Source organism: Amborella trichopoda, chromosome 8 (genome assembly GCF_054954075.1).
Source record: "Amborella trichopoda isolate Santa Cruz 75 chromosome 8, AtrichopodaSantaCruz75HAP2 v2.0, whole genome shotgun sequence".
NCBI classification, from domain to species: domain Eukaryota; kingdom Viridiplantae; phylum Streptophyta; class Magnoliopsida; order Amborellales; family Amborellaceae; genus Amborella; species Amborella trichopoda.
Window position 1 is genome coordinate 43,127,053 of NC_142343.1, and position 72,089 is coordinate 43,199,141.

The 72,089-nt window shown below is 34.7% G+C and overlaps 6 protein-coding genes across 8 annotated transcripts; 3 read left to right on the forward strand and 3 right to left on the reverse strand.

Moving 5' to 3' along the window:
- Positions 1-3,039: 3,039 nt before the first annotated feature.
- On the forward strand, positions 3,040-12,575 carry LOC18432313 (cation-transporting ATPase). Of its 3 annotated transcripts, none has more exons than XM_088845613.1 (7): positions 3,040-3,721; positions 3,948-4,002; positions 5,240-6,622; positions 7,044-7,106; positions 7,597-7,766; positions 9,350-9,465; positions 12,134-12,575. In XM_088845613.1, the coding sequence occupies exons 1-7, from the start codon at positions 3,719-3,721 to the stop codon at positions 12,246-12,248; spliced, it is 1,905 nt and encodes a 634-aa protein (XP_088701739.1). In that variant the 5' UTR covers positions 3,040-3,718; the 3' UTR covers positions 12,249-12,575. The 3 variants fall into 3 exon arrangements, with proteins under 3 accessions (XP_088701739.1, XP_088701740.1, XP_088701738.1); XM_088845612.1 differs by having other exon boundaries at positions 3,073-3,721; positions 3,948-4,023; XM_088845614.1 differs by lacking the exon at positions 3,948-4,002 and having other exon boundaries at positions 3,045-3,721.
- A 3,331-nt stretch (positions 12,576-15,906) lies between these two features.
- Positions 15,907-24,445, reverse strand: LOC18432315 (RING/U-box superfamily protein). Its single transcript, XM_011624357.3, has 9 exons — positions 23,968-24,445; positions 21,832-22,111; positions 20,729-20,810; positions 18,786-18,843; positions 18,048-18,136; positions 17,467-17,562; positions 17,318-17,388; positions 16,642-16,775; positions 15,907-16,212 (listed from the first exon to the last, which is right to left on the reverse strand). Exons 1-8 carry the CDS (start codon positions 24,386-24,388, stop codon positions 16,649-16,651), a joined length of 1,224 nt encoding a protein of 407 aa, XP_011622659.1. The 5' UTR covers positions 24,389-24,445; the 3' UTR covers positions 15,907-16,212; positions 16,642-16,648.
- Positions 24,446-28,604: 4,159 nt separating this feature from the next.
- Positions 28,605-35,235, forward strand: LOC18432316 (elongation factor P (EF-P) family protein). The gene is made up of 7 exons (XM_006842425.4): positions 28,605-28,929; positions 29,053-29,130; positions 30,992-31,098; positions 32,068-32,145; positions 33,630-33,731; positions 33,843-33,924; positions 34,880-35,235. Exons 1-7 carry the CDS (start codon positions 28,824-28,826, stop codon positions 34,996-34,998), a joined length of 672 nt encoding a protein of 223 aa, XP_006842488.2. The 5' UTR covers positions 28,605-28,823; the 3' UTR covers positions 34,999-35,235.
- Positions 35,236-38,159: 2,924 nt separating this feature from the next.
- Positions 38,160-40,569, reverse strand: LOC148781120 (uncharacterized). The gene has a single exon (XM_088845615.1). The coding sequence runs from the start codon at positions 40,450-40,452 to the stop codon at positions 39,172-39,174; it is 1,281 nt and encodes a 426-aa protein (XP_088701741.1). The 5' UTR covers positions 40,453-40,569; the 3' UTR covers positions 38,160-39,171.
- Positions 40,570-45,473: 4,904 nt separating this feature from the next.
- On the reverse strand, positions 45,474-46,980 carry LOC18432317 (protein MAIN-LIKE 1). Its single transcript, XM_006842426.3, has 2 exons — positions 46,561-46,980; positions 45,474-45,623 (listed from the first exon to the last, which is right to left on the reverse strand). Exons 1-2 carry the CDS (start codon positions 46,978-46,980, stop codon positions 45,474-45,476), a joined length of 570 nt encoding a protein of 189 aa, XP_006842489.3.
- Positions 46,981-57,558: 10,578 nt separating this feature from the next.
- Positions 57,559-62,906, forward strand: LOC18432319 (uncharacterized). Its single transcript, XM_006842428.4, has 4 exons — positions 57,559-58,166; positions 58,280-58,772; positions 61,199-61,329; positions 62,206-62,906. Exons 1-4 carry the CDS (start codon positions 58,083-58,085, stop codon positions 62,671-62,673), a joined length of 1,176 nt encoding a protein of 391 aa, XP_006842491.1. The 5' UTR covers positions 57,559-58,082; the 3' UTR covers positions 62,674-62,906.
- The last annotated feature ends 9,183 nt before the right edge of the window (positions 62,907-72,089 follow it).

Consider the following 72,089-nt stretch of genomic DNA (forward strand, 5'->3'; position numbering starts at 1 on the left):
ATTTGTAAATTAAGAAGCAATTATTTGGTGCTTCCAGCTCTTAATGTTCTTGTGCATGAACAAGAGTTTCTTTATTTCTCTTTTTCATTATATCTCAATGATATATTTTTTAATATATTTATTCTATATTAACAGAATCATGATTCATGTAGTCAACTCCAAATAGTTGAAAAAAGCCTATGATGATTATAGTGACCCTTATCCTACATTAATTTTCTTTCAGACAATTAATGAATATTATCTTAAGAGTACCACTTATTTACCTTTTTTTCCGTTCTAATTTTTTTATGGTGTGCATTGATTCTCTTGATTCCCCTCTTGCTTTTCCTCTAATGCATTGTTAGTTGGGTTTCTCTTCATCTAAACTGATTATTGCACTTTTCCATATGAGTGATTAACTTTCACCAAACCCAAATCCAAACACTTTTCAAGTTTAATTTCATAATTTTATCCTATTTTTCAAGAACGGTTTTCAATGTTAGTTACTTTCAATAAAAATGTATGTGACATATACATAGATAGTGCAATGACCCATATTCTAAAGGGTGTGTGGTTTGCATAAGGTTGCAACCTTAAACGATCATATTGAGGCAACCCCCAAACTTGGTTATGGATGCAATTTTGGTGCTAAAAATTATTAAGATGGTATAAGATCTGCTTTTTTTATCTCAGATTATAAAAAATTAAACACAAAAAATGGTTCAAATCAAGCAGATATATAAATACATAAAAATCATGAAAACGGAAGGTTTAGATAATGTGTTGCAAGAAGTACTATTTTTAAGACTTTAATATTTTTGTTTTCTCTTATATCTATACATCTGGATATCGAGATGATCAATTAGATGTCTTCCAACATCAAAACAACTTTTTTGAAGGATTTTAGAATTGTACCTTATTTTTACATTTTGAGATGTCAACCTTTTATAAACTATTTTATATTATAAAGTATTAGACTTGTAATTTTGTCCATATTCAAGAAATATTTTTTCTACATACAAGAATGTGTATCTAGAGAAAGAGAGAGACAGAGAGAGGGGGGGGGGGGGGACCATCTCACAAGGTTTGATTTGTTCCCGTGGTCCCCCCTCTAATTTATCTTGAGAGAGAGAAGAGAGTGGTAGAGGGCTCAATTTGCTTTTGAGAAAATTATAAAAACTTTATTTGACAACTTCCTTTATCACCTCTTTTCAATCAATTTATTTATAGCAATTTTTACCTCAAAACTAACTTTTATCAAAGAACCCCCAAAGTCAAAAAGTCATAGTTTGGAAGACAAAAATATCCTTGCCCATACATGAAAGCTCCACATTTCTGTAGACGCTCAATCACCCAAGATGGTCTGACACATATTAATGCCAAACCAAAACCCATACCACATTAACGGCCAGACCATAGCAACAATTTGCCACACCGCATACAACTTATGACGGACCGAGGCACTATAGCGCCCGACTGACAAAAATGCCAGAGCGCAGCAACAATTTGCCAGATTTCATTTATAAGTGTCGGATCGAGGCATCATAACTGCAGAACCGCATTTACAAGTGCCATACCGACAACATTCAATGACCAAAGAGAGGCCATTTTGGTCCAAATAACTATAACTTTTTGACGTGGGAGGTATTTGCTATAAAAATCAGTTTTGGGGTAAAAATTACGATAAAAAAATTCGTGGGAGAGGCTGTAAAAAAAGCTGAGTCAAGGGGGTTTTTATTTTTTCATATTCATGATCTTTATCTCAGAGATTATATGTCCTTAAAAATTAGGGTACGGTTTGTATAAAGCCGAGGCTTTAATCAATCAAAGTAAAAGCACCTTCAAATAGTATCGAGAAATGTAGTTTTAATACTAAAAATCTTTGTGATTGCCTCAAGACATATTTCAATATTTAATTATAAAATTTAAAACTTCAAAAATAATGTAGATCGAACGAATCTATAAAAACTTGAAAATCTTGAAAACTAGTTCAAAAATACATTACAAGATGCATTATTTCTAAAATTTGAAATCTATTTCTTTTATCATGTTCATGCATCTTGATGTCGAGATGATCAATTTAAGTATATTTAGGCATCAAAACAACATCTTTTAATGAAAATTTTTAAATAGGCTCTAATTTAATTATTTAGAACTTTGGTTCAATATAAAAATTTTATTAAAAATTAAGTCAAAAAATTTCATCTCAAAAATATGTTTTTAAGAGGCGACTGATAGCAACGGTGTCCTTTGGAACAAGTGCGAGAGAATCTGCTCAAATTTGATTATTTGACCTGGTCATTATTTTCCTCTCTCTCTCTCATTGAGGGGCAACTTGGTAATATCTCGGCTTCCATATTGCGCGCAAATTCAATGCCTCTCCCTCGTTTGAATTTGAAAAAGAGAGAGCGAGCTTAGAGAGAGAAGAGAGAAAACCAGGGTTTAAAGAGGGAAAGGGTTTATATAGAGCCGAGGTTTTAAATAATCAAATTAGAGCCTATTTCAAAAATTTCATTAGAAGAGATTGTTTTGATGTCCAAATATCTTTAAATTGATCATCCAAACATCAATATGTATAGACATGAAAAAAAAATAGAATTCAAGTTTTGAAAATAGTATATTCTGTAGTATACATTTTTGGACCATCAATTTTCAAGATTTTAAAGTTTTTATAGATATTTACAAGAAGCACTAAACTTTATAAATAAAAATAAAGTATATTTTGAGGCTATTACAAAGATTTTCAATGTTGAAATCACATTTTTTGATACTATTTGAGCGTAAGCTCTAATTTGATTGTTTAGAGCCCAGGCTCTTTACAAACGGCACCTCTTTAGAGAGAGAGAGCATTGAGAGGGAGATCAGAAGAGAGAGGAGGGGGGACCTAGAGAGAGAGAGAGGGAAAGGTTTGGAGAGAGGGGGAAAGTTTAGAGAGAGAGAGAGAGAGGGCAGGGAAAACAAGCCGTTGACAGCAGAAGATGCTTTGTCAGAGCGCTCCAACGATTCAAATTTACGAAACCCTAAACGCAAATATTGATTAAAAAAAGAGCCACAACGAACAAAGCTAAGACAATGAAGAAGAGAGAGAAAATTGAATCGCACTTTTCCCCCTCTCTCTCTCTAATTTTGCCCGTTCCCTCTCGCTGCTCTCTCTCTCTAGGAAGAATCTGCACGTTTCCCATGCACACTCTCTCTCTACACAACTCGTTTTTTCTCTCTCTAGAAATTGCACTTCGATTTTCTCACTGAAATTGCGTGTTTCCCTCTCTCTAGAAATCGCACTTTCCCTCTCATCCTCTCTCTCAAATTGTACACTTTCCTCTCTCTAGAATCGCAACCCCTTCTCTCTCTCTTTCTCTCTAATTGCACATTGTTCCTCTGTCTTTACGTGCAGAGATACACAGAGCAAAAGAATAAACAAACGAAGAAAGAAGAGAGAGAAAACGTCTTGGGCGGCCTCCCTCTCTCTCTCTACCTACACTCTCTCTGTACAGTTCCAAACCTTCTTCTTCCCTCCCATTTCAAACCCGCCATTATTACTTTCAAATCTGAACCCACTCTCTAATTCTAGATCCCTTTTTTCCTTTTCTTCCATGCTTGAACCCATGACGTTTCTCTCTCTAAGCTCACCACACATTGTTCTCAGATCTATGGAGGTTGCCCAATTGATCGATCACAATCTGTAGAAGAACCCAGTCAAAGAAAAGACCTACTTTAAAGACAGTCCTTTCTCATAATAATGGTTAGAGGTTCTTTTCTTTTTTGTTTGGTCTTTTAATCTATATTCTGTTATTTTTCTTCCTCTGCAACATCCCCCTTTTTTTTTTCTTTGAGAAACCATTGATCAGTAATGTTTCATAGCTTTTTTTCTACATTCAGCAGAATGGGCGGGAAACCACATTTCAATTTATTTATCTCTTTCTAAATTGTGTGTTTCGGTTCTTTTTCTTTATTTTTTTAATTGTTAGGTTTGGATGAACAAGACTTCACAGTCGAGGAACAAATTGATAAAGCCCCATTCAGGTTGTTTGATTTTTCATGGAGGTGCCACATTCAAATCTCAGTTTCTTCTTTGATTTTTTTTTTTTTGGGACTACCCGATTATAGGCACTTGCCAATGTATACAGTACTGTCCATTCTTATCTTATTTAGGTGTGTTTTTCATTTTTCAGTGGGTGTATTAGTTTTCCTCCCATTCTCTTGCTTAACCATTCTCTTCCCCTCTCTCTTTCATGTTATCTGTTCAGATTGGGTTTTTGTTTATTTTTTAACCAGTTGGATGCTAGGGAAATTCTTAATTCAGTTAATTTGTAATGAATAAAGACCATCCTATTAGTTAATGAAAATCTGGTGGCTTGAACTAGGACTTGGCAGGCTGCTTTGGTTGGAGCCAGACCCATGAGAACCTGCCAGGTTTTGTTATTATCATTAGTAGACTCGCCAGTCTGTTTGATATGACTCGGGTTCAGGACCCTAGCGAGTCTCACCCATGTCCTCCTTTTAAACCACTGGTCCTGTCATCCTAGTTATCAATCTTTGTTATCGGCAACTCTCTCTGTCTATCTACCTATCAATCTCTCTGTTTTTTTTGTGTGTGTGTGTGTTTCTTATCTATCTGTTCTTTCATGCTTGTGTATGTTTCTTTTTATTCTCAAATGGGGTCTTATTTAGGCCTTATAATTTAATTGAAGACTTATCGTTTTCTTAAATCCGATCCGTAGTAAGAAAAGCCATGATTCATTTTAGTAATTTTTTTTAATATGGTTTATATGGGTTGATTTCTACCATCTGATTTTGGAGACTTTTGAGATAGTATTTAGGCCAATTCTTGGATAAGATAACTCGAATTTTTTTTTTTTTCTGCCAATGCTATTCAGAAGCCATTTCTAAGAATCCTTGATGATTTACTATTTCAATTACTATGATTATTTAGTACCCAATCACTCTTTGCCATTTTTGTTTTTGGCTTTTCTTTGAGTAGGAAACAATGCATGCATGGGTTTCATTCGATCAACCTGCAGAGTTTTAATATTTGTATAAATGAAACCAGTATGACACATAGATTTATAAGAATGATACATATGTTGCCCAATTTATTTACTGAAGCTCAATTCGCCATTAATATATTTCCTAAATCACATTTTCTTCTATATCTTTTTATACCTTCAGTTTTCAGTTTCCTTTCCTCAGTTGTAGATGACTAGTATTTAGTACAATTTAGTATGCTTGAGTTACTAAACGTAGTTTCTTACTGTTTCAGCTGAAGGCTGTCTTTGTGAATCCTCTGGTGAAACTGCCACCATTTCCACCCTCGATAAAAAAGCAATCCATGATCATCGAAGTTTCAATGAAAGAGGAGAATATTTAAAAGAAATGGAAATCTCAGAACCAAGTTCGGTTACCACACAAGAACCCATAAAAGAAGGAATCCAACGAGTTGCTATTGCACAATGTAATCTCAGGAAAGTTGGCCAAGAGACCAATGGAGAAAGTTCATTGACTTTGGATTTGAAGAATAAAGGCAATGCTTCTCAAATTGTTGAAGATGAGTTTCAAGAGATAACCCCAGGGAAAAATGGTCTTTGCCTTTTAGGAGTTGCTGCTTGTTTGACTCTTGGGAATGGGGGAATTCTTCAAGAAATTAAGGACTCGGATAAGCAATCTCATTATCAGATGAAGTTAACCAATTCTTCTGATTTACCACCCTTAAATACTGATGCAGAAAAATCTACTCTGACTGTTTTGGATAAGATTCCTGAATCAAATTCAAGAAGTTGTCAACAAGAGTTTCGAAGTCTTTCTTTGGGCCTTCCACCCAAGATCCCAAATGTAGAACCAGTAAATCATTTTAGGCCGAGAGAAACATTTGACCATTTGAAAGGTCTAAACCATGAAAAGCTCAAAGACACATTTGACACAGAGTCGAGGGTTTCAGGGTGTGGGAGCTCTAAAGATCCCATTGAGAGGTGGCAGGCTCTGAAGCAGAATTCTAACCTTCTTTATTGTAACCGTGCTTCTATCTCTAGAAGGGCTTCATCAAATACTCGCCCCCATTCAAAGAAGGCAAAAAATGATGCATTTAAGCAACGACTAGAGCTTGCAAAGAAGGAACAGACAAATAGGTTTGCAAAGATAGCAGCCCCTAGTGGGCTTCTCTCTGGTCTCAATCCTGGGATAATAAACCATGTGAGGAACAGCAAACAGGTCCATTCCATAATTGAGGCAATGGTTAAGTCAGAGAAGGGCACCCATTTGCAAGGAGGAAACAGTGAGGTAAAGTCTAGCGAGAGAAAATGTAAATACCACGGGTTATTTTGTGATCAGGGAGTTGCAAGGCTCGACATGTCTGAAAATTCATCCATTACAAAGGGTGATGAACATACCCATGAATTGTTTGGGAGCAAAAGAACAGAAGACTGGGTTAATACTTGTGGGTTCTCAAGGGGTATAAATGATATGCATGCGTCATGGATAGAAGAGAAGCACCGTGCTGAAGGTTCTATTAAATCACAACCCCAAGAACGAGAAAGAAAACCACACTTCATGGATTTTCGACCAAACCTGTCTGTGTTGATGGAAAACACACGCTCTATGAAGGAATTCAGCACAAACCATGATAGCATAATTACTCTGTCTGTGAAAGGTCTGTATTCTGAGGCTTGATTCTGCATATGCTTTTTTTTGCATTCTTGATTGTTTGCTATAGACAGGCCCTGTTGAAAGGGAAAGAATACTCATGCATTGTGAAAATCAACGAAACAGTGGATGATGGAAGGTCAAAAGACTGGAACTTCGGATAAAATCCTGTTTTGGTGGGTCATCCATTATTTCATTGGATGGTCATGACCCTAATGGACAATGATTTTCCATAGTAATAATGTATCTTCCATATGTGAAAGTGTTCTTAAATGCTTGAGCTTGGTTTTCCCTCTATGTTATACTATTTTAGAATACTTAAAAGAAGAAAAATGCATAAATATTATCTATTTAATGTGGTTGATGAGAATAATCAGAGAAACAAGCAGAGATAGTTAAGACTGATGCGCAGGAATGTTTATTTGCAGCTGCTATGGTGGCTTCCCATTGGTTGGAGCTGCTTAGCATGGACATTTGTGGACGCCTTGCAGGTATAATTATCTGTTCCATTTGAAAAACTGTTTGTAGTTTATGCTTATTCTCATGGTGAAGGTAACTTTGTTCTATCTTCACGGTGTATTCTAAAAACTGTTTCTCATTCTTTAGGATAAGTGGCTATAATTAAATCATGGTTCATCACTGTCCATTGAAGTCATGAATGGTGGTGGATAGAGAGTGGGACCCAACGGAATAAGATATGATGCAAACTCGTTGTTCTCACTGAACCATTATCCATCTTGTCATTGGATGCCCTTGACATAAAGAATTACTGTTTCTCCATGCCAATAGGATTATAGTATACTTTAGCTATTCTTTATTGCGATTAATGATTCTTAACTGCAACTTAGTAAAGGGTGGTTAGCTATTCTTTATTGCGATTAATGATTCATGGTACTTCACTGCAACTTAGTAAGGGTGGAAACAGTGGAAAGAAATTTTAATAACGTAATCTAAGTTTTATGCACTTGTTTGTAACTGCAGCTCTGAAACGCAGCAAGATGAGAGTGAGGGATGCTATCCAAATGTTGCCTTCTATATTGCCCGGAGACATAAGCATGGCAAACCAGGGTACACCAGATCCACATTATGTGAGGTGGAGGTCTCTTTTTGATCAAATGGACAATGACCTTTCCGAGGAAGAAAGAAGCCTTGTAAGTTTGTCACATCCTATGCTACTCTTTGTTCCATCAATAATCACCGTATCTTTCATTTGTCTCAAACTTGCTTGTTCTTTCCAGTATGCGTACATAATGATTATGTCGAATTATGTCTTTTTGAGAAATCTAACTGTTCAGCAGTGTCTGGAAATTCTATGAATGTCTAAAAGGACTTCGATTCATTGTCCCTTGTTGTTTATTTGTGCAATTTGTACCATCTCTCTCTTTCCTAACATTGCTAATTTCTAAATTATAAATGCCGCACTGGCTGGGCACTTTGTGTATGTATGTGTGTACTATGTGTGTGCTCTCCTTCCCAACATTAACTTTTATAAACTCAAGTATGCTATCAATAATAAATTATAAACACCACATAGCCTGGACTTGTGTGTGTGTGTGTGTATGTGTGTGTGTTTGTGTATATTTCTATAAGCGCATTGGCCAAAACACGCAGTTAGAGGGATTTCTTTAGGCGGAAATTTTTCACATCTTTCATATGAAAAATAAACAATTTATAAAAAAAAATGATTTTGAGTTCTTGAAGGTTAACATTCACTAAAAATGGCAAACTGATTCCCCCCTTCTCTTTGCACTAAATGTTATATTTATTTTACTTAGATCTCCTAGATGAGAATATTGTGTTCAAAGTTTGGGGTCTAACAATCCCCTCTAGTTCAAAATGGCTTATGCTACAGAATAGGTACATTTTTTCCGCACTTATATTTATACTGTACATAATATAATATGCATTTAATGACAATGATATTCAAACTACAGGAGACCAATCAATATAAATATTAAAATTAGATGAGATGTACATTATTGTGAAATAATATCAATGCTAACAAATTAATCATGTATCCATTTGGTGTTAATTATTGACTTTCTTATTTGTCCACAAGGTTACATAAAATTGCTGACTTCACACAGTCGAGGAGCTAATTGATTTGGTTTAGCAGGATCTAGGTTTTCATTTGTAAGAACACAAGGCACAAAAGTCATCATCTTCAATGCCTTTTCCCAACTAATTGGGGTTGGCTAACATGTGGCACATAAGTGTCTAACAAAATTAAAATCTTGTAAAGTTTGTGAGTTTCTTGATTTGAAACTCTTAAACTGAGTACTTTTTTCCTTTGTAATACTTCTTTAATCCATTTGTTAGACATGGAAATACATAATATTTTCTTTAAATCAATGTCGAATGCTGCAACAAGCATTTCCCTCTTGAGTTGTTCTAGTTGTTCGGATTATCCTTGTAGTTTTCAACAGGTCTGGGTTCCAATTAAAGGGAAAGTATACTATTACATGGACCCTAAAAACAGTAATATAATAATATATAGGGGTCAACACTGATCAATGTGATGGTTGAAGGTGATGAAGAGAGTGAGACTGAACTTTGGATTGTCCTGTTCTTGTGAGTCCTCCTCCATCACCATTCATCTCATGGAATGCTGATGACCCCAATGGACTATGGTTTTTAATATTCCATTGATTCATAATTTATTTTCCCTTTGACAAAGCGACAAGATGGAAGAAAAGAAAAAGGTGATTTTGATAGTGCTAGAAACTCATTTCAGGAGAGCTGGCTGAGGCAGGTCAAAGAAATGCAATCGCATTGTGAACTTGGCCTGCTGTGCATGGATAAAGAAGGCTTAGATGGTCGGAAAAGGCCAAGGCTCTGTGAAGACTCCAGGTATGAAAGGTGCTATATTCCAAAAAGGGCCTAAACTTTCAACACTTACACTCCAAAGTAGACAAATATATATATATATATATATATATATATATATATATATATATATATATATATATATATATATATATATATATATATATATATATATAAATGTCAGGAATAGATGCTGTTATATTTTGTAAATTATTTTTTTTATATTTTTATTAGGTGCGCCTTGATAAGTAGAATGTATGATTAAAATTTTAAATGATTTGGATTTGTAGAAAAAAAATGAAAATTCAAATACAAAATGAGATCGTGACCATTGGATTGGGCTCAAATTCAATTTTGGCCGTTGGCTGACACACTGTAGCCTGTGGACTGACGTGAACTTTTCCCATATATATATATGTATATATATATATATATATATATATATATATATATATATATATATATATATATATATATATAAGGAGTCACTGTTGTACGTCCATACGCGAATGGCCCAAATTGAATCTGGGCTATTCTGTGGTCGATCTGAAGTTCACTGATGTCCGTTAGTGTTAGAATTTTAATTTTTTTTATACAAATCCAAATCACTTGAAATTTTGGGCGTGCGTTCTTCTCATCAAGGTGCACCTAATAAAAATATGAAAAAAATAATTCGCAAAAAAAAAATTGATCAAAATACCCCCTAAAATATTTTGGGGGTATTTTGATCAATTTATTTCATGTAAAATTGTTTTTTGATATTTTTTGTAGATTCGCCTATTTTTGAAGAACACAAGCCTAAAATTTCAAGTGATTTGGATTTGTAGAAAAAAGTTAGAATTGAAACACTGTCGGACATCCGTGATCATCAGATCGGCCCATATTCAATCTGGGCCGTAGGCATTTACCGTAGCAATACGCACTTAGGCGTACAACATCTTTTCCCATATATATATATATATATATATGGGTTTTGTTAGGCTACACCACTTTGTGGTGTATACCCTTAAAGTCCTCAACATTTTTGGACACTTAGGTACCCTTATCTTGGTGGTGTATACCCTTAAAGTTCTCAACATTTTTGGGCACTTAGATACCCTTATCTTATAGTATAGTAACTTTTAGTCTAGGGGTATTTTAAGCAATTAGTCAAGGGTAAAGTAAAAATTCCTAATAGCAACAAAATCATTTATTAACAATAGTGGACAATGACATAACCGACATGGTGTATTAATTATTCTTTAACTATTATAGAATGCCACTATTTCTTACAGAAATATCCATTCTATCCCTCTAAATGACCAAAACTACCCTTGCTTGGAAAATTTTGTATTACAATGCGAAGGTATCTAAGTGTCCAAAAATGTTGAGGAATTTAAGGGTATACACCACAAGTGGTGTAGCATAACAAGACCCTATGTATATCTGGAAAATGCTAGCGTAGGCCCACTAGCCTATAATTGCATATCGGCCCAACAGCCCAGATTGAATCTGGGCCGATCTGACGGACAATACCTAAGTCTATATTTTAATTTTAATTTTTTCTACAAATCCAAATCATGTAAAATTTTAGGTGTCTATTCTTCTCATCAACGGATACCTAATAAAAATATTAAAAAAATTATTTGCAAAATAAAAATTGATCAAAATACCCCTGTAATATTTCGGGGATATTTTGATCAATTTATTTTTTACGAAATATTTTTTTGATATTTTTATTGGATTCTAATATTTTTAAAGAACACATCCAAAATTTCAAATGATTTGGATTTATATAAAAAAAATTAAAACTCAAATACGAAATGCAATCGTGATTATTGGATCGGCTCAGATTCAATCTAAGCCGTTGGGCCTATATGTAGCTGTAGGCTAGTGGGCCTATGCCACCTATTTATATATAGGGAGCATCTATGCAATGCCTATGTTTGAAATGCCACAATGATTTCGCCCATAGGCCAATCACCATCCGAAAAAATCGTACGGCATGCGTCTGTCGGCAGCCACGGACCTAGCATGTCTGTGATAGATACCGTCATAGATATACTAGGTCTATGGCGGTCCAAAAATTCCCGTGGAACCACAATGGATGGCGCTGTTTGTTCGGGTCCGTTCGATAAACCGCCAAGGACATAGCAAGTTCTTGGCGGAGGCGAAACAACGTAGTATTTCGCCTATAGGCGATTTTTAGGTTTTTCCAAGTTAGTTTTGGGTGGGAATATTTTGTACAATACTTGCAAGAAAAATTGAACTTGTGGTAAGCATGGGGTGTTTTGTTTGGTGGACAAACATTTCCTTCAAGACTGGTGTTTGCAGAAGATTGTGGATTGTCCCAATGAAGAACAACCCCCATGCAGTTTTAACTTTGCAAAAGGAGTCTACCTATAACTGATTTTGATAGACATAACCTTGTCAAATAACATATTTAATGCACCAATATGACTGTTATTGCAAGGGGGTAGGATAATTATGTCCAAAACAGGTCTGGTGGAGGTTTGTGTACTCAGTAAGAAGCATGTTAACATCAGAGAGAGTGAGAGTTGTGAATAGTGATAAAATCATCTGTTTAGTGTAGCGATTGGCGTAAGTTTCAATATTTACATATAGCATAGTTCTTCAAATCCTCTACCATGTTTCTTACTTTTTGCATGATTAGATTGAGATAGTATCCCGAAATTTTCTTCGGTTTGTGCAGATTGAAAAGAGATAATAATACACTGGAGAGGGAATGCGCTGTGCGCGCAGCTGCTGCCTCCATCTACTCCACGTGCAACTTTGTGATGGCATCAGAAAACGTTTCCTGTTTCTAAGAATGTTCATTCTCCTCCAGTCTACATGGCTAATTTGTGTTATTCTTGATTTCTCTTTTTGAATTTCAGCCCTTAACATCCCAAGGTTGTATGTGTTATTGATCCTTTGAAATCTCTGATTTATGCCCATAAGGTCACTGAACCTCACTTTCCCTTCCCACCCTCTTTTTCTCTCTGCAATTTTATCAAGGCTTCTGTATTGTAGTCTCATGAGCTTTTTCATTTTATTTATCTTTTCCTGTCAAATTTGACAATTTCAATGTACAACTCATTGTTTCATGGAAAGGATTTGCTCAAGAATATGAAAACAGTGGAGGGTTCAATGTCTATATGGTGCTTTGTGAGCATTCAACGACTTGGTCTCACTTTGAATGAAAGTTATATGCTTTCTTTATTTCAAGAAAAGTAATTTTGCTCCAAGAGTATCAAATTTGCATTGCACAGTTTACAATCAGCATTATTAATATTACTCTAAGTAGTTTAAGAAAGAATTCATTATAATTAAAATAGAATGTATGGTGTAAGGATTTCATGCCCCTATGGAAGCATATACCGTCCATTTGCTCCCTCGGGCAAAACACGAGCAACGAATATTTTTTTATTTCAAATTTTGGGATCTAATGTCTAGAACCCAGTGACCAACCTCAAATAAAATCTAAAAGAAACAATGTTTGTCACAATCCACATGGATTCTAGGTTTCTAACCAACAAAATTTTTTGAGCATGTGTACTATTATTTTTTTAGCATGTATACAATTGTGCTTCTTGAGGAGAATAGTTCACTTTTACTCCATATGGTCAGAAGACCTACTTGGAAGGATTTTCAGATTTTGGGGATTACTTAAGAATTATTAGATGATTATTCTAACAAGAAAAAAAGAAATTTGAGTTTTCTAACCCTTAGATCGCCCCATCTAAAATTTGGGTGGCCTTTATTCAAACTTGAGTCATTTTTTTTTTAAGTGCATGGAGGGTACAATTAGGAAAAATTAATTTATTACGGTTATGGCTGGGAATGGGAACCTTGGCCCTTTAAGGGCTGGGCCAATTGCACTGGGTAAAATTTAAGGAAAACAAACTAAAAGGCATGAAAAAATAAGGGCTGAACTGAGCTAAACAGGGCCGGGCCTGTCTTAGGCTCTTGGCCTGGCCCAAACCCTAGATTTTCAAACTTGCATGGGCCACCTGGACCCGTTGCTGCCCCTAATTGTGGTTAATCTATGGATTGAAGAGGTTAGATCCATAAAATTTGGGGTCCTAAAATTAATTTTAGGTGGGATATTACCTAAGGGAGTATGTAGACAGTATACTTCTGCAGGAGTATAATATCTTTTGGCAAAAAAAATTTGTCCAAGTAGTTTCTTCTTTTTTTTCACATCTTGGATAAGTGATTATTATGGGAGCATTATGTATGTAAACTAGAATAGTGTCAACTATTGCATTATACAGTTCTAGATCATCGTTTGACAACTAGATTCACCTAAGGAACCTTCTTCGAGAAAATGATGTTTACCTCATGATATACTTAATTTCAATTCTTTTAGATCAAAATTGGATTATGCATGTGAATTTCATTCATGCCATATTAGCTGTTTTAATAGGGTAGTTTTTCAAAACAAATTAATGAAAAATGGCTATGGGCCATAATCTCCACTTATTTACCCAAATAAAGAAAAAATGGGAAATTATCAAAAATATGCTTTAATTTTTAGATTATTAAAAATAAATCCCAAGTTTTTTAAAACCTCATCCATACCCTTTTTTTCTCTTTTTGCATTTTTTTTTACCAAAATAGCATTCATGGTCGTCTTAAAACCGTAAAACATCACACGGTAGACTCACTACCGTGATGGTCATAGGCGGTTTAATGTTTTGAGGTATCACGGCCCTTAAACAGCCATGATGGTCGTTAGGAGGCATCACGGCACTCAAAAAGTTGTGATGGTCATTACGACAGTATGGCACTTAAAAAGCCGTGATGCTTAGGCAAGAGTATAACTATTAAATTACAACTGTGATAATTCAACAAACCGTCACAGTTCTTTAAGTGCCGTGATGTTTAAAAAACCTATATTCGATTTACAATCCGTCATGGCCATCACGGTTTTCAATAGACTATGATGCCTTCAAAAGTTCTAAGACTACTATAAAAGCTATTTTCGTCCACTCACCCATAAAAGAAATATGAATGAGATTTTAAAAAGTCTAGGGTTTACTTTCAATAATCGAATAATTTTGGTATATTTTTTATAAGGGAAAAGTTTATATAAAGTTGCAACCTTAAAATGTAGAATCACATATGCATCTCAAAAATCTATCAAAAAATGTTGTTTTAATGTTGAAAATTCCCTCTAATCAATCATCTCGACATCGAGATCTATGAATATGAAAAAAAAAAGTTTTTAAATCTCGGAAATAGTGCATCTTGCAACACATTATCTAGACCGTCCATTTTCAAGATTTTCATATATTTATAAATCTACTTGATTTTAACCATTTTTGGAATTTAAAATTTTCTAATTAGGTATGAAAATAGATTTTAAGATAATACTAATATCTTTTTACAACAGAATTACATGTTATGATAAAATTTTAAGGTGCACTTTAATTGAATTGTTTAAGGTTGCAACCTTATAAAAACTGCACCGTTTTTATAATTTTCTATGAAAAAAAAAGAGAAGTTCTAATAAGATAATTTTTCAAAGGTAATATATATTGAGATCATTTATCTTTGTTACAAGGCTCTTACAATTATTTCTAGTCATTAGATTCCACATTGGATGGCTTGAGATGTGTCAAGAAGTTTGATTAATTATTTTTTTAGAGATTTAAATCTAGTCAATAACACTCTTACAACGCCATGATTTGAAATATCAAGGACAATTTTGCAACATCTTTGTACCAAAATTCGGTAGTCTCTTTGTATACGTTTCCTTTTCCAAAATACACGTTATCATAAGTATTCATACTCTTTCAACTATTCGACTCATGATCTACTTTTGGGCCTTTTGAAATCAAATCAAAAGATACAAGTAAATTAACAGATAGTTCATCTCTAAGGGCATTTTGATGCATTATATTGCTCATTACAATTGAGTCTTTTAGAGGCATCCTAATGGTTACTTGAATATTACCCGGGTATGTTATTTTCAATGCTGAGAAACATGAAAGATATGGACAAACACATTAACCCCAAGTACATTGCCACCAAATTTACAGAAAAAGAAATAGGGATAATCTCATGCACATCCACCTTTTAGATTTATGTAATATAACAGCCTAATTTGAAATGGACAATTGTTTAATGGGGGCCGCCCCATTTCTACAACATGCGGTCCCAAGGTATAAAACATCCATTTTAACGATGGATGCAAACAGGTAGTCCATCTAAAAACAATTGAAATTAACGGTCCAAATGTTTTTTTAATAGAATTATTATTTTTAATTTCCAAAATTTATTTATTTATTCATATTCATGATGTCCATATTAAAGATTATATGTCCTTAAAAATTAAGTCCAAAAATCCATCTCAAAAATAGATTTTTTAGAGTCTACATGGACTCGTAGAAACCACGCCCATTCGAAATTATTGTTTTGTCAGAGAGATGCCTCATCATAAAACAAATCAAAGTTTTACTCCAAGCACTCCCTGTGATATACTAGAAGACCGATCACTGTAAAATTACTGCAAAATTGTTAACTAAAGCAGTTACAAATCAGTGCCTCATGACTGTTAATTTGTTCCAATGGAACTGAGATGCCGACAAAGGACATAAGGAGTTAGCAATCGAAAATATGGCCCCTAAATGCATAGTTTGAAGTGGAGTGAATCTCTGTTGATCAAATGTGAGATTCCATCTCATTAAATGCATCAATTCCATTGATGAAGAGGGGGCGTCAGGAGTTTGCTGAGAAGCTCGAGTACTTGCATGATACTGAAATAAGCAGCCTAAATACTGGGAACTGAGAGGCATTGTATACATACAACTTTATTAGCAGTAAGGCATCAAACAGCTCAGGTATCTTAGATTTAAGAGTAGCAAAGCTCAAGACTAGTTTAATACGTTTACCAAGTGAAAAATAAAAATGCTCTCTCACTCACACGCACACATGTAGTAGATGCTATTTGTTCTTTTCACGCAGAAACAGCTATCAGCCTACACCATCGCTCTCTTGGATACAGAGAGAGAGAGAGAGAGAGAGAGAGAAAGAGATTTGAAGACAAAAGGCACAAGAGTAGTTCTTTCAATTTCAGCAAAATGAATGTGGCAATAGTAATTTCATCGAACCAAACTGACTGGTCTCTTGGTAGCTGCCCCCAACCTTATTTTACAGTAGGGCGCATGTTAACTGTGACATGCTCAACACAATATGCAGTCAGTATATGCTTACCCATGCACTAAAGCCAGTTTGGGCTGATGGCCTTGTTTGACTTCTCAGTGGGAGGGCGATGCTCCCCAACTTTGGCCAAAGAACGATATTGAAGCTTCACACTCTCAGCATTATCCAGTGTTTTCACAACATACCTATGATATCATAGAAAAGGATAATTGAAAATAGTCCAACCATTTAAAGCCAATCATGCCTATGGAAACAAAGCCAACAAGAGAGGCAGAGATATTACGTCAAATTATAGCATAAATTTCTGGCCCTCAGACATATATAAAGGTTCCGAAGCAAAGGAGTATCAATGTGCTAAATTTAACTTTCTCATCAACAAAATATCTCTTCCATGAGGGAAACTAATTTAAAAAGGGAAACCTACCATGATACAATAAACAATGGAAAACCAGAACTTATTTGGGTCATAACAGCCTAATGAAGCAATTTACAGTGACAAAAGAGTTTGCCATCATAAACCAATGGAAAATGGTTTTCCATTGTCCATTGGACTATAATATACTTTCACTTTTTCGTCTCACTAAACTATGGTCATATTCACCGGATGTGTTTGTGTTAACAACGTACTGGTGCTCGAGAAAGCCCAAGCGAACCCATGAAAGAAAATAGCCAAGAGATTGAGAAAGAAACTCAAATGGAGCAAAAAGATTCTCCAAAATTAACTGACCATCCATTTAAGCACTGAGTCGTTACGATAGCCTCGCGCCCAACAAATCTCTGTGGTGTCCTCTTGTTTCCCTGAGCCAAAGTTCTTCAGGATAATTCTATGGGGTAAACCAAAAATTTGAACTCATGGATCTGGAGACTGTACCGAACCTTGATAATGACACGGTCACTAACTGCAAATGGGAACTGAACGCCTTTCCCTCTAGAATAATCCATCGGCAATGGTTCGCCATAACTAGATTTCTCCTGAAAAATGAGAAAAGGTAAAAGACCACATTACTCCCCTATTTAGAGAGAATATGATATTTTTCTTCTATTGAATAATAAATCAAAGTCAAGAAATAAAAAATTAGAAGCATTCTCAAACAAGGCAAGGCATAGAACTAGATTAGAATTAAGGAAAGTATCCTGACAGTAGTCAAAACACCTATGTAGATCATGCAGGCGGTCCAGAAACTTGGCAATATCATGACAGTAGCTAGACCTATCAATTTTTTAAAATAATGATTACAACAGTTATCCAGTGTTCAACATACAGGATCAAGTAAAGGCATATGGTAAAATAACCAAGGGGAAGGGGTCAAAATAGTAAAGTTCAAACTATTTGGCAAGTCTAGGTAAGTTTCTGGACAACCTGCATGACCCATGGAGATGTTCCAGCCACTTCCAAGTATTGTCTGACAATTTCCTAGAAACTATAGCAAGCAAGAAGCCTTTCTACTGGGATAAACCTGTTCAAATCTCTCTCTTCTCCTTTTGAATATTTTAGATGACTGCAACTCTTCTTCCCTTCGAAAGGCTCGAACTGCAATACGAAGTGCTGTGCATAAAAAGGTAGAAAACTTAGAGAGAGATGATAACATAGACAAGAGTAAATACTTTGATGACATTTACATTAAAAAAAGAAGAAAATAGAGTACATATTTAGATGAAGGGGCTTATAGCCAGATTATCAGATTCCAGAATTCAGTTGAATATGCTTGAAACAAATAGAAACCCTTCCCACCCTGGTGCTTTCTGCTGGTTGCCACCCAGAGTGGAAAATAATTTACGACCAAAATAATTAAGAAAAAATCATTTCTCCAAAAAGTTCGAGACTAAATCAAATGGCTAGTTCAACGAGGTCCCTGAACATGCAAATAATTTCAAATAGAACAAGTACCTTTCCAAAAATAGAATGCGGTTGTTTTCATAGAAGACCAATGAGACATGACTTCAATATAGTACCAGGTAAGCCGATTTCAGATGCATTTATTCATGACTACACTTGCTAAGTGACCAAGCACAATTAAATTTAAAATAATGACACTTCCAAAAGATAATTACATAGGAACCACGTAAAAGCCAACAAACCATATCAACAGAAGTGATGCCCATAGGCAACAAAACTAATTATTTTCTCGGTTAGTATCTCAACCATTGAGTACTGACCCAAGGCATAAAGGAAATCTTCACACAAGTACTCATACCAAGGTTTGGAGCCATTGAGTCCGCAGAGATAGGCTGACCACAAGTATAGCAAGCTTGCTGCACATACAAAGGTAAGAGAACATGTCATCATGTAAAGAGGAGTATATACAGGCATAGAATACGTGACTGAAATAGTTTTGAGAGCTTAGATAACCAATGTTACATGTATTTATAAATAAATAAAAAGAGACAATGTTACAAACTGTTGTTTCCATAAACATAAAATTTATCTACAAAATCTAGAGCAACCTAGACATTCCTAATTATTGGCATCTCCAGAGATAATGGCAGAATGGAATCTGTGACTTCGGCAACGCAGAGCAAATCTCTTGCAAGCTTGCTAAGATTGCCGAAAACGTCATCTTGTCATAGAGACTTCCTTGGAGGAGTACAGAATAGACTCGGTATAATGCATCGCCAACCGTTAATTTTGGATGCTCTTTTGAAGTTATTCTGCCTGAAAGTATAATGTAACATGTTACTTTGGTAAGTACCATGCAAGGTTTGTGCATAATAGTGCTAAGCATTTCCCTGAGAGGTCTCTTGGAGGATATACAGCTAAAGACTACTATCCTTTTTTTCTCAGACTCATGATCATAAAAGCTTCAATCTTTCTACAGTTAAACATTGTGGATCAGTTAGAATCTTTCTCAATTTAGAGTTCTTGACAGAGTTTCTCCAATAATCAATCAAGATTGTTTTTGTGTACCTGTTTACGTTTTTGCATGGACTTTCATAGACATCCCTCTTTATATAGAAAACCCCTAGTTGCAAAAGAACAACATTTTTGTCTTTGTGACCCATTTGGATCCCTGGATAAATTTTGTCTAGAAAAAACTAGTTCCTGTGAAATAAATTTCTTGAGAAAAATATTTCTTTTAAAGTGGATTTTTACTGTCTGGATAGCATCTGGATGCAACCTGGATACATTTCTACCTAGAAAAACGGGTAAGTGCAAGGAATCCCTAGGGAGGAAACATGGTAGAGAATAGAGATAAGAGAGATAGGGAAATGAATGGAACAAGATGGAAGTAGAAAGAGATTTCTTTGAATGGGAAAAGACAGAGAGAGGAGGAGAAACAAAAACATAAGGATTTTCGGGAGAGAGAGAGAGAGAGAGAGAGAGAGGAGGGGCGAGGGTAGAGGTGGGAAGGGATTGCCCTTTTTGTCACGTTTGTTCTCTTTTCTTTTTTTGCTCTGTTCCTAAAGGAAACTAGACAAGGAAGATAATTTTTTAGCTTGTGGGGAGCAAAACAATTTTCGTGTTTTGGGCTCAAAAAAATATTTGGGTTAAAAATAGAGAAAACAATTTCTGGCAGAAACACATTTCCACCCTAAATTTTGGATCCAAAAGGCAGAAATGGGCAATCTATCCACAAAACTATTTCCCAGAAATCAGTTCGCAAGGATCCAAACAGCCCCTTGATGTCAATTATTTCTTCTTGATCCAACCCACATATTGTGAATTCAAATCAGTGCTTCCAGGAAACCTCAACTCTTGTAATGTCAATAGCTTCAATTCTTATATGAGCTAATCTTTACCTGTCATATGAGGAAAGTGAATCCATTGACTAATACAATAAAATCTTATTTCCCCAAGATACACAGAGTAAGAAGGATAAGAAAAACAGGATGACGGGATTAATGCCTCAATCCTTAACTAAAAAGGCAATAACTAACATAGGGGCCACCATACAAGCAATTATATGTATTGTTTAACATAAATTCTATGGACTTGTGAACTTCAAAGCCAATAAAAGCAAGGAAAATACACAGAACATAACCAATGGTGAAATGACTTGAATATAAGTGCAAGTACTAATCCAGCTCAAGATGTAAGAGGAAGTTTCGACAGCTAATAAGAAAATAAAGCATTTTAATCCTTCTCTAATATAAAGAGGGCAAGCAAGAAACAATAATAGATTACACGCTACAAACGCACCGCTCTAAGAACATGTTGTATTCCACCACTTCCGAAGGAATGCCCACAAGATAATATCATTGCATCATCCATGAGAATCCCTCTAGATAGCCACAATTCAGAAAAAGGAAAAATCAGGAGATGATCTTTGCGTAATAAAGACCTAATCAAATCAAATAACAAATGAAAACTGCAAGTAGAATTAAGGATGAAAGTTTGTGAGTGTATTCCTATAACTGCATGTTCATGTTAATGGAAGCTTCAAAACAACATGTGCAACAATAGTGTCATCCAAATTCAACACCAGTATGCTTGACATAGTCTTTCAACAAAAGAGAGATCAAACACTAAATGTCGAAATTAGCACATTTTATTGCTTCACTAAATTTCTGAAATCAACTGCTAGGAGACTGTTTGTCCAATATTTTGTTTCTTTTTCCTTTTTTCTTTTTTAACATGTAAACTAAACACATTTGACAGAGTAGAGAAATATTTGGATTTTGGAGTATTCGTTCACATAACAATAAAGGTAAAAAAAAGAAAGGATGCAAGGATGCACTCATGCATACATGGCCATGAAGAAAATCAGTTTTTATGTCAAGTTGAAGGCTCGTTCAATTATAACTCACAAATTTCATGTAATCAAAAAATGTAATGGAGGATACATAGAAGCACAGTTGTACAATTGTATTGTCGTACAAGAGCTTTAAAAAAAGAAAGAAAAAAAAATAAAAAACAAAATCACATGACATGCCCATAAAGAGTGCCATGTGCCCCATATAGTCTTGGTGGACCAATACTGATGGTATCACGACCATCTAAGCCTCATTAAATAAAACTTTGGCATAGCAAATGAATGAGAAAAATTAGAGATCATCATGCTACCAAGTGGTCGTCACCTAAATCACATGATGATACCTTAAATAGCATAGTTACTTAACACTGCAAGACACATGCAATAATGTCAAATTATTTACTCACTAGTCCTATGCCAACTAAATATCATAATAACAAATGACTAGATAATATCCATGCCTGATCATGCAATTCACCATTGAGGGGACTCAAATGAATATGAAAATTTTAACAAACCTGTCGAAAGACAGAACGAGCAAGAGACTTACGTGACAGGGTCTGAAAATATACGCCTCAAAGTGTCATTAGAGTCGTTTGACAAAGCTAAATCCTTTCTCCCGCTAAACCCACATGATCCGTTGTCCCCTTGAGAAAGAGATGAACCCAACCCATGTGATGTTCGTGAAAAGTAACCATCGTGCTCTGCAACAGTTATTGCATTATCATAACGACGCCCAAATCTAAAATGTAAATGTTGACTCGAGCTTCCTCTAATATTGTTCGAAGATTGAACGATAGGATCATTTACCAAACCACCACGATTAGACCCTGAAACATAAAAAATTGATGTTATTGATCATGGCGGTGATAAGGGAATTGGAATTGCTATTTGCAGTTTTGCACCCATATTTTCACTATACCCACACAGAACTCATGGAAACCTTCAAAAAAACAAACTGGCTTTAATTTCCACCCATCGACATAGGTCCAGACAGCAAAAGTATAGCAATATCCTAATAATGAATATGATGACAAGGATGAGGATAGATGCAAAGGGGAGCAAATATGAAGTACAAAAGATTCATATGGAAAAAGCATAATCAACAAGAAAAAAAAAAATTCAGACTACGCTTCCATAAAAATGCAAGTACTCAAAAAACCAAGTGCAGTTCATAGTGTGAGTGCTCCTATTTGTGATGTTTTACTTTAACCAACCCAGCAATGGTTTCCAATACTTCAGTGGTGGAAAAATACTACAAAAGTACAAATTAATTTGTTTACAGGAACTTGAAATGTTTACACCATAGAGATAAATTCTTTCTTTGATAACTGAACGTTTGTGCATTAATTTTCTTCTTTTTTTTTTTTGAAAGTGTTAACGTAACATTTGTTCATTAATTTAAGGAAGCACGAAACAAGTTCTACTCACAAACAAACAAGTTGTAAATAACAAATGAAATAAAAGGAAAAAAAAAACAAAGAGGGGAAAAGAAATTGCAGTTACAAATTAATCTGTTTACAGAAACTTGAAATGTTTACACCCTAGAGATGAATTCTTTCTTTGATAACTGAACGTTTGTTCATTAATTTGAGGAAGCACACAACCAGTTCGACTCACAAACAAACACACAAACAAGATGTAAATAATAAATGAAATAAAAAGAAAAAAAAAAAAAGAGGGAAGAAGGAATTCCAGTTATCTAACCAACAAACCACCCTAGATGATTAAATTTGCAATTTCTAAAATTGCATAACAAAAAAACAACAAGTTTTTATGGATGAGATAATGAAATAGGATTGTGAAAGTATCAAACCGACAAGCATATTAGATAATCCAAATTGCAAATTCCAAGTGTGTTCACAGCAGATGATGCTGAATTCAAATTCCAAAAATGTGCCCCAATTCAAAAAATGGGGTGGAACCAAGAGATGATATCAAGACATAATCACACAACTTTGATTAAATTCCCTTGATCAAAGGATCAATTTCTAACTAATGATTCCATAAATGGTCAAATTCACAATTCTCAAAGTAGCTCATAAGGAGGAAGCCCATTGAAGCTCATAAATAGATTCTGTTAAATTTCTATCGCAGTTTTCATAATCACTAGCTTAACATTGTAATTAACAATGTACACTCCAGCACCATAGAAGTAATAGAACCATAATAAAAAATTATTCACTACTAAACAACAGCAACAAGAACAACAATAACAAGAACAACAATAATTATAATAACAACAATAATAGTAGTAGTAGTAGTAGAAGAATAGCAAGTAACTGAATTTGGAGCTCATAGATTAACATATACAATTGCATATATGCATAGAAAATAATGAAAAAAAACAGTAGTGCAGTAATAGATAATCATCAAAATTAAAACTAAACATAGATAATTAAGTGTAACTTATCAATAAAAAATAAAAACCAACTAATAATAAAACTCGCAATTAAATATGCAACTTATTTACAAAAAGCAAAAAAACAACAACCAATAATCAAATTCACAACCAAACATGGAGATCAATGACAAAAAGTAAAAAGACAACAACTACTAATCAAACTTAAAACTAAATGAAGAGATTAATTACAAAAATAAAAAACAGTAACAAATAATTAAACTCCCAACTAAATAAACAGATTAACTACAAAAATAAATTGGATTGAGAATTTACTCAGTATACCTAAAGCCGAATGACTCCTCCCCAAATTCCCTATATCTCGATCCAGCCCCTCCTTCTGAAACCCCTCCGAGCTCCCATTATTTCCACAGTCATTTTTTGGCACCGAAATCTCGGCCGACGATGACTCGTGCCTCTCGCCATGGCCATCATCCCCGTCATCATCACCATCGTCCTCGTCATCATCGTCATCATGCCCATCATCACCTTCATCATCATCGTCATCATCATCATCGGTATCACGGCTGTTGTCTTCTCTGGCGGACCATTCCTGGCCTTGCGGCTGGGGGATTTCGCCGGAGCTTCTCAGGCTGCCGTTGCCGTTGATTTCTCCGGAATCTAGGGCGCCACCGCCATCGTGCGGCTGGAAGTAGAACCGCTCTCGGTCGCTGGGAAACAGCTTCCGGTCGCCGAAACCGCTCATGAAAACCGCCTGTGGTTTTTTGCTCGTGATTTCAGGGAGAGAGAGAGAGAGAAGCGCGAGAGGGAGAGAGAGTGTGCCAAATGAATAAAAAAGGTTGTCTTTACTCCAAAATTCTTTCTAGAAAACAAAAAAAACATATGATTCACCCTTTTTTAATGAAATGACAAAATGGTCCAAATGTATAACTAATTAGAAAACTTTTTAGCAAAATAATAAAGCAATTATATCCTTCTAATTAAGGCTGTGGTTTCCATAAGATTACAAGTTTAAATAATACAATTACGGCACACCTCTAAATTTTATCATAAACATAATTTTAATTAAAAATTTATTAGGATGGCTTGAGAATCTATTTTTATCTTTAATTATACAATTTTAAACTGTAAAAATAGTTCAAATCAAGCATTTATAAACATACAAAAATCTTGAAAATAGACGGTCTAGATAATGGGTTGCAAGATACACTATTTCGCAAACTCGAAAATCTTTTTTTCTTTGGAAAAATTACAAAAAACACTCTAAAATGTACTATCTATACAACTTACCCACCTCATTCTTTTCTCTCATTTTTTTTTCTCTAAATAATATTTTCTCACAAAAACCCCCAAGGTAAAAAGTTGTTATTTTTTGGATGAAAATGCCCTTCACGTACAAACCAAATCAATTCACGGGTACCACGTAGCGTACTGCCGAAGCACGTTCTCATAATGCCGGAGCGCTTGTTTATATTGTCGGAGTGCAGTCCTCCATTGCCAGAGCGTTGTGGCTCCAAATACTTCATTGCCAAAGCGTTGTGGCTCCAAAGACTTCATTGCCGGAGCGTTGTGGCTTCAGAGACTTCATTACCAGAGCGAAATACCGGAGCATATCTTTGCACTATTAGAGCGAGTTCTCATAATGCCGGAGCGTTATGGCTCTGACCTGCATTGCTCGAGTGCATGTTTGTATTGTTATAGCGCATATAAAAATAGGAGAGAGAATGTTGTGTGAAAACAAGGAAGGGTAGTTTAGTATTATTTCATGCTACTTTTGGGTTGGGGGTATTTACGAGGAAAGGTTGTTTGAAAAAAAAATGAGAGAAAAGATTGGGTGGGGTAAATTGCATAAATAGTCCATTTTAAAGTGTTTTTTGTAATTTTCTTTTGTTCTTTTTGTATTCGTACATCTTGATGTCGAAATTATCCATTAGAAAGTTTTCCAACATCCAAACATTTATGATATATTTTTGAGGTGCACTTTTAACTCTATGTTTTAAGGTTGCAACCTTATATAAACTTTATCCTTTAATTATTTTAATTTTCATTTTCATTTCTTTTTCTAAAAAGGGAATTTGTTAAAAATATTTAAAATACTCTTAGTTCGGGTTTCTAACTCGAGTATTATTCAAAGTCACTTGAGCTAAGTAACTTAAATACGCTTGCTTGTTCAGGTTTCAAACCCACATAACGGTTTTCATGAAAAAATTATTTTTTATGTAATGCATACCTAGAACGACGAATCATAGTCATGTGATCCAACTAGAATTACTTGAGCGAAAAGTATAAATATATTTAAAGTGCATCTTCAAATAGTCTTGAAATATGTCATTTATGAAAACCTTTTTCTAGATTTAGAATCTAGAACAAACACAACTGAATAACTTACATGGCTATATTCCTTTTTCTAGATTTAGAACCTAGAACAAACACAACTGAATAACTTACATGGCTATATTATGAGTGGTGGATCAGGAACTTAAATGGCTAAATTATCAAAATGGTTCTCACTGTTTTCCAAATCCCAAATAAAGGCACCTTGCATATTTTTTATATGAAAGTTGATGAGGTACTTTTGTGTGAAATGATTTCAAATAAAGTAACCAAGAACGAGTCGAGGTTTTGAATTGGCTTGAGCATTTTATATTTTTTTAGTTATTGTACTATTTTATTCATACTTTTTAAACATATCATTGTTTATCCAGGACCGGTTAGATGCCAACTTGCCAAGATAACCCTTATTTTAGGTTTTTTAAATAACACAAATACTCCCAACCCATACATATGGTCCAAAACCTCAAATAATCATTAACTTCTTATTTAATAAATATGGAAAAATTTAAGGCCGTTATACTAATAAATAGTAACGTAAGTGGAATCTCAGCCATCAAATCTTAATCATGTGGTTTAAAATATATATCATTATATAAATTTTAATATTTTTTCTAGAAATTTGATCATAATTAAATTTTAGTCATACGTACTTAAAAACAGGGCACACAAATAAAATATATATAAAAAATATTTCTCAATATATAAAATGACCAAAATACCTTTGAAAAATGACAGAGGTAATATGGTTATCTTTAATTATTAAAATTATTTTTTTATATTTTTATATGGTGCACAATAGTGTTAGGTATATATACCCAAAATTTCATCTTAATCAGATTTATAGAAAAAAAAATTAAACTTCATATGGTTATATGCATTATGATCCACATAATGAAGATCTGACGACTAAGATTCAACCTATATTAATATTCATTATTGTTGCCCAACTATTATAAATTGTACTCAATAAATAAATATCATCTTATGAAGTTTTTCAAGCCTATAAAAATTTACTTGTAAATAAAGTTTATCCAAATACTTATGAGAGAAAGTATTTAATTTTGTACATATATTTTATATAATTTCATAATACGCAAGATATATGATCAAAAGTTGAGAATGGATGAAATATTAATATTTTGATAAATGTTTCTATTTTATAAAAGAGAAATGATCATATAGGAACCTCTCTCTTCCATGTGTGTAGGACTCCAAATGATTATAATTAAATTTAATACGGATCTATAGAAAAGTCAAGTCCTACACCTATGTGATAACTTTTTTAGAGATCCGTGCCAACTTTAATGGTGATCTTTTGGGGTCCTACATACATGGGTGGAAGAGGGTCCTATAGGATCATTACTCTTTTATCATCCCCCACCCATATGTTTAGGATACCAAAGGATTACCATTAAAGTTGGCACGGATCTCTAAAAAAGTCAAGTTTCACATTCATGTGATAACTTTTTTTGGGATTTGCGCTAAATTTGAAGGTAATCTTTTGGGATCCTACACTCATGGGTGGAAGAGGGTCCTTTAAGATTATTAATCTATTAAAAAATATATATAATAGTTTATAAAATATTTTAGGTAGGACAATATGTTATGGAGGGAATATTTTTGCAGGAAAATGACTAAAAAATTGAGCCAAAATTTACCAAAAAATCTCTCCTCTACTCCAAATGGTCCAGGCCCAAATATATTAAGCTCCCTTAGGACCATATTGTGAGGTAAAAATATAGGATTAATTTTGGGATCTTTAATTTTGAAGATGTAACCCCTCAGTCACTAGATTAATTTCCAGATAAAATTACATAAAAAACCGTTATATTTTGCATTATTATCGATATAACAAATAGTTTTTGTTATTACATGTATGTCCTTTTTTTATTTTTTATAACGTAATTTTTTTAAAAAGACCACTTTACTTTTTTTCGGATGCTGAATATCCGAAATTAACGAATTTTTGGATGTTGAACATAAAAAAATACCCGGATAGTTTAACGTTACGTATAACATTTTCGGATGTTGAACATCATAATTTAAGAGATTTTCAAATGTTCAACATCCGAAAATAGAGAAAATGAAGGTTTATTTAACTATCAGAGTATTTTCAGATGTTCAACATCCGAAAATCTCTCAAATAATGTTCAACATATGAAAATGTTATACTTAACGTTAAACTATCGAGGTGTTTTCGGATATTGAACATCGGAAAATCCCTTAATTTCAGATATTTAACATCCAAAAATAGGAATTTTAATATTTAACTTTTAGCCTATTTTCAGATGTTGAACATCTGAAAAAGAGTAAAGTAGTTTTTTTTTAAAAAGTGCATTATAAAAAGTAAAAAAAAAGACATACATGTAATAACAAAAACTATTTGGTATACCCGTAATAATGCAAAGTATAATGGATTTTTATGTAATTTTCCTTAAATTCAATAAAACAAATCCTAATTTACAGATAATGTCTCAAGATCCGGTACAAGCCGTTGAATTTTTAGAAGGCGAGATCTAAGAGGAAGGAAACTGAAAATTCAAATTTTATTCTTTTGATAAAATTATTCAATGATTCATAGGTGGTTTCCAAACATATTAGGTTGAAATAATTCTTCCAAATAGAGCAAATGTCCACTTTGCTCCCGCGGGAGCATGGGATATGCCGTAAGAACCCCTTGAAATTATAGCGTTCAAATTCCAAAAATAGCCTGGCTCACAGCTCCGTTTTTTTTTTTGACAATAAACCTGGCTCACAGCTCCTTATCTTTTAAACTATGGTCCGCCATATTTTCCGCCATTTTTGGGGAAATATTTAGCAGGGGTTTTGCGGTCACTCTAAAGACAATGTTCGGTCTCCATGTGTCCTGCAAAAGCTTCTTTTACTCTTCATCCTCTCTCTCTCTCTCTACAAAATCCTCTAAAATTTTAACCCAACGTGTTACTTTTCCCAGTAAGAGCACAACTTGTTGAAATTTCACGCCCCTTTTTTCCGAAATTTTCTCATTTATCTATTGATTTTCAACCTTTGGTTTGAGAATTTTATGGGTTTTTCAAATGGGTACTTTTTCTTCAGGGATCGTAGCATTTTCAAGCAACGATATCAAGGTTGGTTCAAACATTGAAGTGGACGGAGCTCCATGGAGGGTTTTGGGTATGGTGGATTTTGTCTGTCCATTAATCTGTTTATTTAGTGATCAGTGTTTTACTTTTATCTAATTTTTTGGTTTATTTTTATCTGGTTATAATGACAATAGTGTTTGTTTTTCATTTGAACAATGATGGTTGTTAGCTTGGTGTTTGCATTTGCTATTTCCACTTAATAAATGTTTCACTGTTTATTTCTAATTTCTAGGTTTCTTCATTTCTTTGCATATACAATTTTGTTATAATTTAATTTTATAATTTCGTCTCATTGATCTGTTATTGTAAATTTTGGCAATTATTGTAAATACTAAATATTTCCCCATTCACTTAATTTTCCGTATAATATAGTAAGTTTTTGGTTATTTTATGATGCAGGAAGATAAGGGGAAGACATAATTAAAATAAAAATAATAACAAAGTGTGAAAGAATATACCTTCTCTCAAGGTCTAGAAGGGAATCCACCCAAAAAATCGAACTGAATTCTTTCTCCACAAGATAACCATCCTCTCTAAGAGGAAGTTCTTCCCTTTAAATACAAGATTTTTCACACCGAATTCTTTCTTCACAAGTTAACCATCTTCTCCAAGAGGGAGCTTCTCCATTTAATTACTAGAATTTAAGAAACTCAAAAACCCTATGAAATCCTACTCATCCATTTTATTTAATCTTAACCACCCATTATTAATTTAAAAATAAATGATTGACTCTACCCTAGCAAAATATGGAATAGCAACTAAAATAAAAAGAACAATAATTACTAAAAAATAGAAGACTGCTAAAAATAATTATTAAAAATCCCCATTACTTAAAATCCATAAAAAAACCCAAATTAGATCATCAATGCCTGCGTCGATCTCCTTTGGTTGAAAAAATCTCGTAATCGAGTTTTGAAGAGGGCTAAAATGAGATCTACATCAAATCCACGTCCTTCTTTTGCCTTCTCCTTTGGCTCTAAAAGTATGAATGGTTGCGAAAAGACCTCAAGAAATGGATCGAAATATGTAAATGGAGGAATTAATAGGGATATCTTAAACTCAACCACCCTTTCATCATTTATGGGTTTGTGATCTATATTGTCCTCCTCAAAATCCAACGTGTTGCCTAAAATAGGATTTTCCTCTTTTTCTAGTAATTGAAGGGTTAGATCATTGAACTCTCCACTAACCAGCGCTGCTGGAAGTTGTTTTGGAATGAGATGAAAGTCACCCTTTCAGCATTGTCTTGATTTCCATGCTAGTCTTCCATTCACGTTGGGCATGAGTTATTTTACTAGTGGGTTAGCAATTTTTGAAACCGTTCGTAGTTTTCAAAAGGGATTAGCATTGGTAGGAATGGAAACCGAGACCGGTAGTTGAGTCACAGGTGGTGCTACCTCCTTGACCTCAGCCCCATTCCTTATTGCTAAAAACAAGCATTAAAAATCCCCCAAATATAACCCTTAATTCCCTTAATTAAAATACATAAATAAACCCAAATTAGACCATCCCGTGCATACGTCAATAATTGATGGTTGCTAGCTTGGTGTTCACATTTGGTATTTCCATTTAGTCAATGTTTCACTGTTTATTTCTAATTGCTAGATTTCTCCATTTCTTTGCATATATAATTTTTGTTATAATTTAATTTTATAATTGTGTCTCATTGAGCTGTTAATTTTGTTACCCATGTTGGCAATTCTTGTAAATGCTAAATATTTCCCCATTCACTTAATTTTCCATATAATATTGCAACTTTTTGTTTATTTTAATTCCCTAATAACATTTTATTTGGGTAATTCTTCAATATCTTTATTTTAGAAATGGGAGTTCATAAACATTGAAGTTTTGAAAAGGAACTCTGATGCCTATTTTATGATGGCTTTATGAAGAGTTTTTACATGTGAAGCCTGGAAAAGGTGCAGCTTTCGTGAGGACGAAAATGCGAAACTATGTGAATGGCAATGTTGTTGAGAAAACATTTCGTGCTGGAAGTACTGTAAGTTTCTTCTTGCATTTGCATAAGCTACATTGCATCTCTTAGTGCTCTTGGTTGATACTCTTATATAGCAATATATATTTCCACAAACTCAAGCTAAGCATTTGGTAACCAAAAAGGATTTTCTTCTTAATTTGTTCAATGATGTTATTTTCTGTTTATTGAATTCAAGGATTGAGTGATGTTAAGCAATATGGTTCCATGTGTCTGTCTACTATCTTGCTACTTCATCTGAAAAATTATAAGCAAAACATCGGATTTTGTTGTGGAAAAGTTATTAACTTCACAGAGAAGAGTAGGAGCCTTACAAGGAACTTAATAGATCGATATTCAGTTTTGATGTTCTTTTTCCTTTTACCTTTTGAGTAGGTTTTCTTAGTTTGAGAGACATACCATTCACCTCCTCGTACAAACCAGTCATCACGTCACAAGACTCTCTCTCTCTCACATGCACCACCTGATGGGACCATATGATCCACTTGAGTCGTACATTTCAAATGATGTCACAATTCTTGCAAGTAAATAAAAGATGTTAAAGTAGCAGTGATGAACAAAATGACAAGAATACCTCATGATGTGAAAGGCTCCATCTTAATGATTCAGGCTTGGGCTTGATTGTTTAATGTATTGGGATAATGGCACTATGTCTCAAGTTTGAATGCCACTGCTGAACCGTTGAAGAAAACAAAAAAACAGGAAATCCACATTCCGATGTCTATTGCTAGTAAACTGACATACAATACTCTATGCACTAGGATGGAGTAAGTCCTTATCATGTGCTCTGAATCACTTTGAACTCATTATAAATAGTTAAAATTCTTGTGGAACTCTTGATACATAAAAAGATCCTAATGTTATCTTATTTTACGAAAACATTTCCGAACATGATTGGCTTGGATTTTAAATGCATTTTTAGGCTGATACCTTGGATGTCATTTGAACTTGTTTTCTGTCGATTACTGGGTTCAGCTGGCTGAGGCAGACATTATGAAGGAAACCAAGCAATATACATACAAGGATGGTTCTCAGTTTGTCTTCATGGACTTGGTAATCTTCACCTTGTTTTTCAATGTATTAGTGGCTTTTATTGGAAAAATGTTATGCCAAAACCTGTTTGTCCCATTTAAATGAAATCCTACTTCATGAAGAACACATATATTGGCTTCTCAGTTACTTTTTCTCATGGATGTTTACACCTGATAGGGTAAACGCATATATTGGCTTCTTACTCAATGTTATGGTTGCCCTTGATGTACGCTAACTCTCATTCTCATATTTTGTTTTCTGTTTCTTCTTTGTTTTATTCTTGAGAGACAACACTTCATGGATAAAATGCATAATTATGATAGGAAAAAGTTTATATAAGGATGCAACCTTATAATGTAGAACTACGGATGCACCTCAAAAATCCATCGGAAAAGGTAGTTTTAATGTTGAAAAACCTGACCATGAAAAATAAAAAGATTTGAAGTCTCAAACATAGTGCATTTTACAACATATCCATTTTCAAGATTTTCATATGTTTATAAATCTACTTTGATTTTAACCATTTTTAAAATTTAAAATTTTATAATTAGATATAAAAATAGATTTTGAGATAATCCTAAAAACATTTTACATCAAAATTATATACCGTGATAAAGTTTGATGGGGCACCTTACCTCTACAGCTACGGATGCATCCGTATGCCAACTGCATTCATTATGATATCGTTTTGAACAGGGTTCCAAAAGAAGGATTCCAAAAAATTTCTCTAGAACCATTGGCACCCCCATGGGCCAGTGGCACGGTATCCTATGGTGATATTATTCTCATGAATATTCTATCGTGCGGTATGAAGGGTATGGATAGGGCTAAAATACCAATAGAAAACAAAGATGTTAAGAAAAATAAAAAGTTTGTCGTTTTGATTCAAGAATCCGACTTGGAACTAGTGGATTAAGTAATGGTCAAATCCATTTAAGGTCAAACAAAAGTGGATGTGGGTTAAGTTTGATCTCCTGGTTCAGGGGTTTTATCTTGTAATTTCTTTTTAATTTGATATGCACCTTGGGTTTACGAGGTTGCTCTAATAGTCATCATTTCATTCACCAGAGATATATGAAGAAGGTATTCATTATTGGTAGCAAGGAATGTAGACAAACAGAGACATATTCACAAAATGAAAGCGAATATTTTTATTATTTTATTATTTTTAAAAAAAGAGGTGTAAGCACTGTGGAAAACCAAAGGGGATAGAATGTCGAGTGAAAAATGTGGAGGTCCTTACCCAATAATTGGGGATAGAGGAAAATTAACTGATACAGATACAATGTCATGTTGCCATGAATTTTCAATTGAAACCCAGATGCAATCAATCAACATATCATAGAATAGTTAGGTTCCTCGACATCCTGATATCAAATATATGCACATATAGTTCTATTCATAAATAATATTTTTGTGTTAATGTGGTTTATAGGACTTGCTTAAAGGCCAAATTTTCAGTCACATATTTTATCTGTTCTTATGTTTTGTATGGCATATTACAGTCTAGTTATGAAGAAGCTCGTCTCAATGAGTCAGATGTCGGCGACAAGAAAAAATGGCTCAAAGAGGGCATGGATTGCAATGTACTCCTTTGGAACGGAAAGGTATTTTTGCCTTCCTGCAGATACTTTCTTTCCTCGTAGAAGTGAATGATTTTGGTTTAATGAAGTTCTTTGTAATCAAGTCACTGATTGCTAATTAATATTTTGTCGTAGGTTATAGATTTTGAACTTCCAATCACTGTTAAGGTCACAGTTGTAGAGGCAGATCCTGGACTAAAAGGAGACACAGCGTCAGGTAATATCTTTTGGTTGTACAAAACTTGCCTTCATGGTAGCCTGAAGCCTGCCTTTTATATATTTTTTAGTGATAAAAAAAAAACAAACAAACAAGGAAGAATTATCAAAATATCCATGAAAGATGTACTATTTAACATTTTACCCATATTGTTTGATTTAATTTCAAAATATCTATCAAAAGACGCATGATCATGTGGTGGAATAGTACCAAATGTGTAAAATGTTAAATAGTGTATGTCTCATGGGTATTTTGATAAATTCACAATAGATAATGATGAAATTTCCACTGTAATATTTATCTTTCTTGTTTTCATGGTTTGCATTGCTCAAATGAGAGTGTGTGTGTGAGTGAGTGAGTGAGTGAGTGAGAGAGAGAGAGAGAGACAGAGAGACAGAGAGAGCATCATAAGTATTATTTCCCTGGTTTTCATGGTTCGCATTGCTTGCATTAGATATTCCATGATCCTATTATATACTTTATCATTCGTATGTAACCTAATGATGTTGGCAAGAACATGTCTAGGAAGCATGCAAGTCCTCACTCTTGGCAAAAGCAGTTTGAAGTATTTAAAAAATTTATGTGATTTTAGATTATATAAGAAAATGTGTGTGTTTCTGTGTGTGTGTGTATGTGTGTTAAATTTTTTTTATGTTCTAGATTATATAAGTACATGGTTGAAAGTAGTGAGAAAAGATATAAAGACTTGTAGCCTAGGGTATGGCCCTTAATAGAGCAGAATGGCGGACCATGATTCATGATCCCAATTAATTGGAAAAAAGTTATGATGATGATGATATTCTAGATTATATAAAAAAAGTGTGCAACACTCACATGCGTGCGTGTGTGCACATGCTTGTGTGTGATCATAGTTAACTTACACCTCCACCCTTTAACTCTATTCTCATGGTTGACGATGTAGGATTAAAAGATAAATCTTATGTTAACTTCGCAGGTGGTTCGAAGCCTGCCAAGGTGGATACAGGAGCCACAGTGAATGTCCCTCTCTTTGTAAACACAGGTGATGAAATTTTGGTGGATACTAGAACTGGAGAATACATGAGCAGGGCTTAAAACAGAGCAGTCGTTGATAATTGAAGATTATTTGGAAGGTATATGAGAAATATATAGCTGTTTCAAGAAAATGGCTCTATTTTTTGCCAAATTTTGCTTGGGCTTCTAGTCTACATGAGCAGGGCTTAAACCAGAGTTGTCTTTGTTAATTGAAGTTTCTTTGGAATGTATATGTAGCTGTTTCAAGAATATGGCTCTATTTTTTTGCCAAATTTTGCTATAGTTGGTTCAAGAACATTTTGGGCTTCTAGTGTTTAAGTTTTTTATTTTTTTGGGAGGAAATTTCCAAGTCTCCTAGTTAGCCTGGAATTGATTACCATCTTCATTTGGTTTCGTAGTAAAGCAAATCATCAACTAATTTTAGTTATTCATTGCCCAAATATATCTGAATATATCCAAATTCCAAGCAAAATTAACTGGGTTGTTTGGTTTATGTGGAGGTTCTTTCACTCGTTGGATGGTCCACCTATGGGATAGTGGGTATGTCTCTTTGGGCATATTTGCGTTTTCCCGGAAAATAGCATTAATGGAGAGTTACGTGGAAATGCGTTTTCACGTATTGATATATTTTTCCGCAAACCAAATATAAAAATCTGTGGTCTGCTATGAGAGGTATTTCTTCAAATGACTTTACCATAAACTGAAGGACTCTAAATGTTAGTCATTATTTCCTCGAATTCCTTGAAAATTGATTGATATATGCCCAAATTTGATGTTAACATAAAAGGCTTAATTTGGCTAGAGTTTGGACCAAATCTCTCGTCTATAATTCAGATTGAAAATTAAGCAGGATATTGTCTCTTCTTCATTCGCTTTTATTTATGTCATATTTCATTCTATTTGTGTGTTCAACTAAGAAAGGCACTCCGTATGCATGTATGGTGTCTATGTGAACTTAAGGAGATTTTGTTCTTTTAGAACAGGAAAAAGTTTATACAAGAAATTAGGTCGCACCTCAAAAATTCAATAGAAGAGGTTGTTTCGATGACCAAAGATTTTCAAATTGATTATCTTGACCTCAAGATGTATGGACATGAGAAAAAATAGATTTTAAGTCTTGGAAATACTGCATCTTGTAATAGATTTTTTGGACCGTTAATTTCTAAGATTCTTAAGTGTACATAGATCTACTTGATCTACACTATTTTTTAAGCTTTAACTTTTATAATTAGATATTAAAATAATTTTTCAGGTTATTACAAAGATTTCTAATACTAAAACAACAATTTCCGACACTATTTGAAAGTGCACCTTACTGTGATTGTTTAGGGCATCGGCCTTATGCAAACCACAATTTTTAGAAAATTAGATTTAAAAGGTTTATTTGAAGGTTTTTGGGATATGCTCTTAAGTGTTGGTGTGGTGACTGGTTTATGCTAAAAGATTATTCGCTCCCTTGGACAAAACTCTTTTTTGGAATATTTTTAGGGCCTTAAATTTTGGGAACTCAAAAAAAAAGAAAAATGCACTCTAGAAAAAATAAAACAAAAAGAAAAAAAACACTCCCTGTGTACAGTAAAAATTTAAGATTCTGAATTTGAAGCGCCCTTCCAAATTTTGGAAGGTGAGATCAATGCTTAGGTAATCGTTTTTTTTATATACAATTATTTGATAATTCTAAAATGGATCCGAAAATTCAGGATAGAGAAATCTTATAATGGTGAGGTTATCAAATGTTTTGGATAGTGATAAGGGCAAGGATGTAAAATTCAATTAGTTGAATATATGACTTTCCGTCACCATCTAACCTATTAATTGAACAGTGATGAACTATATGATGATGGTTGCGACTATAATCCTATGACTCATAATATTTTTTTCCTCTATAGTCTTGGTCAATAATGATTATGCCAAGACTTTCTAGCTATTAATTGTGTAGTAATGGTTTCTATAATTTGAATCTCTCACAAGTTTATTAACCATTTCAAATTATCAGCCAACTTAAAAACACAACATAAAAAAAAGATTATACATTCCCTCGAACATCCAAGTGTTAAAAAACTCAAAATAACCCACTGTGTTGTCCTTTCTTAAATATTTTAAGTGGAATTTATTTGCCCATCGAGAGAGAGATACAATTCAATATAATGGTACCGCATCCTTCTCTCATGAATTAACCATTCCTCAAAACTCAGCTAAACATCAAATGCTGCAAACTATGGCTGGTATTTGGAACAGATCACCAAATTTCAGAAGAATTCAATGAAAGAAAATTCATAAGAACTCTTGCTCTAAATTAGGCTGTCATGCCTGAATCATCCACCATGCTAATTTAACAAATCTCAACAAGTGAAGGGGACAGTTGCTCCAATATAAGTAAGATTGGAAACTAGCAAGATGTGGATCCCCTGAGAATTTCTAACATCAAAGGCTCCACTATGTGGTTCCAGCCCAATGTCTGAGCCCCAAGCTTGTGGGTTTGATCCAGCTTAAACACACATACGTACAAATAAATAAATAACACGAAAAAAAGGAGGCTTGTCATCACCAAAGCTAGCTCTCTTTCCCTACATAGAAAGGTGCGGGAAAATAAAGGCTTTCCATCATGGAAAGTACTGCACCCCAACTCCGCCTCCCCCCTCTTATATGTTGGCACTTGGACACTGTCAACACTTTCATAGAGGTACGTACAAATGCTTTTCACCAAACCAAACTTCTCTACCACAAGGAAAAGTCTTAATACTTCAAGGCGCAACTAAATTCCTAAAATGAAAACACCGCTGACTCTTTTCATCAGCTTAATTGCAACTAGTGTATAAAGACTCGAACTCAGTGACCAACTCGGTCACCGCAGGTCCGACTTGCTTAGTCAAACAATCAAGATGGAAAATCTCAATAAGTACTTCCAAATTTGCATAAAAAAATTCTACCATGTGGTGGCCATGATAATTGAATCTAGCTCATCAACTAAGCACAACAAAATTCTATCAGTCTAGAGGGAACAATCTATTTGTCAAATCAACAAAAAATTATATAAAGGCACAAGCTCAAGCACATCCCTACTTTTTCATTTATAAAACTCGGCCACTGGACGAGTCGAATTGTGCAACGAAATGTGTTTCTTTAGCTGATCTCATGATATATTCTTATATATAACGAGAAGAGGAAGACACTTGTATTTCTGGACAATTCACCGTAACGATTTCTTACGCTCTGTCTCAAGTTCTCAATGGCTGCAACAAATACTATAGTTGTGAAAATATTCTACAAAATTCAATGTTTTCATAGCGCTGAGACAACACAGTACCAAAAAAAAAAAAACGAAAGAAAAATAAAAGGTTGCCACAAAGAATTAAAATCCCAGCTTGGCACCTCCACATATCAATCCAAAAGCATTACATGTCATTTATCTTGTGCTTCATCTTCTCTTCTGAAAATATGCATTCACCTATATTTCAACAAATATCAATCAAGCAATGAAACTTGGTCCCCATACCTAAGCATTGCATCATATACATGCAAGTAGCACAAACCAGTGGCACTTTTATGATTTTAGGCAAAAATATAATCCATAAATAATCTCTGTCTTTGAAAACTTGGTGAGTTTGACTTGCTCGCCTGAGTTGCTCAGACTCAGTACGCCAGCTGCCTGCCACGCCCAGAATCAAAACCATGGGAGCCAACCAAGTCATGCTATTTCCCAAGATTTTAATGCTAGTTTTTTAGGAAGCAACAAAGTCCCTGACAGACTCGAGCCAACCCGAGCCATCTGACTCGAGCTGGGGCCTAGAGAGTCCCGACCTGAGTCCTTGCTTTACAACACTGTATCACATTGATTAATTCTTGAGATTGGCAATACGATGCATCGAAATCTCAGTAAATCCCTTATTATAAATCACTTGATCCCACATGTTCACAAAGGATCTCATTCTATCAGGCAATCACCTTTGACGACCACCATAGATTCTTCTCCATTGCTGCTGATGACATTGGACCCATAATACTCTCATTAACACAATGTACATTACAACCTTAGAATCATCCAATATCTTCCCCTTGTCAAAAGCCCTTCCATAAGTGTTAGAACTTAGAAGTCATACTCTGAGTCTTAGGACAAAATCATTTTCCCACTCCGAGATTTAATTTCACAGAAAAATTTCATGGAATTAACTGGCATTCCGAGCGATCCATCAGATGAATTGCGTAAACTCTTTAGTTTCATAAATCTAGGAATCAAAAGGTTCCATCTTCACAAAAATCAGTTTCTTTCACCAAAATTTCAGCTGGTTGCTGATGAGGAACAACACCCCTCTTCAATGCCTTTGCATAAAGCCTACTGGCATCAAACACCCGACCTGATTGATTAAATTCTCGAATCAAGATATTATATGCAGCTTTACTGGGACTTGTTTCTCTCTCGAACATGAGTTTCAACACATCCATTGCATCATCCACCCTTCCCTTACTACAAAGCCCCTTAATTAGAGTGTTATATGTCATCCTCTTTGGAGGATGCCCGTTTTCGATCATTTCAGTTAGAATTGATAAAGCTTTCTCCATTTCTCCTCTTGTAGAGAGAGAATGAATCATTAGACAGTAAGTATGAGGAGATGGTACATAACCCAACTCCCTAATGCTCCTAAAAACTCTTTCTACATCTCCCAAAGAGATTTCTTTACACAAAGAAACCCTACAGAGACCTCGAGCAAGCTTATTCAGTGTTCTTTCGCATGGTTTGAACCCAATTCTCGACATTCGATCATAAATTTGCAGACCCATTTCGATTTCATTCCATTTCAACAAACCATGAAGTAAAGTTGCATAGCTAATGAAATCAGGCTCAATTTCCCTATCAAACATCTCCTGTAAAAGACTAAACCCCTCTAAAGCCCTTCCTTCTTTGCAGTAACCATTGAACAAAGCATTATAAGCAATTGGGTTTGGCTTAATACCTGAATGAATGGCTTCTTCAAGCAATTCCCTTGCTTCATCTGATCGCCCCACCTTACAGAGACCATCCATGGCGCCTGTATATGTATAAATGTCCGGTTTTTCACATGAATTTTGATTAATTTCACTGAGCAACTCAACAGCTTCCTCAACTCTACCAACTGAACAAAGCCCAACAATCAGTCTATTGAAAATGCGAGTTTTGGGTTCAAATCCTCTCTCTCTCATGGCTCGAAAGAGGTTCATGGCCTTTTCGATTTTGTGGGCCTTGAGGAAACAGAGAAGCATTGTAGAGAGAGTATTGGAATCAGGAGAGAGGCCTGAACAAGGGAGGCTCGAGAAAACGGTTTCAGCTGATAGGAGGTGGTTGGATTTGAGGAGAGAGAAGAGGATGGCATTGAAGGAGGAGAGAGAGGTTTTGGGGAGAGAGTTGAAGAGGTGGAGGGCCTGTGGGGTTTTTCTAGAGAGAGAGAGGGAGAGGATGAGGGAACGGATGGTGGGTGGAGAGAGAGAGTGGGGAGGTGTGGTGGGGTGTAAGAGAGAGGAAGGAACGGAGGAATGCATTGCAGAGAGAGAAGGAGCAGGTTTGGAGGAGGTGGGCGGTTCGAAGAGGTGAGTCCAAGGGTAGAGTGAGAGAATGGTAGAGAGAGAGAGTCTAAGGATTCGGTCAGAAATGTCGGAAAGCACAAGTCGGCCCGGGAACCCGGGTGGGCGGGTGATCCGAATAATTTAGCCGAACTTGGAAAATTTACGTAAATATCACTTATAGTTTTTTTAATTATCAAAATACCAAATCGTTTCCGTTATTACTGAAATGTCTGTTTTTTCATTTCATAACAATAATTTTTTAAAAAATACGTGTTTATCTTTTTTCGATTTTTGACCAATCGAAATTTCAGTAATTTCGGTCGGTCAAAAACCAAAAATTAAAACATTTCGATTTTTTAATAACCGCTAATTTTCCCACGAAAAAACAAACTTAACCGCATCATACAAGCATAAATTAGCTTTTTTGTTGATATTTTAGGGTTTTAAAATATTTGTGCCCCTTAATACTCCTACGAACTTTTCTGTCCCCAATAAGTAGTATCCCGTAAATTTGAAGAGATTGGCTTTCAGTTTGGTTGTGAGTTTGCCTTATACTGTCGATTAATTTTGTCACAATTAATATAATATTATATTTTTTTATTACTATTTGTTGTGTATTGTTGTCGTGGACTTTTTTTTTAGTAAATATAGTTGACGTTGTTTTTTTTGTATAACTATTTGTCCTTCGTATTAATATTTGTTGTTTTTGGCAGTTTATTAAATAATCGATTTATTTAATAGTACATTATGTTGATATATATAGTATTACACTATACTGTATTTGTTGTTTTGGGTAAATATTCTTCACCTTGTTTGTTTGTATTAATATTTGTTATTTATTTTGTGTTTTTATTAATATTTGTTGTTTTTTGTTGTTTATTGAATAATTGGCTTTTTTATTAGCATACTATTTTGATCTATTATATAAAACTCACATTTTATGAACCTTAAATTAGTTAGATATATCCAAATTTTTTGTAGTCATTGTTGTATTGATTTCCTGTAACACACATGTTGGTATTCATTTAATAAAATAGCATTGACGATAGTTACCGAGGGAGTGCAACTGATATCTCAATATGGGGGTCATTTGAGATGAATCCAAATGACGGACGTGTTGTTTATAAAGGGGGGAAATTGAAGGTTATGAAGTATAATGGAAACAGTTCTTTGGAGGAACTAAAAAGTCATTTCAAAAATTTAACATCGTCTGGTTCAAACAAATTGACTATTATGTACCACAGTACAAGTCTATGTAGTGGCCTTGAATTGATTGATGTAAGTGATTATATAGATGTATCTTTTATATTGTGAGGGAAGTCTTCGAGTATTGTTGTATATATTGCCTCTACAATAGAGCTGGAGTGAAGATCTATGGAATTTCGAACGGCATAACCTGTTAGTGATGACCCATCTACAAGGAATAGGTACATCTACAATTTATATTTTCATCTCTAATTTACTTTATTTAAATATTTTATATGCACAAATTGTTGTTTACTCTATCTTTTGTCAACAGTTAGCATAATATTCCTGTACCTGATCAACATGAGAACGTTCAACTGGTGCTCAAGCCTGAGCGTGATATAAAGGATATTGAACTATTTGAGAGCCCATGTAGAGGAGTTGGTAACGAGATTCAATTGAAAATTGAGCAACTTTTTGAAAATGTCAATGAATGTCGGTATCATCCGGTTGATTTTGTTGTCCACAATAATTTTGTTCTGAAGTTTGACAAAAGCGAAAGGGAGCGGTGTGAGCAAGTTATGAGTCAGAGGGATGCACATGGCAAGTGCGATGCTTAGGGTTGGCAGTACGACATACTTTAAAGTGAAGTCTATGGTTAAGGAGCACGCATATAGTGGTCCAATAGGGAGAATTCATCAGCCACTAGCTCGTAGTGATTGGCTGGCAAAAAAAATTAAAGCCCGCATTATTAACCAACAAAAAACTAAGGCCAAAGATATCATAAAGGATGTCTAACAAGATCACAGTATCAGGCTTTCCTAAATGCAAACTTGGCAGGGAAAAGAGGATGCTAGAGAGATGATAGATGGATCACATGAACAACAATACATTGACCTCCCCTTATATATGGAGAAGTTCTGAAGAACTAACCATAGAACCGAAGTTCGCATCACACAGATGAAGACAGGTTCAAATGACTGTTTATTGATTTTCATCTATGCATCATGAGTTTTGTTAATAGATGTCAGCCATTAATAGGTATTGATGATACATTTTTAAAAGGAAATATCAAGGCATATTATTGTGTGTCATTGCCGTAAGATGCAAATAATGGGCTCTTCCCAATGACATTTGCAGTAGTCGAGAATGAGAACTACTAGAGTTGTTATTAGTTCTTAAGTATATTGAGTGAACTATTGAATGTGTTTTATAATCTGTTTGCCTTAACAATTGTATTGACAAAAAAACCTTCCAGAAGCAATAGAAAAAAATTTTCCCACATGTTTTTCAGCATTCTGCATGCGACATATGGGAGAGAACTTCAGGGCTTTATGAAGAACTCAACAAATAACGAAGTATTGATGATGTTGTTTTGGAAGGCTACCCGTAAAGCGACCATTTGTGGATTTGACAACATAATATTTGATATACAGTGCATCGACTCAGAAACACATGAGTGGATTAAGAATATCCCTCCCAAATCTTAGGCAAATGCCTATTTTCTAGATCATCTTACTTCTTACATAGTCGAGTCATTCAACGCTTAGATTTTATCTGCTCGAGAGAAGCCGATCATTGCAATTTGTGAATAACTAAGGGTACATTTGATGACCAAGTTTGAAGAAAAGAGAGAGTTAAGTAATAGTTGAAACGACATTCTAGTACCGAAAGCCCAATAATTACTCGACTTGCAAAAGATGAAAACAAGATTTTTACACACAGTTATATCCTCCATGGATACGCAGTTTGAGATCTACTATAGTGGGAAGAAGTACGCCTTCGATCTAACTCACTAGACTTGCAATTGTAGAAAAATGACAACTCAGTGACATACCGTGTAGTCATGTCATTGCGGCTATTAACCATATGCACTTGGATCCCACTGCGTGCTACCTCAGTAATTCACAGTTAAATACTTTAAAAGGGTCTTTCAAACTCCCCTTGGGCCTGTCTCAGATGATATTTAGTTGACTGGTATATTCAATCGGACAGTGTTACCACCAAGGACGACACGCCTTCCCAGTAGATCGAAAAAGCAACAAAAAATATTTGATACTGAACAATCCATCACCATGACTTTGAAGTCCAAGCAATGCGACACTATTGGTCATAATAGGATGACTTGCAGAGAACAAATAGGCCATGAAGGAGTGAATTATAAGTTCATAGTGTTGTTTGAATTGCCATTTTGTATCGAATTATCAGTTTTGATAAATTAATGAATATGTTTAATTCCGTATTGTCAATCTTGTGTTTTGTACTTGATGTTATGTACACATCATTACATACATTATACGTAATATAAAGTGTGACATATTTGTTAAAATATGTGGAGATCATACTTTGGTGCTAATTGTAGATGACATGTCCTTCCAATTGTGGGCAATAAACCTTAATATCAAGGAAGCTCTAAAGAAATGGTCAATTTCAACGGAATAATTGTAGCCACCCATTTTCACATCCAATAGTAATGATTAATGTGACCACTTTGTATTAAAGGTTAATGATCTCATTCTATATTTTCCCTAATATTAACCAATCAAAGGAAATGACTTCAAACAAACTGTTTTTCTAGAAGTTTGCTAGAATTGCATCTGCGTTTTAGGTTTTTGATGTTCAACAACTGAAAATACAACTGTATATTCAATAAGCTTGCTGGAATTGCAACTGTATTTTCAATTGTTGAACAACCGAAAATACCACTGAATATTCCAGAAGCTTGCTGGAATGGCAACTGCATTTTCAGTTGTTCAACAACCGAAAATACAATTGCAAATTCCAGAAGCTTGCTGGAATTGCAGTTGCACTTTCCGTTGTTCAACAATTGAAAATGCATAATTTTCGGATGTTCACAACCGAAAATGTTGTATTTTTTGTTATTCAACAATCGAAAACTCAACTGGACAAGCTGCACATGTGACTCAAACTGCTTGTTTAAAGTAGTTTTTTCCCTTGCCTCTCAACTTTAACATGTGTATATGTGTGTTTTATATTCATTGACATAAATGGGAATAGAGTTACCATATACACATTGGAAATACCCAATATGCATTGGACAATATTATTGTAGCATGATTTCATTATGCAAGTGTAGAGCCTACTATAACAAGATCCATATATCCTTTATTATTTATTTTCTATGTAGATGCCCTCATTTGTGTCTTTGTTGTTCCTCCAAACAGATACCCTCATTTCTGTTTTTGTATAACTTTATGTCCTTGTTGTCGATATAAGGGTCTGTTTCAAATCTATGACATTCTACATGCTCTAATTACTTCTAGATTTCCTCATCTATTTCGCATGATCTGAATGCCTTTAGTTTAATATAATGAGTTCAATTCTTGAGTAGTCTTGTTCACAACACATTGATTTATAAATTGAATATTGGCATCAAAATTTATAAATTATTTTATACAAATCCAATTTTATGTCTGTCCATCATCATCATTATCATCTAAGCCATTACATTAACCTTTCAAACAAAGGCGTAATAAAACAAATAAAAAAATAAAAATGCATGTACTCAAGCTCAAAACACTCAAATATTGTCAAAAAGACAATTACATTGCTCGATAGTTCATTACAATATGACAACATTACAACGACTTAAAAATACAAAACTGTACAAAACACTCAATACACTCAAAATTAGGAGTCAGTGGCTTCTACTGGGCTGATACTGCTTCTTTCGAGTATTATGCCTTTTGGGCTTCTCAACCTTAGGTTGTGTGGATGGAGCCAGGTCTTCTGCAACATGACTATGTTTACCCACTACACCACTTATGGGCTCGTCACGTGCGGCTTCTTCATTAACTTGACATTGTAAATGTTTCATACTGATGCACAAATGATAGCATTTCAAACGCGTTGTTAACACAATTATAAACTTCAGGATACCACTTTTGTCTAAGTGCAAGTGCCTTTGCTAACATAACTATACTAGCCTGAACTGCACTAACCTTCAAAAACAAGATAAGTAAATATAATATTTAAACAATTTCATGGAACTAATAGGTAAGTACAAAATTGAAATAATTTTTAGGTCAATATAAACCAACTGGTCCTCATAACCTTAATGTCTATACAATGTGGTTCATGTGCATAAACCACATCTTCTTCTTTCCAGTTAATTGGTTGCATTATGTCTTTTGGTGGTTAGTGACATTATGGATAATATGATGGGTCACTTGGTTGTACTAAGCCTTATACTCCTCTGATGGCAACCCATTGGCAGTATCCACTTCAATGCCTGGTATCATGCGCTCATGTCGAATCAACCAATGATGGATTTTGTCAAAATTTACATTTCTCCAATATCGCTGCCCACCTTGTCTACTAGACCTCTAACCAATATATATGGGATTTATTGGAATACCTTCCAAATTGCCGATACACACGATCCGACATATATGGCTCAGCAATATCGTCAAATATCATGGTCGTTAAGCACATTGCAGTTTCAAGTGCCTGCTACCTATCCTCTGAAATGACATCATCCGGCTTGGAATAGGGATTTCATGTTACTTGTCATATGATATGAAATCACACATACGACAATCAATCAACAAACATCTACAAATACTTAAAAACAATGAAAATTAATCCATAATAAATATTGTAATATCCAAGTACACACTAACCTCATTAGGTTGGAGGTTATCGAATTATTGTCTAATGGGAGGCATCAGGTTATGTGGATTGCCATAATTATTCTTTGGTGGCTCCCATCTTTTTGCCCTATACATATTTGGAGAGATACCATGTGGTTTGGGCCTCACATATATAATATGCTCATAAGATCAGCACTGCATTATATCAAGATATGATAAGAAATAATTATTTTTGGAATGTAGTCTAAACTATTATGTTTATGTTAGATACGAAAAATATATTTACTTGCATAAGAGTGGTTGAACTATTCAAATGTCTTCGCTTGAAAGTATAAACATTTGCAATGGAACGATATAGATATGCAAGGGCTGCAGCACCCCAAGCATTTCTGCCGACTTCTACAATATGCTCAAGGAATTGTAAATACCTTATTGACACTGTTGCCTGCAATGGATCTGTGAAAATGGTGACACTAATGAGGAAGAGTAGGTAGGCTCGAGTATATCTAGGAACTTCAGGTAGCAATGTGCGAAAGTTGGCTTTCAACCATGAGTACTTGATGACTGCCACGTTGCCTCTAGTGGGGACTATACCTAAATTGTTTTCTATGAACTCTCGGAGGTCACTAATTGGATAATATGTAATAGGGTCGCCATCCACGACTAGTCCTAATATCTCATAAACATCAAATAATGTAGGTGTCATAGCACCAATTTGAATGTTAGAATGAAAAAGAATTAGTCTCAGAATGCCACATCTCTGCATTGGCTGCAACTAAAGGATAATCAATTCGACCTAGCCAGATAATAGATAGAGCACCCAGACGTGTTCACTAATGGAACTTGCTCATTGGTTAAATGCCAATCGTTTAATTGATAAGTATTTCCATCGATTCTTATTTCGTGTTTTTCTTGGCATACAACAAATAGACAACATATGAGTTACAATATATATACATGTACTTCCTGTATGATGTTCAAACATACTACAATTTATTGAAAAAATAACAAACTAATGGAAATAGCAGATGAATATATGCATAAACTTGTCATTCCCATATGAAATAGAATGATTTCTCTGGATGTAGCTGTAGCAAACTAGGGTCTTGAGGACCTCCTAAGTATCCCCCATTTGGATGGACACGATTCATATTCACTGAAACCCCAAACATTTGCAAAATGTTTAATACATGCATCATAATTCAGATACAAATTTTCATTTTTAAGCTACTGAATCTATCAAAAAATCAACTATTTACTAAGATAACACTATATCAAAGTTAATAATAAAATTTAAGATATGAATTTAGGTTTTTTTTAATAAGGCTCAGTCCTTGTACAACACGAAAAATACTAGCATTGTCCATATCTACTAATGTCAGGAATTTTTCATAATGAGCGCCAAATTTCATTAAAGCTTTATATAATTGAATTAAGTTAAAAAATGACTCCAATTCTACAATTTTGTAATCTAGCCTAAACCGTTGAAAATTCTCAATGATCAGGCATTGATTACTAAAGATCACTGATATTTGAAACTTTTAACTTTTAGTCCTTATACAACACATTTTTTTAGGAATTTCAATGGTAGACATTAATACTAAATTCCTACAAAAAAGAACAAAAGAATGATACGAAGAAGGGAAACTTCAGATTCATAACTTTGTACATCCAATCTCTCTATAAAACTAACATGATTCATAAATAAATTGAACAACAAAAACATGTGCTTTATGAATCTACATAATTTTCTAGTTCCAAATAACTAAAATTGGCAGCTAAAAAGCAAACTTAACTCAATAACTCATGTATAAATTTCAAGTTCTAAAAAAACCCCAAATTTACAATTCTTAAAAACCGAAAAAGTGTACACTTCTTAAAAACCCCAAATATCACTCAAACGAATTGCCATACTTATAGAAATGTGAAAGTCATCAAATAAACCCTAAATTGACATCGTCTACTCAAGTGTGAAACCCTAAATCATAATCTTATACAATGTAAACTTATAAAATTGAACAACAAATAATTATATACATACCTTCACTATAGATTTGAAATCCATCGAGTACTTTCAAAATATGTCAAATGCAGTTATAATCCATCAAAAACCTTCTCTTTAAATGTAACTAAATCTATATACTAGGTTTTCTTGTGAGAGTGGTAAGAGAGAGAGAGAAGGAAAAAATTACAGAAAAGAGAAAGTGGAGCACCAAAGTGTTGAACGAGACAGACAGAAGCAGGATTCGTAGTGTTTAAACCAGCTCAGCTATTTTCGGTTGTTCAAGAACCAAAATTAACAAATTTTTGATTTTTGAACAGCCAAAATTCCAGACATTTCAGTTGTTCAAAAACCAAAAAAGGGTAAATACATCTTTTTTTAAAAAATCGTTATGAATTGAAAAAACGGACATTCTAGTAATAACGAAAGGCATTTGGTATTTTGGTAATAACGGAAAATATAACAGATATTTATGTAATTTTCCCAAATACAAAGTGTTAAAAAATACAAAAACAATTATGAAAAATATGTTTAGTGTAAAATTAAACAAAATACATTTAAATGATGTTAAAAAGTTATAGAAAAATAGAATTGGAAAAAAAATCAAATTGTGATCGAGGGTGTTTTAGGAATGGGTGTGGTTTGTATAGAGTCGAAGCTCTAAACAATCAAAGTAGAGCCCACCTTCAAATAGTGTCAAGAAATGTGGTTTCAACATTGGAAATCTTTATGATAGCCTTAAGATATATTTTTATCTTTAATTATAAAATTTAAAGCTACAAAAATAGTGTACATCGAGCATAAGTATGAATACTTAAAAAGCTTGAAAATTGGCTATCCAAAAATGCATCACAATATGTACTATTTCCAAAACTTGAAATCTTTTTTTTTTTAATGTCCACGCATCTTGATGTCAAGATGATAGTTTGAGGATATTTGGGCGTTAAAACAACCTCTTCTAGTGAAATTTTGAGGTAGGCTCTTATTTGATTGTTTAGAGCTAGGCTTTATATAAACTTTTTCCTTTAGAAATAATTCAAAAAGAAGGAAAAATGTAAAAATAAAATATTTATGGTCAAACACTTCTAAAAATGTGCCAAAATGATAGAAAATATAAAAAAAATAGATCATAATAAAAATCTTATTTTTTGAATTTTTATTTTTTTTAAGATCCTAAACTTGACCAACAAACTCAGAGTAATCTGGCTTGCTGGGGTAGTGAGCCGAGTTACTCGATCGAATCTGGGTTGGCTTGCCTGCGTAGTCGAACACTATTCCTTAAAAAAAAATTGATATAAAGTTGGAGAGAGTTGGAGAGAGTATGTGTAATATTTAAGGGCCAGGGAACTGGCAGCAGACCTCAGACATGAAATGTGTGCCCTTAGTGTAGATTTTAGAGATCAGGGGATTAAACTTCCAAGATTTTTAACATTCAATTCGACTTCGAAGCAGAAACCAATAATGTTCAGTAGCTAATACCAGGAAGAAGGTCATTGTCTATTTTATAGCGCAGAATGTAAGGTTCACTTTTAAAATCTTGTTTCAAAATTGATGCATGATTATATGAAAAAAAAAGAAGAAAAATTTTTAAAATAACATACTGTCTTCATCATTTATTTTCAAATTTTTTAAGTGCTTATAGATTTACTTGATTTACACCTTTCTTGGGCTTTAAATTTCATATTTAGATGTGAAAGTAGCTTTTCAAATCTAAGTGTTTTCAGCACTCAAAATACATTTTTTTTCACAAGATTTAGAAGCACGCCTTATTTTGATTGTCTTAAATTTTTTGTTTGTTTGTTTTTTTGTGGAGATCAGTGGGAATACAAGCCCTACTCAATTTTTTTAAAAAATAATTAACGATGGAATGGAAATCTAGAGCGGCAGTTGAGACTCAAGTGGTACTACCACCACGATCTCAACCTCTTATAACAATCACACCCCTTAAAAAAAGAAAAAGTAATCAATAATATCCTCATAGAAAGAAGTCCTAGGTGAGAGATAGAGAGAGAAGTTCAAGGGATTTAGGTGAGTCATTTTTTTTGTAGTTTCTAAGAAACTAGGATGCTTATTTGAAGATAGATTTTTCAAATGAGAAGTTGCATTGTTATATTTTAGATTGCCATTAAAAAATATATGATTTAGGATTTCTACCGTCTATAATATCACCTAAAAAAACAAAAAAAACAGTAAAAATTGTAAAAAAAATAAAAAATCAACCAAACCATAAAATACTTTTTTTTTGTATACCATTTACACATGCGTCCATGTTACACAGCTTGAGAAGTGGTTATCATTGAAAACTCCAATTGTGAAGGTCCTCCAGGTTTGGGTCCTTTCTAAACGAGCTTTTTCCTTCTAAGAACTGTGTCTTACTGGCGTCTCTTAGAGCAGGTATGGCCCCTAAATATGTTGCCCCATAATTGGTGATCCTCCAAATTTTGGTGGTCCTTCTCAGGACGAGCCTTCGTTCTGAAAACTCTGCTTACAAGTTTTTTCAGAGATCTCGATAGACTATTTGATGAGGAGGGTGGAGCGATGAGAGCCGACGGATCGAGGAGACGGATGGTTCCGGGCATGCTGAAGTTGCGGCCCAAAATGGCTTGGTCGAGTTGAACTTGGAGGGAGAGACGCTCGTAATGGTCCAGTAGAGAACTGTGGCGGTCTCCAAAGCTTCTACGACGCCCTGATGCTTCTCCTTCCATTGTTTTTCTCTCTCTCTCTCTCTCTCTCTCTCTTTTTAAACACCTCTTTCCTGTCGCAGTACAAATCCTACCAAAGGGGCCTCACGGCCTCACACTATCCTACTGAAGGCTCCTCTCTTTCTCTCTCTCTCTCTCTCTCTCTCTAGACTGAGTGTTTATTTGTTAAAGGAAATACCCCTAAATTTGTATGACACCTTCTAAAAAGTAGCCAAACCAATGTATAGAAATCCTACTAAAGTCGGTCCACCTAATTAAATCCCATCCAACACCATTTAATCTCTCTCTCTCTCTCTCTCTAGACTCTCACGGAATGAGGGGGTTGGAAGTTGGAACGACCTGGTTTTTTTGGGAGACATAAGTCAGACGAAAGCAACGGCTGCATCTTTACTGTTTGCATGAAACCCCTCGCAATATGACAATATTGCCCCTCATTGTTAGGAGGGCATTTAAAACTCTTTCTAACATGTTTATTCGACCAAAGTTTCAACTTCCGAAGCTGAGATGGGGTAAAGAAGAGGCTATTTTTTTTTTTTTTAAATGAGAAAAAAAGTGGGGGTATAAGGTCTACGGTGCCCTTGAGATTGAACCCTAAAAAAACATGGTTTCTTTTTTTATTTTTTATTTTACTTAAAATGGTACTTGTATAAAATTTAAGATGTAAATTAATTTCTATATGATGCATGAAACAAAATTATTAAAATTTTAATATTAAAAATTGAGAAAAATATTTCTGAAAATTTTTAAAGGTATTTTTGGATAATTCTTTTATTCAAACTTTTATTTATTTAGAATATCATATAAAAATATATATTTGTACCCCAAATTCTAAATAAATATTATTTTAAAATACAAAACTGTTTTACGACCTTTGAATGTGACCATGTTTAACTTGAAGTATTGAAAAGGTGCTTCCAATATCCATATGAGGTGGACAAGAGACTTTATAAAAATGAATAAAGATGAAAGCCATGCCCCACATTGGAGTTCAAATGGGATTTTGGCCTCGGAAGCGGAAACTTCTGCCAAACAAACGCACATGGGAGCACAAGCATGGCATTCAAGGCACGTTGACAGAAATGGTTATTTTGGTCATTTGTGACATGAATGTGACAAGGTAATCAATTCTGCTAGTTTTTTAAACGAATGCGAGTTGATTGAAGCCTCTACCCTGTGTTCCTTTGGCTTTATGCTTTCTTTCATTCTAAGTGATTCTCCCTCATGGATTTTCTTTTCTTTTTTTAGTGTTAATTCTCTCTCATGGATTTTTTCCTTTTGCCACAAAGAAGCCTTGTTCCTTTCCTCAAACTTCTTTGGATATCAACGACCCTCCACCAAGTGATTATGAGAGCAATTCCTCTCTCTCTCTCTCTCTCTCTCTCTCTCTCTCTCTCTCTAGGTTCTCCAATCTCTTTCTCTCTTCTCCAAACTCTAAGTTACCATTCACAAGCGTGATATGTTAGTTCCAAGCCCAGTCCCCTAAGGCCCATCTATAGGGTCAGGTTGACCTCCCAACCTGGGTCTAGCTCCTAGCATGCCCCATCAACTTAGCAATTAGGTCTGTGTCGGTTTACTTTAACTCTTATGGGTCTAATGCATTGTTAGAAAAATCGGGCGATCTAACCGCTAATCGCCTGGTTAGATCGGAACTGGCCAGTAGGTGGTTCCGGTTTTGATGATCGATTGGTATTTAAAAAAAAAATCAAAAAAATGTTATATAAATTCCCCAAAATAAAGAATTTGGTTTGTAACGTATTTTTTAATATTCTTTACATTATGGTCAATATTAAAAATAGTTTTTGTCATTGATACTCACTTTAATTCAAAATCGATTCATTAAACTCTATTTTTTTCATTAATTTTCAACCTCATTTGAATATGTTTTGTTATAATCATTATTTATATGCTTTTCATATTTTAGTATATTTTTTTATATTTATTTTTTATTTTTTCAACACTTTTTTTACCGCTCGGAACTTGTCCGGATTAGAATGGTTGAATTAGTCGCTTTACCGGTTAGGCTGGTTAAATCGCTTCTTGGCCATGTCCATTTAACCGTTCGGATTCGATTTTGTGAACGCTGGTCCAATGCAGACCTAAACCTAGTAAATGGTCCTTTGGAAACTGAGGACTGTGTAATTGTAGTAGTTGACATCTATAAGAGCATGATGATTTCCTCTGTGCATGTCTATAAGAAAGCTGGTGAAGATGCAGATTTGTTAACTAAACATAAGTTTAATTGAGAAGATTTATTCATGAGTGCATCTGGCTCTCTTCATTTAGAATTGCAGACTAATTGTTGTTATTTTTTTTGTAAAAATCCTTGATTTTAATAAAATATAAATACTTTTAATCAATACATAAAGCAATAGAGATTAAGTTATGAGAGAGAGCTTAATTCCTTGTAGATTAAGACGATGAAAATGATTTTAGTATCGAGTTCTCGTAACATTTGCGTCTCATTTGGTTCATCTCAACTTCAAACTGCCAGCCTGCTTTCCATAAAAACAAATTTTACTCGGCTTGGACATATCGGTTATCATTGATAATTTGTTGTTTCAATAAAGTTATTCTCATAATGAATTATTTGTTATATGAGAGTATCCATCGTAATGTTATTTGATGTATACTTATAGGCAAGTTTGCCTATAAATACAGATTTATGAAAATGTTGTTTTTACTTTATTGAAAGTATATGTATTTTGGCCAAAATTAGCTAAAACTAATTAGAAATCATAAAAAAGGTTTGAATAATTAGAAGATAAATGACCATATAGGACCCTCCCCCACCCATGTGGGTAGGACCCAGATGATCACTATTAAATTTGACACGGATTTATAGAAAACTCAAGTCACACACCCGTGTGATAACTTTTATAGAGATCCGTGCTAACTTTAATGGTGATCATTTGGGTCCTACACACATGAGTGAGGGAGGGTCCTACAAGATCATTACTCTAATTAGAAATTGAAAAATTATATATATCCCCTGTTAACGTATGGATATGAATATGTATCATATTGATGCATATCAGTATGGATATATGCATGTATGGATACATATCTCTTGATAAGATTAGGTGGTGTCAATCCATAACTGTTCGTATATATCTTTAACTATTACTAGCTATATATTTATACATAGTCTTGTATATTATTGAATAATCAATAAAAAGAGAGTTATATGCAGTATTTTAAAATATTCTTCCATGGGCCTAAGGCCCAAATATAAAAAAATACAGTTTTTACATCCCATGTACCTAACTTTATAGGCATGCTCCCCTCCCTCCCCCACCCATTTTACTCGACTTCAAACTGCCAGCCTTCTTTCCATAAGAACCAATTTTACTCGGCTAAGGACCTATTTCGACATATCGATTATCATTGATTGATAAATTATTGTTTCAATAGAGTTATTCTCATCATGAATTATTTGTTACATGTGAGTGTCCATCGTAATGTTATTTGATATAAACTTACAGGCAAGTTTACCTATAAATACATATTTATGAAAAAGTTGTCTTTACTTTAATTAAAATATATGTATTTTGGCCAAAATTAGCTAAAACTAAATAGAAATCATAAAAAAAGTTTGAACAATTAGAAATAGGAAAATTTATATATATCATATGTTAACATATGGATATGAATATGTATCATATTGATACATATCAATGTGGATATATGCATCTGTATGGATACATATCTCTTGATTATATTAGATAGTGTCAATCCATAACTGTTGGTATTTATCTTTAACTATTACTGGTCGTATATTTATACAGAGTCTTGTATATTATTGATTAATCAATAAAGAGAGAGTTTTCTACAGTATTTTGAAATATTCTTCCATGGGTGCCTAAGGCTCAAATATATAGAAATGCAGTTTCTAATATCCCCCGCCCCCCTCCCGTCCCCTCGTACATACATAAAAAAAAAAAGATTTTTTAAACTACAACACTAATTCCAATACTATTTATTTTTGTACCCCCATCCCTAAGCAAAAATCATAATGTTTAAGACAAAAATGCCCTCCTCTAAGACTACGTTTCTCTCATTTATCCAATAAAACTTATCTTGCATATAGTGTGTCAGACCGTCTTCTAGTATATATGAAGCGAAGTCTAGACCATCTTTTGTTTACACCCCCACTGTGGCGTCTAGGTTGAGATTGTGTCCACACCAGTACATGTCGGAGAATTTGCAATAATTCAATGGCATCTTAAACTCCAAATCAGCATACCACCTTTGGTTTATGACTTAAACTTGTCCTGAGAGAGAATAAAAAAAGACGTTATTGTTATGTGGTTGGTTTCAAAAAGAGGTTGATTAGTCTAATTCAATCAACCAAGACTAATTCACCCAAAAACAATAAAAAAAGAATGGTAATCGAATAGGCTAAACCAAGAATGGTAATCAAATAGGCTTTATTTATTTCATTTTTTTTGTAGTTTATATATGGGTCAACTTTAAACAGTCCAAGTAAAGCACACTTCAAGTTATGTAATTTTGGTCTTGAAAATTTTAATGATGGCATGAAAATCTATTTTATATCTAATTATGAAATTTAAAACTAAAAAAACAATACAAATCAAACAAATTTACATATAGCTAAAAATCTTGGGAATGGATGGTCTAGATAGTATATTAAAAGATGTACCATTTTTCAACTTTAAAATATTTTTTTCTACACCGTACATTTTGAGGTTAAGATGATTAATTAGATGGTTTACATCATAAAAACTTTTTTCAATAGATTTGTTGAGTTTTTCTGCAGTATGAAGTTGCAAACTAATATAAACTTTATCCGTTAGAAAGTGGTTGCATTGTCAATTATTAGGGCACTTGTGATTAATGGCAAAAATTAAGGGGCTACCAAGGTAATTAGACTTTTAAAAGGAAAACACTCTCTGTACGGGGGAAGTGGACTCCAATTCTTCATTGTTAATTTGGAGTTACAATTGGTGATTCAAAACCCACCGATTTGGACGGGACAAGCCGATTCGAATTGGAATTGGCTGCAATTGATCCGGTTCTCGATTGAAACTAAGAATTAGGTTAGTCCTATGAAACAATAAGCCAGTTCCATGATGATTATTATGTCGGGAATGGCGATGTGGATCTCTCAATTCCCATGATTTGTATTTTATTCTTTTTTTTTTTCTATTTTTATTTTCTTATTGACCGGTTCTCACCTAGGAGAATCAGTCCGATAATCGATCTGGATTAGCTTGCTCGGTTCATCCGACATAAAAATTTTAAAACAATGGTTTCATTGATTTCAATGTTTTAAAAGCACCACCTGGCTTAAAACAATGCATTTGAGCACCAAAGCAGTGTAGTGCCGTTTGGTATTCCATGATACGATCATACGGTGGTCCTGTACCTCCACAAGCACATAATAACCCAATATTTATTTTTGGGTACCATTATACTTAAAAAAAAAATAAAAAAAATTAAGGAGGAATTGATAGACCATTTCAAAGTTAAAATTAATCAGGTGATTATATCAACAATTTGTACTAACATAGTGTTTATTTTTAAATTGCCCTTTTAGGTACCTCAATAAATTTGTTGAGAAAATGCTCGAATTGCCCTTGTTGGAGGTTTATAGCCCTAAACAATCGTAGCATTTTGTAATATGACATCCTAGGGTTACTCGAGTTAAATAGGTTAAATATTATTATTTGCTCTGGGATCCAAATTTATGTATATTTTATGATGCTCAAGCAGGTTTACTTTATTATATATATATATATATATATATATATATATATATATATATATATATATATATATATATATATATATATATATTTCAATCTGAGTTGCTTTTAGATTCGTCAGACATCTAGCCTTTAAACCTTTTTTCACTTAAAAAACACATAAGTATCTATTGTTTTATGCAAAGGAAAATTATTTGGTGCGTCCAAGACTGCATCTGTATATCTTAATTGTCCGCCAAAATCGAGCCCTGTAAATAAAAGTCCTTAAAAAAAATATTAAACAATTTAAATATTTTATCCAACAAATGTAAATATTTTATCTTCATGTTAAATATTATATATTTCCTATAAATTAAGATCAAATTCTATTTCAAAAATAAAATATTAATGAGCTTGCATCTACATGTGAGTCCGTGGACTCATAGAAATCGTGTTCTTATGTAAATGCTAAGCTAGAACATTAGATGTTCAGCCCGTTTGCGAAAACATTCCCACTAAAAATAAAAAATGAAAAATCAGGCTTTGAATATTCTATGACAACTAAAGGTAATATACAAAAAAAAAGATTAACAAAAAATTGAGACTTGAGAGTAAAAAAAAAAATACAATGAATATTTCAAATCCAGAATCATACCAAGATTTTTGATAAAATTTATCAAAAGTTCAAAATAGTTGAGTAGGTACCTAAGGGAAATAATTTAAAATTAACCATAATACATTAGTTAATTTTGAAGTGATTTAACACTTTTATTGATATTTTACCGAAACAAAAAAAAATCCTAAAATTTCAATTTATTGATATTTTAAAATTTTCAAGTAACCCTTGATAAATTTCAAATTTTAAGAAAAAATAAAGGGCATTCTGGGAACTTCTATGATAGTTGATTGAAAACCATTTCACACAAAATTCATTTCCCAGTTTCCACGAAGTCTTCCCGCTGACAAGTCCCGCCACCGATCATCAGAGAACGAAACCCTAATTCATGAAATAAACGAAAAACCCTAACTCTGGAACCCTATATTATACCCTCTCTGCAGTCGGTTGATTAGCTGTTCGATTCATTTTTCCTCATGGATCACCTCTGAACTTTTTGATCTGAGATTGTTTGTTGTATGCGCAGTGTTTTTGTGTATTTTCTGCGACAGATGGTTGATTTAGGGTTACGATCTATTATGGCTTAAATTATGGTGATATGAAGATTTAAGATCTGGATTTCGTTGATTTTATTCGGAAAGGTCGCCGTAATTTGATAATTGACGGGAAAAGATGCCGTTTCTGTTGTTTTTTGAGTTCAATTTCAGTCAGTTAAGGTTTTTCTCTATGACGTTATCAAAAGGTTAGGTTTCTTGACGCACAGAAGTTGACTATCTGGCAAAAATGCCAAGAAATTCCATTTATGTGGTAGTCTTTGTGATCTCCATCATTTCCAATGGTGCATCTGGCTCAACGAACAATACAAAGGTATTTATCAGTGATTCCATTTAATTCTTAGTAATTTACCAATTAATGTGTTTTTTTTAACCTGTCCATTGAAATAATTGATATACTCATACGTTTTTTTGCATAATCTGCAGACTGTTAATTTTAATTCAGCGGAGAATGGAACTGATTTAACCCAAGGCGGTGGAGAATCAATGGACAAACGGAAACTTGCACCCCCCGTTTCTCCTTCGCCTCCTTTGAAAGAAGATAATAGTTCAAAAATCAATCCAGATCCCAGTTTAAACCTGACCTCATCGATCTCCCCACATCAAAATTCGCCTGGCCCTCATGAAGTTGATCAGAGAAGCCCTATAACTGTGCCGGTGTCTAATAACTCATCTCAATCCAGCCCAATTGGACAAGGGAAGGGCAATGGAACCTTAGATGGGAGTAAGGGGAATAACACAACTGATAAGACTGATTCGGAAAGTCATCCTATGAAGACGCCTTCTGATAGCAAAGGGGAAATTGGAACCAATTCTCGACCACATACCTCTAGTGAACGCAAAGAGGCTTGCACTGGTGCATTGGATCATTGCATGGATAGCAAGAAATTAATTGCTTGCCTGAAACATGGGGGAAATGGTACATTTGAATATTTTGTGTTTGTTGATTTCTCTATATTCTATTTGTTATCTACTTATGAAAATCATTCATGCTATCGTCATATTTTATTTTATCATTTTTGTTCTTGTTTTCAATAAATAATAGCTATTTTAAATTATCCCTTTGGTTTTTTATGTGTTTTTCAACTTCATATGGATGATCTGTCTTTAAGTTTTTGAATCAGATTCCTGGCAACACAACAAGTTGTACTTGCTTGAAAGCTTGAAATTTGAAGAACTACTTGTAAAGTGATTTAGAAGACCACCGAGAAAATAGCTAGAGATGAATGACAAGAGGATAGAGAACAAGTAAACTCTACATACCATTTTTTTAGCTATGTATAATATGGGTTATAGGTGGGTTCTTTAAGCGTAGAAAAGTATGGGTGTTCCTTCTATTTCATCACCTCTATTCTGGTATGCAAAATCATTGGGCAGAGTTATTGGTTTAGTAATGATCAAGTTGCAAACCCTCAAGGTTTGGACCTTTATCTACGTCTTCCACGCTGTTATCTTTATATAACCAGTGGTGGTCTATAAGGCCGCAAGAAAGGAGGTGCAGGAGAAGGAGAAAAACCCATTGTTATTGTAGGTTCTCTGCATGAAGCAGTGAGTAGGGACAAGTCTTTCAACCCAATGTTTTTCTTTTTTTAAATTGGTAACTGAGTTTCATGAATTGCAAAACCAATGTGCATGCATATATATATTTTTTTCAAATATTCAGTCTACTTACATTACTCTACTCACACCATTCCTAATTATTAAAAAGATTGACTCTAAGCTCTTGCACCCCTTCGTGCGCCAAGGCATCTGCCTCTGCATTGGATTCTCTCGAAGCATGGACAAGAAATAGAAGTAGCCTTTCTGTAAGTGTCCTAATTTCTTCAAAATTTGACGTCCTATATTGAGATGCCATGGGGACACCGCCTGAAATTAATGATAACATTGTTAGAATCATATTCAACAATTGTATTTGTCCAATTATGTGTTACATTTCCATACTGGAGGGACCATGCCTCTACCTCATTTGCATCGCATATATGAAATGGCCCTGAGTAAGTTATCGAATTTCTTCCCTGGTGGTTCCTTTGTAGTCCCCACACTCCCACAGGGCGAGGTTGCCTGCTGCACTTCCTACTAAGTTCAGTTTGACTGATCCCACTGTTTCTATGAGCCTCCTTAACCCATTTAATTCTTGATCTCTGATGCCAGTTGGTCTCTTCAAACCTAAGACAGTAACAACTTTGTCCCCCATTCTTTTGATTCTTTCCTCTGCAGACAAAGTTTTCACCTTCTCTTTTAATACATCCACCTGCTCCAATATTCCATTGATTCTTAGCTGTAAATTATCAAAACATGACTTGTTCCAATCCTTTAGTTTATATTTCAGTAGTTGCAATTTCCTGCATAACTTGTAGCCTGGTTGCTGGTGTTCTTAATCGGATTAGCGGTTTTGACACACCCAGGAGGAGAGATTGCTTACAATACCTTTAGTGGTACATTACTTTCCATGAAGGTCTTGATCAACAGGTGTTAGAAAATAAACTTCTTAATTCTTATGAATTGGTTTGCAATAGATTAATGCAAAATAGTGAACTTAAAAACAACTTAATTGTAGGAGGGAGGGAGGCAGGGAGGGAGGGCTTGAGAAGCAGTATATGTGAACTTTTGCTCTGTGAGGGAGGAGGGAGTATATGTAAACCTTTGCTCCACAGAGATTATTTGGGTACATGGCTCTGATTGATTAGGCTACGAAAAGTGAACATTGGGGGTGGTGGTCTTGATTGAGCAACAACTTTACTTGGTCAGGAACCAGACATTATGGTGGAGATGGAGATTCACATGACCATTTATCGGCCTCTGTTAATAGAGTGAGGGAGGGAGAGATTGAGAAGCAGTTATGTAAATCTTTGCTCCACAGAGCTTATTTGGATATTTGGATCTGATTGATTGGGCTTCAAAAAGTCAATGTTGGGGGTGGTGGTCTTGATTGAGCAACAGCTTTACTTGGGCAGGGACCTTGACATCACGGGACTGGAAATTCACATGGCCATTTTTTGGCCTCTGTTAATAGAGGGACTAGTTTTCATATGGCTGGATTGCTTTGCGATGGCTTTCATGGCCTTTTTGGTCTATATGAGAACATATTAAAAGCCTTGTTTAAGGTTTGAGCTACTTTATGTATACTGGGGTTAACAAACCAGAAATAACCTTCAAAAGCATTGTCAGATTTTAGTCATCCATCTGTTATTTTTTTCCAAGGAATCTCAGATCTTGAACTTACGTAGTCAGCGGATATGTTCTCCTCTGTTTCCCATTTTTATTTATCTATTGAATTTATTTGGAAATTTCATGATAACTTTTATTTGGTGGTTGAGAAGATCTTTTTCTTTTGTTCTGGCACAGGATCAAGTGCAGCATTATATCTCGTGATCCTAAATGAAGGGGAGGAAGCCATAACTGTGAACATTACGTCCTTACCTTCGATTATACTGGAACCCTCAAAGATTCAACTTCCCAAGAATGAAAGCAGAAAGGTTTGTTTCTATATTCTTCCTGTATCCCTTGTACCTGTTGCACATCATTCTGGGGAAATCAGGAATAACAATCTGGTTTCGTTGAAATAAAAAGATGCCATGCGACACAGAAAAATTATTGTTTGAAACAAGAAGCAATGCTAGGTTTACCTCTTCAGAGTTCTGTTATATTATGATCCTTAGGATAACCATGAAGTACCAAGATCAAAGGGAGCATTTATTTTAGGAGAGATAACTCTAGCTCTTTGCACATGAAAGCATGCCATGAACTATGTTTCCTTACATAGATGAAGCTATCTTCATTATTGTCCTGAAATGAGGATAAGTTTCAGTAATTATCTGGTTTCCAGGGGAAACTATAAAGACCATTCAATTTACAGTCATGTTTTTTCTCATAAGGTAATGGGATTCTTACAAAAACCCATCAACAAGAAACATCAGATGCTAAGATTATAATTAATAAAAATTCTGTACAAGAAATTTTTCTTTATTTCTACCTCTCGACATAACAGCTGACTTGGCTTATTACCCTAGAATATAACCTCTCTGAAAAAATTCAGAAGCAACTTTACAATTTTGGTTTGAATTTCCTTAGGAATTTGCCTCAAGAAAAGGGGCATTATCTTTGGACAGAGAAAAAGAAAAAAGAAGTGCAATTTTTTAACTTCTTCCCTAAAGTCATATTGGTAAAAATGAGAAAAAGAAGAGGCTATTTGATTAGTATTTTGTGAATATTGAGATGTTTGTTATATCACTATTGTTTCTTAACCACTGGCTAATGACTAATCTCATGCTCTCTCTTTCATATTTATCACTAATCCTAAATCTCACCCTCTCTCTTTCACTTTATCACTAATTCTAACTTTCATCTTGCAGATAAAGGTACCAGTGAAGACTGGTGGCAACCAAAAAATAGTCCTCGATGCAGGTAGTGGTGACTGTACTCTCCATCTCCATTCAAACATACCCCCTAAATCAACAGAGTCTATTATTAATCCGTTCCCTGCTTATGCCACATTGACAACCACCCATCTGTATGGTGCATACTTTTTGTTTCTGCTCACTGTTATGGCTGGAGGCACTTGGATATTTTGTAAGTGTAGGAGAAGACGGCAGCATGGGGATGCTGGTGTTAGGTATCAGGAACTTGAGATGGGCCTACCAGAGTCTAGTCTTCCAGGTGATAACCGGAAACTCGACAATGATGGTATGGATGGATGGGATAGAGTGTGGGATGAAGTTTGGGAGGAGGAGACCTCGGAGGCCACACACAGTGTGGCTCCAAACGGAGTCTCAACTAAGGCCTTGGCCAGAGATGGTTGGGAGGATGATTGGGAAGATTAGAACGATTCTTTTTTCTCATTAGGACTGTAAAATTTAGAAGGAAGATATAGGGAAAGCATATAGGTTAATGATGGAGCACTTGTATGAGTAAGCGTGCGTGTGTACATGCCTGCAGATGAGTGACAGTGAAGAGGGAAGTCTTATTTTTTTTGGAAAAAGAAACAAGGTTTTTGTTGTCAATTTTGTGAAATTGGAGGTATTTGATTTAAGGTACTTTGGTTGGCTTTAACAAACTCGATAGTTCTCAAAGATCACAATTACATTGACTTAGTATGATATTATTTGTGAGAACTGATTAAAAAGAAGTTAGGTAATGTAGTTTGACAGGGTCACATTGAGTTGGCAGAATTTCATTGATTTTCCAAAGCCAAGCTGGCCAGCAACCATCTTGTTGTTTCAAACCAGACTGGTTTCCTTGCTGATCTGGCTGGTGTTATTGTTCTAATAATGCCCATAATATTTCTTGGTCACAAGAATGAATAAATTGTCTTTAAATTACGATCATTTTCCCTATTACAAGGGCAAAGGAATACTTGAGGGCCATTCTGGTCATATCTGGGAAGATGCTACTGTTTTTATTTTCTCTGTATTTAGTTCCTCTTTTCTTTATTTTAACTGTATACTAGAAAATGTAAGGGTATCATCAAAATCATGCAGTCTACTCGTTCAACCACTGTTTGTATGGTTTTTTGTAAATGGTTATTTTCTCAAAGTTTTATATCGCCCAAAATATATTATGAAAGGAAGGATTTCTTAAATCAAATGAACATTCTTTATTTACCAAAGAAATGTCGGAAGCCTTTATTTGGCTCAAAATTTAAAAATATCTTATTGATTAATTGTTAAAAGGATTTATGAACTATTCTATGAATGGGGTAACTAGTTTGGAACTTAATAATTTATTTTGGCATGCATAAAATTCGATAAAGTAATATGAAGCCCTTTTGGCTGGCATTGAGAAAGAACATATCGGAAAGATGTGGGTCTTTAGTTGGTATCCATAAATGCAATCTGTATTATTTATTTTTGTTTTCACGTTTTTTCAGTTTTTTTATTTTTAATGGAGAATGCATTTTTGCTAATTGTTATTGTTTCTTACAACCTTTGCGTCTTCTTTCCCGCATATTTTTTGTAATCTCTGTATCTGGATCTTTATGGGAAATGCCTATTTTTTCATATAATAAGTTAAATTATTTTGTTAATAATTTTCTTGGATTGATTTGTTGGAGTAAAACGTGATTATTGAATCTGACAAAGTCTTATTTTATAGTGTTTTGGAGTTTAGAGAAGATCAGATAAATAGTCTCAGATTAACTGGTGGTTTAGTTTTAGATAGAGTTTGATCCATCGATAGATTTTCTTGTTTAAGTAGTTGAGTTGTTATTAGTCAGCAGGGGCATTTTTTTAGTATGAGTTTTGTTCTCACATGAGCAAGGTTTTTGTTTGATAAATTTTTGGGGGTCTGAATGGTGGAAAGGTAGAAGATACTTCCATGGGTGCTCAAACGAAAGAAAAAGATTTATGTTATCTGCTTTATGATGTCATTGAGCTGTGTACTTAACCTTATTTATCTCCATAGGAATTTTGTAGTGCTCCTTGTATAGTTGAGAGTGAGTAAGATGGTACAACAAATGAGACATTCCGCTGAAGACTTCTTTGAGAGTTGAAACTGTTAGTGGATCACGTCATATATCTTTTTCCTTTTTTTCTTTACGCCATGCAAGCTGCGGTTTGTGCAGATCGGGTTGTATAGTGTAGAAGAAATTTGCATGAGGTGAGATAGACCTTGTGTGATGTAATATTTATTTAAATAAATATCACTGCTGCAATTATCTCTCTATCTTTCTATGTACATTTAGGCCTCTCTATTTATGCTTTATTTCACTCAAGGTGAGTTGGGAATTTGAAATTGCCATCTTTGTATTCTACACTTTCCCTTTCATTTCTTGGTGTTATTTTTTCTTTGGGGATATTTCATATATTCCAGATCATCACCCTTTGTACCTCCTGACGGACATGGTGATGATTTTCCTTTGCTCCCTGGTTTATTTTCTGCAATATGATCCAAATTAGAGTGGGGATATCCAATCTCCAAAGCTTGTTTAGGGCCTTCTTTTGGAATCATTAAATTAGGAGACTCTTTGTACACTTAAATTCACTATGGCTTGGTGTTAAGTTTCCACATAAATGCTCATCAAATCTCCCCAACAAAGGCACATGTTATAAAGAGATATCCACAATCTTTGATCTTGGTCTTACTTAGGAGGCACCCATTGCACCCATGAGAACCCCATTATTGCATTCTATGGACTGTTGTAGCCTTTTCTAATCGGCTATCCATGTGAATCACAAGGCCCTAGGGTGTTTTTGGTTATCACACATGGTCTTTTAGTGTTTTGTTTTTGGCCCTGTGCCTGCTGATAAGTTTATGGCCATTTTTATTTGACTTTCCCTTGATCATTACGCTCTTATGATAATCTATCTCTATCCCCTTCTCTGGCGGTATGAAACCATTTCTATTGTGACTGACTCTCCATGAATTCATATCCCAAAACTGGGAGATGACTAGGGATTTTCCAGGCACCATATCCTTATAACTTTATTCATAAACATCTCAAGTAAAGACCCCTCGTTTCGCCCAGTATTAAACTAAAACTCAATATCAGAACCAGCACTTATGAGCCATTGGCTGTATTTGTCTATTACTTACGTTTCATGTATTCCTTCCAAGAATTCAATATCAGTTTTCCCCAAAGATAGTTCCGTCCTATTGATTTTGTGCACATGGATTGGCTTTTGCTAGCAGATTCCCATCCAAGTTCAGCTAATAGGGAAATGTTGAAGTCCTTGATTCTCTAGATACCAAGTCTACCTTCACTTTTGAGTTTGCAAATGGATCTCCATTTTACAAGGTTTGGGTGGTTCTTGGTTTTGGTTCTTTCACCAATGGAAGTCCCTTCGGAGTATATCTAGTATGTGATCGTGTAAGATGAAGCATCAATGATTTGGGATTAGGGAGGCCAAGAGGTGGCCAAGCTGTGTCTCCTTGGGTTATGGAAGTATTTCAAGTTTCCATCTTTTAGATTAGGAGATTGTGTTCTAAAGGATGGGGTGGCAAAGTCTAGGCATGAGTCTACCTTGGAATAGTGGGCACACCTAGATATGTGGATGGTAGATCCGATAGGTTGAATTTTTAGAATTGACTATTCAGTTTTTCACTTTTTCTCGAAGTTGATGGAATTGAAAAGTAATGAATTTGGTTTTATGGAGATTTTCTAAAGACTAGTGTAGGATTGGACACTTAAAAAGGAATGTTTAAGAGATTGACATTATTGTGTGTGTTCTCCCTACTTATGATAAGAAGACACTGGCATAGAGAAAGTGGGAAGGTTTACTTTCAACTCTAGGAAGGATCAATCCATATCCAAATCTAGCTTTTGATACTTGGCAATGTCAACTTCGATCATTGGAGCATTCGTAGTCCGTATGAAGGTCTTTTTCCGGGTACCAAGAGGTCATAATTCATGTACCAAAAGGTTTTGGATGGAATTCGGCAAACTTTGCTACATAGAACCCTGTAAGTGATTCTTACTGAGAGAAAATAGAATGACAGCCTAAATGTTCCTTTTTCGATCATCTTATGTATGGGACTCTCTTTAGAACGTCAGTGTGGGTTTGTATCAATAAATTTTGAGAATGCAAAAAAAAAGGAAAAAAAGGTTTTAAGACTGCAAGCACTGTGAAGGCAATGAGCTATTACAAATCGATTGAAATCGAAAGCCATTTTAAATTTCTCTTGAATCCCTTATGTTCAAATGCGAATTGTTGAAGATCCTGCCACTGCTAAGGAAAATTTGAGCATTTTTGACACTGAAATTCCAGATTATGGTCCAATGGCAACAGAAAAGTCTTTGGCATCAGTGCATGTCCATGAGCTAGGAGCAAGTGGAAGGATGGATAACTGAATAGAGAAACATAATTTAAAGTCAGCTTCTGTGTGAGTGAGAAGTCATGTCCTAAAATTTGGAATATACAAAGAAGAATATTTGTCTATGTTTTAGAAGCATAATTTTCATCCAAAAAGAAAAGAGGTACTGCTCCAGAGTAGAAGGTAATGACGAGGAAGATTGAGAAATCTGTTGTCAAACTTCAAATCAAAGATATTTTAAATCTCACAATCTTGTGCATGTTATGAAAGGAATTGCAAGGCTGCAAGAATTCTCGTCTCAATATAGTATGTGATCTTTAATTGGCATATCAATCCAAGGATCAAGTCAGTCTTGCCAATGAAGGAGAGAAGGAAAAATGGACCATCTATTGATACATCGCTTGATGATCTATAATGTTTATTGGGTCATTGACATCACTTATGGTTAGAAGTATATGAGTTAGTGATTTACAATTTTTCATATGGAAAAATATATGCCACTTTTGGATAAGCAAGAGTTTTCCATGCCTGGGCGATAGAAATCATCAATCCTTTGGAATAGTGAAAGTAACTTAGTTACTTAGGGACAACATTTCGAAGACCAAGAGTGGCACATCACCATGGTAGATGGTGTGAGGAGTTTATGGTAAAGGTTTTCATTACAAAAGTAGATTATTTTCTTTTTGGGTAAATCAGTGGATATTTAGGGCCCATACCTGTTTCTTATTAAAAGATCCATATGTTCCCATGCGATAGTCACGAAGTCTTGACGGTATCGGGCTGGAACGACCTGTTTGTCTTGAAAATCTTTTTGGTTAAATCAGTGGGGATTTAGGGCCCCTACCTGTTTCTTATTAAAAACGAAGTAGAAAAAACACAAAGCACATCATTTTACGACCCTTTCCATGGGGTTGTTAGCTACATCATATGAAAAAGACTTAGAAAATCCAGGGTGATCAAGATCTCCACACGGTAGCCTCTGATAATGTGACTGCTCTCTTTTGGCCGAGTAGTTGGCCATGATGTTTGCCCCCCAGTAAGTATGTGAGATCTCCCAATGACGAGCAAAGGAAGAGAGTTTGTAGGTGCTGTTAGCAGCAGTAATGTGCAACTTCTATGGTGCTTTCGAATTGCCTCACATTGGGTGGTGCAGAAGTAGATCATTTTGTTTAAATTGCAAAAGACAAGCCTTGGATATGCATCTTTGCTTTGGGAATCTTAACTTGGTAGTTTACAGACGATTGCTACAAAAATTATGGTGGGGGTTAACCTCTGATGGATCATGTATATAGGATTTGTGAAAGTTTGCCTATGGGAAGCCATATAACTAAGGATTCCAAGTTGGCAATTTGTTGCGAGTTTCAAGGTCCCTTCAGCCCGTACCTTCAAATGTATGCAGTCTGATTATTACCCTATTTCCTGGCAATAATGAGGGCGTTTTGCTGATAGAATAATAATGAGGACATAATGATCTTTCCAGGATATTTGGGTAAATTTTATAAATCGAAAAAAGATTTTTGAAAATTGTAAGTAATTAAGGCACATATTGAGAACCAAAATGGTTTTGGCATAAAAAGTTGAAGGGCCAATGGAGTTGTTGGTATCTTTTGAATTACTTTTATAATTCCTGGAAGGAACAAGTATGGGCTTAGAGCTTCCTGAATGCCTAACCATAGTTGCTGAAAAAATAATGGGACAATCATGGAAATGATGAGAATTATGTTTCAAGATGTGTTTGAAACTCACTGAGTTGACTCAGGTTTTGCCCTAAACCACTTGTCTCAGCCACCTAGCAAAAATCTCAGTTAGTTTGATCCAATCTTACCATCTTCTCTTAATTTGGACTCAGTCACGTCTTACTGAGACTCGGCCAAGTGCCCTTGATAAGTCTTGTCTTGGGACCAGCCTGAATCCCCAGCCTAGTATGAGTCTAAAAACATTACTTTTTAATGTTTTTAAGTAATAGTATCTCAAACAATTTTTTGGTTGATTATATTATTGGTGTTTTCATTTGCTGAATAGTCATCCTACTGAAAGTATTTATGCTGTAACAATAGAAGAAGTTATGAGAACATAGGATTTTAGAAAATAGGTATGACCATGGTTATTAGTATTCACAAGGATCTTATATTATAAGATCATTTACCTTCGTTACAAGAAGGTCACGGTCAAACCTAGCCATCAAGTGTGAAATCAGGCAACTAGGGATGTGTCATAACCCAACCGTCTGATTTCACATCAAAGGGCCAAGGATGATTGTGACCTTCTTCTTCTAAAGGTAAACAATTTGTATTTGTATACTTTTTCATATGTATGTACGTATATATGGAAGAAGAAAGAGAAGCTTTTCCTGTTGGACCAGACCTAAACTTAGTGTAATAGCTTGTGCTCATCGTAGTTGATTGAAGAGAGAATTTGGACAAGGACCGGAAGTATATTCTTGTTTTTTATAGTGCACACTTCCAAAGGGATTAAAGCTGAAGGTTCCAGTAATGTTGACTTTGGTAGAGTTGTTTTTCTTGCAAGGACGATGCATGAGATTGGAATATCAAATAAGGAAAGGGGTCTTCAAACAAAATCCAAGAAAATTAAGAGTTACCGTTCCCCAACTTCAGAATTCCCAAGGAGATCAGAATGTGCTAGTAAACCATCTACTCACAAAAATTCTTGAGGTAACCTAGTGATGATGGTTATCTTATAAATTTTCTCACTTTGCAAGATGTGGAGATTGGGACCCTGTTTTTTGAGGTGGCAACTCACGATCAGTGTTACATGGATACAAACATGAGTGTTGTATCTGGTACGTGTGGAAAATATCTGGTGTTCCCGCATAAAAACCTAGTACGTCAAGACATGTCTGTAAGAGTACTATTCGACTAGAATAAGATTTCTATTATATATAATATAATTGTCCTTCCATTTCACATAAAATGAGCTGACAGAGCAGTGAATTTGGAACTGTTTTAGTGTACCATTGTTATCATGTGTTGAAATGTGTCCACATGTCCACGTGTAGATTCAAGACATGAAGTCCCTACTAACATGTCTAGGTAACATTGGTTAAAATGGAAAGAGGATGGATAAGGAGATGAAATCCATAGAGAAGAATGATACGAGGGAGCTCATCACTAGTGTTACCTTGACACATCAGTTGGGTTTTCGTATCATGTGTTGACACATGGACACATGTCAGTACTTGGCGACACTGCATTCAGTATTAAAAAGTCGTAAGTGTTCCCAAAGGGGCATGAACTTGTAAGCACTTGTGTCGGAGTCTAAAATTCACCATTCTACCAGCTCATTTTATATGTAATAGAAGGAAAACTTATGTTATACTTAATAAAATCTTGTTCTCACATTTGAAATAGTACTTGTACGGACGTTTCTTGACAATCTAGGTTCTTAAGTTAGAGCACTAGACATTTTAGACACATACTAGATACGACACTTATGTTGGGATCCATGTAACACTGCTCAATATTCTCTCTACGGGTTGTTAGGGTGACCAATGTTGCATGAGTATCTAAATACAATGTAGCAGCAATAGCACATGCAACAACCAGGTATGTATTGGTTTAAAGTTTTTGCTTGTATTGCTAGAAGTGAAACAATCTAGATTGGTGACTGTATTAATTACCAAATTATAAAAGGTGCTCATAAATTCCACTTTTGTTAATGTTTACCTTAAAGAGGAAGCTTACATAAGCAACCAGCAAGCTATGTTATGGCGATGCGTATAGTGGTGGACAAGGGCTTCAACCATAGTCTTAGACCTTGGATATGGATATATACACTTTCAAGAAATGCTTTTGTATGAATGTCCATATCAGCAAACTTTATTTGTCAACAGTAATGGCTGAGTTTAGATATTGGTTGCCTGTCGAGATGATTACATGATATTTATTGATTCCTTGCATGTTTAGTGACTTTAAGAAGATGCTTGTATGCTTGTATGCTTGACCTGACTGATACGGTGCTGATGTTTTGTTTCTTTCTAACTGAAGTGTCACGTACTGAAAATAACAAATTTATATGCCGTAGGAATTATAGTAGGATATTTTAAAAAGATTTGACATGAATGAGTGCAAGGCACTGAATGCTTCTATACAGATTGTTTCGGCAAAGGGAGATAAAAGTAATACTGAAGATCCTAAGTTTTTCGAAAGCTTTGTAGGATATTTGAGGGCACAAGGATATATAGTTTTTGGAGTGGTTGATTGCTGGGCACATGACAACATATAATCGTTCTCATGCCCAGGCTGCCAAAAGGAAGGCCGAAATTTGACTATAAAGTCCTAAACACTCTATTATAATTTCTATAGTATGGGCGTATGTCCATGATCAGCCTCAATGATGGATGGTGCAGATGAACGTTCCCTCTGCCTGATAAGCAATAGTGGACTTAAAGACTGGGGAACTGTTAATTTCCACTGCCCTTTTTGGATGGAGAGTTGACATGAGCCCCTATGTATACTATAGAAATACTGCATAGATTATTCTTTACTTTAGATGGTGCTTTTGATTATGGTTTCCATCTAAAGATGGAGAGAAAATGCGAACAAAGAGAGAAACCAAAACAACTATTGATTGAAATGGAACATAAAGCTTATATGCCAAGCTTCAATGGCTATCTCGAGTTTAACTAGGGATAATAAAGCATAAACTGAAACAAACTACTTGCATCCCTTCAATATAATCTAGTTATAGACCATATCTATCCCAACTCTAATACAAACGAAAGAAACTCCCAAAAGACATTCTGCCACTTGACACAAGAAAGACAATTCTGCCCCAATACTTGCACAGGAACTTCTTAAGATGATTTGAGGCCTTTAGAGGCATTTTTTTGGCGAATCCGGCTGGCAAATCTGCAAAGTGGATTTTGCATATATAGGGCTCTGTGATTCCTTCAGAACTAGAGGTCGTAATAGGAAATCAGATATACAGGGTAAAGGTATGGCCTCTGGAAAATGCTATTCTCAAATCTACCGCATCAGCCTCTCTTGTTTAGAGAGGACTTGCCCGCAAGCTGCAGACTTCCACAATGCTTCAACATTGATCCTCTTCAAATCCTCTTTTGAAATCCATGAGTTCTCTGATTCGGGCTTGTCTTTTACTGGACCAAGCACTGACCATACAACCCATGCCGGGTGGTGATTATCCAGATGTCTAGAAGATTGCCTCGATAGGCTGCTTAGGCAACTGGGCCTCCCAATTTGAAGCCTTTGTACCTTTAGATTCTCCATGGTACTCATATAGGTGGGAAGTTGATTGGAAATATGCCAACCCCTCTGGAAGCTTGGCGGTGTATGCTTATTCTCTAGATCACTCAACAGGGTCCAATCTTCATATATATATGAGCTTTTGATAGGTGCCGCTTGGAGAACACTATTGCCGCAGATACACCATGACCAAATCAACTTCATTAAACTCCTCTTATAGGTTCTGGTCGCCATTATCTTTGTACTTTGCATGGCTCTCCTTTAGC

Coding starts and splice junctions, on each gene's coding strand:
- LOC18432313 (XM_088845612.1), top strand. Junction 4,024..5,239: donor TTGTTTGATTTTTCATGGAG/GTGCCACATTCA, acceptor TTACTGTTTCAG/CTGAAGGCTGTCTTTGTGAA. Junction 9,466..12,133: donor AGGCTCTGTGAAGACTCCAG/GTATGAAAGGTG, acceptor CGGTTTGTGCAG/ATTGAAAAGAGATAATAATA.
- LOC18432315 (XM_011624357.3), bottom strand. CDS start 24,388: ATGAGCGGTTTCGGCGACCGGAAGCTGTTTCCCAGCGACCGAGAGCGG. Junction 20,811..21,831: donor ATATTTTCAGACCCTGTCAC/GTAAGTCTCTTG, acceptor GTGGCTATCTAG/AGGGATTCTCATGGATGATG. Junction 16,776..17,317: donor ACTCAGTGCTTAAATGGATG/GTCAGTTAATTT, acceptor ATGATATCATAG/GTATGTTGTGAAAACACTGG.
- LOC18432316 (XM_006842425.4), top strand. CDS start 28,824: ATGTTCGGTCTCCATGTGTCCTGCAAAAGCTTCTTTTACTCTTCATCC. Junction 29,131..30,991: donor AGCTCCATGGAGGGTTTTGG/GTATGGTGGATT, acceptor GGCTTTATGAAG/AGTTTTTACATGTGAAGCCT. Junction 33,925..34,879: donor AAAAGGAGACACAGCGTCAG/GTAATATCTTTT, acceptor TTAACTTCGCAG/GTGGTTCGAAGCCTGCCAAG.
- LOC148781120 (XM_088845615.1), bottom strand. CDS start 40,452: ATGCATTCCTCCGTTCCTTCCTCTCTCTTACACCCCACCACACCTCCC.
- LOC18432317 (XM_006842426.3), bottom strand. CDS start 46,980: ATGACACCTACATTATTTGATGTTTATGAGATATTAGGACTAGTCGTG. Junction 45,624..46,560: donor GTTCAACCACTCTTATGCAA/GTAAATATATTT, acceptor TTGTTTTTGAAG/GTTAGTGCAGTTCAGGCTAG.
- LOC18432319 (XM_006842428.4), top strand. CDS start 58,083: ATGCCAAGAAATTCCATTTATGTGGTAGTCTTTGTGATCTCCATCATT. Junction 58,167..58,279: donor GCTCAACGAACAATACAAAG/GTATTTATCAGT, acceptor CATAATCTGCAG/ACTGTTAATTTTAATTCAGC. Junction 61,330..62,205: donor CCAAGAATGAAAGCAGAAAG/GTTTGTTTCTAT, acceptor TTCATCTTGCAG/ATAAAGGTACCAGTGAAGAC.